The sequence below is a fragment of the Bidens hawaiensis genome, unplaced genomic scaffold, assembly GCF_021521415.1.
Source record: "Bidens hawaiensis isolate Kalapana, Puna unplaced genomic scaffold, B.hawaiensis_p1.1 tig00003654_1, whole genome shotgun sequence".
Lineage (NCBI taxonomy): Eukaryota > Viridiplantae > Streptophyta > Magnoliopsida > Asterales > Asteraceae > Bidens > Bidens hawaiensis.
Genome location: NW_027491210.1, coordinates 807997 through 880085, shown reverse-complemented (window position 1 = coordinate 880085; position 72089 = coordinate 807997). Strand labels below are relative to the sequence as shown.

Genomic DNA, 72089 nt, shown 5'->3' with positions numbered 1-72089 from the left:
TTGATGGAGTTCCACATATCTACATCATTGTAGCAAAAGCCTGCTTCAAACAAGACCTTCCATTTAGTGAAATTTTCCTGTCCGTACAATCTATGAATCTTGTTAGTAGACACTTCTTGTTCTTCGTAACCAGACATTTTGAGAAATCAAAAATAGTTTCTTTTAAAAAAATAATCAGATTTGAACACCGGATTTTAGGATCTGAGTTGTCTGATCCGATTAGAACAAGATTTATATATAAAGATTAAAGCTTAAACAAAATAAGGAAGAGAAAACACCAAATGATTGTAAATCTGGAAGAAAAATGAAGAACAGAGCTTCTGACGTCACGTTTCAATGGAACAGTGGTCTGCTTACGTCATCTTTGTTCAAATCTTCAATCAGCAACAATCTTTCCAATAATAGCAGCAACGAGCTCTGATACCACTTGTCAGGTCCCCGAGTTTTAGACAGATCTTACTCAAATCATGTCATAACTCACACAAATAAATGTGTCGACAATGGAGTTAATGACGGGTTGCTATATTTAGAAAGATTACTGTTTATTAAAGGCGGAACCAATAATAAACAGGGTCATTGCAATCAATATTCATATGTAACTAACACACACAAGATTAACTCAAAAGATTTCCATTCATACGAAGATCATCATACAAAAGGGATAATCTATTTAAGGTTTCTTGTAAGAAAACGGCAGTGCCTCAATAAATATTCTATCATATTCAGCCGCCTATTTTCTGTGTTGTCACCTTGTTGTCCTCAAGTGTGCTCTAATTATTCCTTTCATAGGCCTGACACCTTTGGACAACTGTCATTTCTTCTAGAAACCCTAAATGATAAAACATATTCAAATTACATATTCAGAAATAATCCTAAGTGTAAAACAAGTCTTCCGGGTAGGCTCTGCATCAATTTTGTCTTTCCGAGTATGCTCTGCCATCCTTCATAACTTGGTAACATAGAAGTGTGCCCGGGATCAGTTTCCGGGTAGACTTTACTTGAAGAGTATTTTACCAAGTAAAATACTCACCGGGTGGACTTCAATCTTCTTGACTTTGCCAGACTTTGCCCGACAAACCCTTACGAGCAACCTGGTTCTTCAATGGTCCCTTCAACCCTTTGCTAGTGAAAAGCTTATTAGCAAAGTGTGCTTGGTGGCACTGTTCCTTGCTTGTGTTGAACCTTGCCCGATGATTCATATGAAATTCCATCAAGACATCAAGCATACTTGGACCATGTTTATTAATGAATACCTTGCCCGGTCTTCCAATCACTTGGCTTCATGAGCTTGGTTAGCCTAAAGCTTACTCGGGAGTGAGCTTTGCTTGGCTACGAAGAAAAAACTTGCTTGATAAAGTGCTCCTTGACCGGACTTGCATAAACTAGTGAACCTTGCCTGGTAATACACTAATTTGCAAACCCTGCCCGGATATCCACTAAAGAAGACTTCAAGAAGATAACCCTGCCCGATAGACAGATTATCGTGCCCGGCTAAGTGAAAGCTTGCTCGGAAGTCTAAGGTGTGACCGGTTCCATACTTAGCGAATTCTGAGGAGGTTGAGAAGATTCAAATCTTCAATATGATCAGTCTTGGGTCAAATCTTGACTCAACACCAAAGCTCCATATCTCTTAGCTCCGAAGGAAATGAAGAAGTTGAATAAACAATTGGATGAGCTACTGGAAAAAGGATTTATTCGTCCTAGTCCATCGCCTTGGGGAGCTCCGATATTATTTGTCAAGAAGAAAAATGGATACATGAGAATGTGTATTGATTATAGAGCCTTGAACAAAGTAACTATTAAGAATCAATAACCGCTACCTAGAACTGACGACATATTCGATCAATTGCAAGGAGCGAGCTACGTTTCTAAAATAGACTTACGTTCAGGGTATCATCAATTGAAGGTTCAAGAAGAAGACATTCCGAAGACGGCATTTCGCACAAGGTATGGATATTATGAGTTAACCGTAATGCCGTTTGGACTCACTAATGCCCCAGCTGCTTTTATGGATATGATGAACATAATTTGCAAACCTTATTTAGATAAATTTGTAATCGTATTCATTGATGATATACTCATTTATTCTAAACCAGAAAAAGATCACAAAGTACATCTTAGGATCTTACTTGAAACACTTAGGAACGAGAAATTGTACGCTAAGTTTTCAAAGTGCGAATTCTTGCTTCATGAAGTACAATTTCTTGGTCACATGGTTAATGCCGAAGGAATTCAAGTAGACCCTGCAAAAATTGAAGCGATAGCTAAGTGGCAAATTCCAAAATCACCGACCGAAATACAAAGTTTCAAAGGTTTGGCAGGATACTATCGAAGATTCATTAAAAATATGAATGGGGAACTAAAAAACAAGAAGCATTTGACTTGCACAAACAATATCTTACTAACGCACCTATATTGGCCTTGCTAGAAGGTACGAAAGTTTTTATTGCATTTAGTGACGCATCCCATTCAAGTTTGGGTTGTGTTTTAATGCAAAGAAAGAAAGTTATAGCTTATGCTTCTCGTCAATAAAAGGTGCACGAAAAAAAAATTATACAACTCACGATCTAGAGTTAGGTGCCATAATTTTCGACTTAAAACTATGGAGGCACTATCTCTATGGAGTTAGATTTATCGTTTACACTGATCATAAGAGTTTAAAGCATATCTTTTGATAAGAAAGAACTTAACATGTCTCAAATAAGATGCATGTATGGAAAGCTTAAATGATTATGATTGTGAAATCATTTATCATAAAGGTAAAGACAATGTGGTGGATAACGCATTAAGTCGAAAAGAACATGAGAAACCCAAAAGAGTTTGAACTTTAAGATTAGAACTTCAAATAGATCTAATCGAGCAAATTAAGAATGCTCAAGAACAAGCTATCAAAGAAAGCAACATATCTAAAGAAAAGCATAATGGCACCATTGACTCTTTAGTCAAAGGTGATGACGGTATACTCAGACTAGGAAACAGGATTACCCTATCATTGGAGAGTTACGTGAAAAGATAATGAGTGAAGCCCATAAATCCAAATATATAATGTATCCCGGTAGTGACAAAATGTATCAAAATCTCAAGCCTATCTACTGGTTGAATAGAATGAAGAAAGACATTGCCCTGCATGTAGCCAAATGCCTAACATGTTTACAAGTTAAAGCCGAGAACCAAAAGCCTTCGGGTTAGCTTCAGCAACCCGAACTTTCCGTATGGAAGTGGGAAATTATAAACATGGATTTTATAATATAACTTCCTTAGACTACTCGTCAACGTAACGCAAAATGAGTTATCATTGATAGGTTAACCAAATCCACTCATTTCTTACCTATTAACGAGTCTTACTCTATGGATAGATTAGCACGAATATATGTAAACAACATCATATCATTACATTGTGTGCCATTATCTATCATATCCAATCTAGAAATTCGGTTTACATCTCATTTTTGGTAAAGTTTCCAAAAAGCGTTAGAAACTCAATTAAATCATAGCACAGCTTATCATCCTCAAACTGATGGGCAGAGTGAAAGAACATTTTAAATGCTTGAAGATATGCGCCGAGCTTGTGTTATCGACATAGGAGGAAGTTGGGATGATCATCTTCCCCAATGGAATTCTCGTATAACAATAGTTATAACACAAGTATTCAAACCACGTCGTTCGAAGCTTTGTATGGAAGAAAATGTAGAACGCTGGTACGTTGGTCTGAATTTTGGAAATAACAAAATGTCTGGACCTGAAATAGTCCAAGAAACTACGGATAAAGTGTTACAAATCCATGAGCGACTTAAGACGGCTAGAGATCGACAAAAGAGTTATGCTGATGTTCGTCGTAAGCCATTGGAATTTCAAGTGGGCGATAAGGTGTTATTGATAGTATCACCTTGGAAAGGTATTGTCCGATTCGGGAAGAGAGGAAAACTAAGTCCACGTTTTGTTGGACCCTTCGAAGTGGTTGAGCGAATAGGCACTGTAGCTTATCGCTTACGTTTGCATGAAGAAAAGAAAGGAATACACGATGTGTTCCATGTTTCCAACTTACGTAAGTGTCTAGCTGACGAAACATTAGCTATGCCTTTAAAAGATGTTGAAATCAATGAGAATCTAACATTTGTAGAACAAACTCTACAAGTTGAAGATTTTAAAGTTAAGAATCTTAAAAGGAGAAAACTAATGTTAGTCAAAAAAAGATGGAAATCCCAAAGAGGACCAGAATTTACATGGGAATTGGAATCAGAGATGAGAAAGAAATACCCGCACCTATTTTAATGAATCTCGAGGACGAGATTCATTCCAAGGTGGGGAGGATGTAACATCTTGAAAAAACACCATATTTACTTTTGGGTTAAAATGTCATCTTTGAAAATAGAATGACCCAAAAATAATTTAATAATAAATATGGTAAAGAAATAATATATACGGATTATATTAAGTTAGAAGAATTCATATTAAAGAAATGGAGGAAAGAATTCTATCCCACTTGGAAAGGAGGAAGAAAATGAAATTCCTTTTCATGGGTATAAATAAGGAAGACAAATTCCATCCCACATGGAAAGTGAGATAAATTTAGAAGCTCTTTATAAGAGATGCAGATTCCATAGTAATATTCTTTTATGCTAAGCATGCACCAAGTGGTCCTAGAGGAGAGTGCAGAGCACCCGACGAGCATGCTTACGGGCGCAGGATCGGGCGAGGACGAGGCCGATGGCAATGGCAACGGCGAAGGGCGCAATGTGACACTTTGATGGCGCAATTTGCAATTCGCACACTCGCATAGCCACGAGCCGCTTGACCAAGAAGTGGAAGCGAGACCAAGAAGTGAAAAGATATAAAGCACAAGAACTAAAGTGAAAATTCTTGATTTCAAGACCCGTCGCGATATGCGATGGATAAACGGAATAACCCATCACGATACACTGTGAGTACATCACATTTTCCCAGGAAGGGCGGTGTCGCGATACGCGATCGCCCAACCTTTTGGGTCATCGTGATCGTGATTATGCAAATAGACTAAAGGTCAAAATCTAGATCGTTGATCTAGTATTTATACTTGGTTATTCACGTACTAGAGGTCCGAGGTAAAGTCAAAACACCATTAGTGAAAGCGCTGATCAAAACAAAGGTGAATTCGCATATCAAGACCCGTCGCGATATGCGATGGATCAACGGAATAACCCATCACGATACACGATGAGTACATCACATTTTCCCAGGAAGGACGGTGTCGCGATACGCGATCGCCCAACCTTTTGGGTCATCGTGATCGTGATTATGCAAATAGACTAAAGGTCAAAATCTATATCGTTGATCTAGTATTTATACTTGGTTATTCTCGTACTAGAGGTCTGAGGTAACGTCAAAACACCATTAGTGAAAGCGCTGATCAAAACAAAGGTGAATTCGCTCATATATATAAAACTTTTTAATCGAGTCATTTAGCCAGAAAACAAAGTTTACATGGGATAATGTATCGCTAAAACTTTAGTATCTGCTGGAAATTGGGCTAGTTATACTTGTTTTTGGATCCTTACATATATGGGCAGAGTGTAGGCATACCCCACCACGCTTGGTACTAGGTCCCTGTCTCGTTGAGCCAGTCTATAGGGCTGTGAGGGCTGGACTAATGTGATATAATTGGTACTCCAGTCTAAAGGGCTGCTGATTGTTTCGAGTATGAACTAAAGGTTTTTATAAATGTTTTACCGTCAGCATGTTCACCAGCATGTTTTGCTGACGGATTCTATAAACTGTTTTACAGGTAACCAAGAGTAGACATTTGGAGTTGGAATATATTAATATTTTAATCATAACTTCCGCTTTACAACCTTAAACTCTAATATATTTATAAAACAGGTACCAACTATTGGTCACACGCCTAGGCCCTAAGTTGGGGCGTGATAGTCTTACTCGTCACGACGCTCTAACACCCACAAGCTCGGGTCTTTTCCTCCGGATCTTGGTCTGAGATAAAGGAAGATGTTTGTGTGTGTTTTTGAGAGTGTATGGAAGCTTAGAGATAAGAATGAGGAATTTAGGGTTTTTGGTGGTTTAAGGGATTTATATACCTTTATTCTCATGGACCTAAGGCCCCATCTGTAACATCCAAAAAATTATAATATTAAATAAAAAAGATTGCGTTAAGTTGTCATGTGTTAAATAATTAATTAGTATTAAATAAAGAAAGGATCATGGACTTGGCATAATTAAGGTGGGTTAAAGGGTAATGGGCCTTAGGGCCACGGGCTTTAAGGGATATAAATACCCTCTTAAACCATCCTAAAACCCTAACTCTCATTTCCATCTTTCAATAATATCTACACATTCTCAAACACACACATACACCTTACTATAAACGGTAGAGAGAAAGAAAGAGAGGAGAAGCAAGATCGAACACTAAATATTATTAGATCTTCCATATATAAGATATATCCAAGGTTTAAAGTTCATAACCAAGCCAAAAAAGAACAAACGAACTCGAAAAGGTATGTTCTTGATCTTAAAGCTTACGTTTTTGTTAATCTAAACAAGGCCAATAGTTTACACCAGACTTAGCTATTTCGGCTGAAATACAAATAGAACAAGTTTTAATACGTATAACTTATATACAGTTAGCCGAGCTCTATTAAAGAAGGGAATAACAATTAACGGAGAAAGAAACAGGATTCAGGTGAGTTTCTAGCCACAATCTTTGTTATGTTTCGGAGCTGTGTGCATTCTCGATGTGTTTGTTAATACATTTATCCTAAGTGATAAGTGTATTCCTTATGTGATTATGTGAAAAGTATGAATGATTGCACGTCAATATGTGAACGATCTTCGGATATTGCACGTACTGTCAAGTTGTAACGCTATGTATAATGTATGTATGATATATGTATGAATGTGAAATGATGTATGGTCGTATGGTAACGAAGAGGGAATCAAACCCTACTAATATTCGAGGTAAGAGGGACCGAGCCCAAATAATACTCGAGGTAAGAGGGACCGAGCCCTAATAATACTCTAGGTAAGAAGGGACCGAGCCCTAATAATACTCGAGGTAAGAAGGGACCTAGCCTAATAATACTCGAGCTAAGAAGGGACCGAGCCCTAATAATACTCGAGGTAAGAAGGAACCGGGCCCTAATAATACTCGAGGAAAGTAGGGCGTAATGCTCTTCATAACGTAAGATATGAAGTTAAGTAAGTATAAGATAAAAATATGAAAGTATGATTGAAAGTATGAAAGTATGAATGTATTGTATGTTGTATGATTAACTAGAACTCACTCAGCGTAGCTGACTTTTAATATGCATGCAGGTGAGTAGGATGAGGCAGATCGCTTGAGGGAAACACGTAGCAATTGAATAAGAGGCTGGCATCTGAAGACTCAAGACGTTTTATGTTTAATTACTTAGTTTTTGAAAGACAAGATGTTTGTTTAAGACAAGTAATGAATTTTTATGAAATGTTTATGAAAGTTTTTATATTCCGCGAATGTTTTTATTAACTCTGATGATTAGAACTACGTTGATGAGTAAATCCAACGTCCAAATGTGAGGCACCGATAACGGGGCCTTACAAGTTTGTATTAGAGCAAAGTGCTTAGACTCGAACAGAGAACGGGATTTATGTAAGAAAAGAAAGAAGATACCATTCCAAGAATGCCATGTGTCACTCAAGAAAGCTTAAGAAAGGTAAAGGAATGATTGAATAATGTATGACAATGTTATTGATAGAATTAATTGATTATCTGATTGATTAACTGTTTAAAGTAGAACCAGCACAAATAGACTCATAAAGGGAAGCGTATAGGACAAGGAAAGTAACGTGATCAGCTAATCACAGCTGGCCACTGTTATTACCTGTTAGCCTTACTATCCTTGTACTAAATAGTTCCTTGAGTGATGACGTTTGTGTTTTCCGTTTTAGAATACGATGGCTGGAACTGGAGGAACTGTGAGAGCTGGAGGTCGCACTGAACGTCGTGGCAGGCCTCGCCATGTCCAACAACCTTAGGTGGAAACAGCTTCCAACACCATAGATGAAGGAAGCGCAGCTGGAAGAAACCCGAGCAACAACGAAGGGGTTCAACTGGATCTCGCAATTTAAGCATCTATTGTTCAAGTTGTAGCTACTGTTGTGATGAACATGACTCCTGAAGGGTCTGCTCGAAGCCGGGAAAGAACTGCAAAAAGAGCGGGTGGTGATGGTAGGAGATATGAGGAAGGTGAGAGGAAGGCCTCAAGTGGGGTTAAGTTTGTAAAGGCCGATGACAGGAAAAGAGGCCGAGATGGGTGCAACTACAAGTCACTTAAGCGTTGTGATCCGTCAAAGCTGACTGGTTTGGGAGACGCAATCGCTACTCTACAATGGATAAGCACTATGGACAAGGTCATCCGCATCAGCGAGTGTCGTCCCAACCAAGCTGTCGGTTATGCCACCCAATCGATCGGTGATGAGGCGATGTATTGGTGGGAATTTATTGAGCAAAGGAAGAGTCCAGAGGAGATTAAGGCTATGAAATTGGAGGATCTAAAGGAATTGGTGATGAAAAGGTTCTGTGCGGACACAGAAGTTAAAAGAGCGGATATGAGGTTCCTGAATTTGAAAGCTGGAACGATGACACATCGTGAGTATACTACCGAGTTCAACCGAATGTCTAGGTTGGTACCCGATATGGTCAACACCGAAGCTGAGAGAATCAATTGTTATGTGAGGGTATTGCCACAAAATGTTCGCGTACTAGTCAGGGTGAATAAACCTGGTACTTTTGACTCGGCTGTCGAACTCGCAGAGATGGTTTATGAGGACTTGGCTACGGATGATGTTGTTGTGAGGGAAGAGAAGAAGGATAAAAAGTGGGTCGCTCATGTTAAACGACCCGGTACTCAGTTGTGGAAATCAAAGATAAGAAACAGAAGGTTTGGGAGAAAAGGTTACGCAAATCTTGTAGCAAAGCACACGGTGGTGAGTGCAGATGGGGTAAAGGTTCTGACGTTTGTTATAAGTGTGGAAAGATGCATGCGGGGGAATGAAGAGTTAGATCGAATGTTTGTTATAAATGTGGAAAGGCCAGTCATTATGCTCATGAGTGCAATGCTAAGCCTTCATGTTACAAGTGCGGTAAGACGGGTCACTTTGCTAAGGAATGCACTGAGGGCAAAGCTGGAGGAAGCGGAAAGAAAGATGCTGAACCAACAAGGCCAAAGACCAGAGCCTACATGCTGCCTCAAGAACAAGCCAAGCAGATTCCGGATGTTGTCACAGGTACATTTCTAGTAAACGGTATTCCGCTTCAGTATTAATTGATTCGGGTGCGAACAAAAGTTTCGTAGCCACGCCATTTAGTAAATTAGCTAAAATGAAATGTTGCCGAGAGTCTGAAACTTTTATAGTAGAAACTGGCAGTGACACTTCGGTTAAAATAATAAAAATTGTTAAGGACTGTAAGGTAGAGTTAGAGGGACATGAGTTCCCTGTTACTTTGTACGTTATGACCTTAGGAGAGTTCGATGTAATTTTAGGAATGGATTGGTTGTCTGAGTATGAGGCTCAGATAGTGTGTAAGAGTAGGATGATAAGGTTAAAGTCCTTGGACGGTAGTGTGGTGACGGTTTATGGTGATAAGGAAAGTTCTAGGCTTAATGTCATTTCGATGATAAAAGCCGAGGGATTGTTAAGGCGAGGGTGCGCTGCCCACCTAGCGTATGTTGTCAACGCTACGGCCGAGACGAAAGAATTGAAAGATGTTCCTATCGTGCGTGACTACCTAGAAGTATTCCCTGAGGGTCTTCCGGGGTTGCTACCGGAGGGAGAGATAGAATTTCAGATAGACCTTGTAATAGGAGCCCAACCCGTCGCAAAAGCACCTTACCGTCTAGCGTCGTCCGAGATGAAAGAATTAATGTCCCAGCTGTAGGAACACCTCGACAAGGGTTTCATTAGGCCAAGTGTCTCCCCGTGGGGCGCACCAGTGTTGTTCGTGAAGAAGAAGGATGGAAGCATGAGAATGTGCATAGACTATCGTGAGTTAAACAAGCTTACGGTAAAGAATATGTATCATTTGCCAAGGATCGATGATCTGTTTGACCAACTTCAAAGTTCAAGTTGGTTCTCACAAATAGATCTCAGATCATGCTATCATCAGTTAAAAGTAAAAGAGGCAGACATCCCTAAAACAGCGTTTTGGACGCGATATGGACACTATGAGTTCTTCGTAATGTCATTCGGCCTAACGAATTCTCCCACAGCAAATATGGACATGATGAATAGGGTGTGTCGGCCAATGTTGGATAAATCGGTAATCGTCTTTATTTATGACATATTGATTTATTCAAAGAACGAGACTGATCATGCTTAGCATTTGAGAGAAGTATTGGAGACTCTAAAGGAAGAAAAGTTGTATGCTAAGTTTTCGAAATGTGTATTCTGGTTACGATAAGAGAAATTTCTAGGTCACATGATTAATCGTAAAGGGATTACCGTGGACCCAGCTAAGATTGAAGCGATAAGGAACTGGAAGACTCCACAGAATCCGACTGATATACGAAGCTTCTTAGGGTTAGCTGGTTACTATAGGAGATTCATCGAAGGTTTCTCCAAGATAGCCGCACTGTTGACTGGTATGACCCGAAAGTCGGTAGTATTCAGTTGGGGAAAGTTCCAAAAAGAAGCTTTTGAGTAATTAAAGAAGAGACTCACACAAGCTCCAATCCTTGCTTTACCCGATGGTGACGGGGATTTGGTTGTTTGTACCGATGCTTCGTATCGTGGGTTAGGTTGTGTGTTGATGCAACGAGGTAAAGTAATAGCTTATGCGTCTAGACAGTTGAAAGTCCATGAAAGTACTTATCCGATGCATGATTTTGAGCTAGCAGCGGTAGTGCATGCCCTTAAGATATGGAGACATTATCTGTATAGTACTAAGTGTACCATTTACACAGATCATAAGAGTTTCAAATACTTCTTCGGGCAGAAGAAAATAAACATGAGATAGAGAAGATGGTTGGATTTGATTAAAGACTATGACTGCGACATCAAATATTAACCTGGTAAAGCTAACGTGGTCGCCGACGCACTAAGTCATAAGAATGAGGAAGTCATTGCAACCGTGAAGTCATACTAGCTGATTATGAATTCAAGTCTTTTTGAAGAAATCATCAAAGTGCAGTCCGAGGTGTTAGTAGATAAAGGGTTAGTACTAAGGACTCGAATACAACCATTGGACTTGCATACATTAACTCGATCACAATGAAAACCCTCATGCATAGAATAACTCGAATACACGGCTCACCTCAGATACACTGATGACTCATATGCATGCCCATACACGGTTACACTAAAGACTGGTCACATGGTGAATGTTGGAAAACATAACATACAACAAATGTAGATATATATATACGTTCGAATGCATGTGTATACTCATAAACATGCAACACATGGAATACACCGCAAGGTCGATTACATTATGTATGGAGTCACGTGTGTGTGTGTGTGTGTGTATCAAATGTGTTTGAATACATGAATGCTTAACATCAAAGAGAAGAAAAAGAATATTAAAGTAAAAAAAACCATGGATTTAGATAATGCTAGGACCGAGAACAAAATGTAAGTATTTGTAATCTAAACAAGGCCAACAGTTTACACCAGACTTAGCTATTTCGGCTGAAATACAAATAGAACAAGTTATAATACGTATAACTTATATACAGTTAGCCGAGCTCAACTAAAGAAGGGAATAACGATTAACGGAGAAAGAAATAGAATTCAGGTGAGTTTCTAGCCCCAATCTTTGTTATGTTTTCAGGGCTATGTGCATTCTCGATGTGTTTGTTGATACATTTATCCTAAGTGATAAGTGTATGCCTTATGTCATTACGTGAAAAGTATGAATAATTGCTCGTCAATACGTGAACGATCTTCGGATATTGCACGTACTGTTAAGTTGTAATGCTATGTATAATGTATGTATGATATATGTATGAATGTGAAATGATGTATGGTTGTATAGTAACGAAAAGGGAATCGAACCCTACTAATATTTAAGGTACGAGGGACCGAGCCCTAATAATGCTCGAGGTAAGAGGGACCGAGCCCTAATAATACTCGAGGTAAGAAGGGACCGAGCCCTAATAATACTCGAGGTAAGAAGGGACCGAGCCCTAATAATACTCGAGGTAAGAGGGAACCGGGCCCTAATAATACTCGAGGAAAGTAGGGCGTAATGCTCTTTATAACGTAAGATATGAAGTTAAGTAAGTATAAGATAAAAATATGAAAGTATGATTGAAAGTATGAAAGTATGAATGTATTGTATGTTGTATGATTAACTAGAACTCACTCAGCGTAGCTGACTTTTAATATGCACGCAGGTGAGTAGGATGAGGCAGCCCGCTTGAGGGATACACGTGGCAATTGAATAAGAGGCTGGTAGCTGAAGACTCAAGACGTTTCATGTTTAATTACTTAGTTTTTGAAAGACAAGATGTTTGTTTAAGACAAGTTATGGATTGTTATGTTTTGTGAAAGTTTTTATATTCCGCGAATGTTTTTATTAACTCTGATGATTAGAACTATGTTGATGAGTAAATCCGATGTCCAAATGTGTGGCACCGATAACGGGGCCTTACACCATCACCATCCCTTATTCCATCTTTTAAAGATCCAAGCCCACACTCTAATAGTTTATTTATCTAAACTGTAACGGCACGTTATTAAATAAATAAAATTTGTTTTATTTATTTTTCTCAAAAGTAGGATGTTACAATTTTAAAAAGGTTTTTTTAATCTTTAATATGTTTTTCTTTTCTTTTTTTATCATATTCTAAAACATTTTTGGTTTTTTAATGGAAAAAAAAAGCTTTTTTATGTAAAAAACATTTTTTTATCTAAAAAAAGGTTTTTAATAATTGTTTTAATACTTTGGAGTATGATTTAATAATCTTTAGGGATAGCTTACAATTTATTTGAAAAAAGCGCATTGTTTTTAATCAATAAAAGAGATTAAACAACTTCGACTTGATCAACAAGTTGGTTCCTTTCTAACGTGACAATAATTTTATACGCCCGAACCTAACAAATATTTTCAAAGGATTTTTTTTCTCGGGCAGGAGACGTATAATAAGATAAAAATATACAAATCATTTTATCGTTTTTATAAGTAAATTATCATTGTTTCTTTAAATATATTTTATAATGATAATAAATATATTTATTATGAAAAAGAATAATAAGCATAAAAAGAGAGAATAAAAAATAAGCTTAATAATAAATAATCAATATTACTATTATGATAATTTTACAAAAAATATTAGAGGGTACTATATGTCAAATAAAATTGTTAATGAAATTGAAAGTCTAGGAGAGAGGGTATGACAAGTACACGAGAGGGGTATGTTTAGTCTGACTCGTTTTTTCCCCGGAATTAGTATAATGAATACAGCATTAAAATTTATGCTCGAATGACCTTGAAAATTATTATAAACTAGTTATTAGACCCGTCACGATGCGACGGGATTGTTAATCTTAGTAGCGATGTTGTTAAAGAAGTAGTTACGCGTTGAGTTTATTATTCGTCCAATAGCTCCAATAGAACTTACTTCTAGCTGGATAAGCTTTCTAGTTTGTGTTTTGGCTTGTAGTCAATATGACATAAGCAAATCAAAGCTGCTAAAATTACTTGTGTGTCGCATTGGGTTTTGAGGATAATGTATGGACATAGACATATTGCATTATTAGTTATAATGTAATATGTAGTTACAAAGAGTTCAATGGGTACATATATTTAAGTTTAATTTTGTAAAAAAGTTTAGAAGTCTAGCCTATGGTTGCACCCTGCGCGCTGCGAAGCACCATCATCGCTCGTTGGAAGAACCATCATTCCTCATTGCTGACCATAAAAAAACATTGCATTAGTTACAACAAAATACAATGCGTTAATTTATTGCTATATAAAAACCAACCAGTAACAAAACTACATGTAAAATAATTCCACACCTGAGAACATAACACAATTGACTTAGACAAACATACTTAAACATGGTATGTCAACCATCCAAAGCCTTTGTTCACTGCAAAACAAAGATGGTAAACAACTTATGAAATGAAAATGACCTGCATTATCATATAGAAAAGTCTCAGATATAATATTGCACTCGAAGAATGTTTAGTATATAAGAAAAAAAAGAGTAAAAAGTACAACAAAAATTCAAGGAGTAACCTTATGCATTTCTAGATGGATCTCAAATCAACTATAATATGTGTATCAAAACATGATACGCAGATAAATAGTTTTAGCAAGCAGTCCCAAGCACCTAAATTTCGAATCGCGGCTCATTAATCTATTGTGCTTGTTCGTGCAGTCAAGCACCATTAACAGAATAGGTTCTACAACATTGTGCTTACATTTTGTATACCTCTTTAGTTCCATGTATTGGATAATGACAATCTCATTTTCTTAAGAAAATAAACCATGACTCCAAGGATAACATGCCAATTGTCATTAATATTTTCTTAATTTTATATTTTGTAGGATCCAAAGATGAATCGATAGATCATAGTCAAAATAAGTCGTTACTACCGGCCTTCTAAATGAACTACAATCTAATTTTGTCATGGAATCTACATTTCTAATCCTAATTTGTAATAAGCATGAGAACATCTAACAGGTTGCGAGCAGTGTTATCTTCAATCGAACAAAGCTGAAGTACACACACAAAAGCACCATAATGATCTCTGCATAAGCATATGCAAACGAAAACTACACTTCTAAACCTGCGCAATGTGCCGAGCTGGTGACAAATAAAAAATACAACGCACCAGGACATAATGTTTTAGCCTAGTAACATTTAATAGAGGCCATACTACAATGAATAAAACACAACACAAATACTCTAACTTTCATATGGACATAGAGGCAGAAAGACATGATGCGCAAATGTTTACTATTAAAAATCAAAGACAGGAGACAAACCTCATACAAAGTAGCAACAGACCAATAGAAATTAATCCAGGTCCTGCCACGCTGTTACCACACTACCGACCACCGGACCCCGCCTTCAGCGGTATCACGGCTGAAACATACGCCAAAAAAGAACACCATCATAGTTATAAACCGATCTAAGATTCAAGCGAATACTAGTGGGTCACATCTATATCATGGCTGCAACACCAGTTGTCGTGCCAAATAATGGACCGTTGTCATAGCCCTCAACAAAGCAACACAATTTCAACGAAATTGAGCTTTAACTAAAAAAAACCCTTGCACCAAGTATAAAGAAAAAATGAATCGAGATAGCTACGGAGGCACACATGAAACCATGCTCATCATCATAGCGTTTATCTATTAGGGTTTCAATTACCAATGATTTTAAGCTATAAACCATCTTGTAAATGTCTACATAGATTGAAACAAAGTGTAGAAACACAAATAAAGTGGCCAAAAATAGCCATACTTTGGCAGCAGACACACAAACGCCACAAATCAAATGGATCCAATCACAACCTTGAACACCATTCATGCCATGAACATACAAAAGTCGCCACTGTAATGAGAATAATCTCATCATTTAAACCCTTAATTAGAGAGCTTTGGCTCACGCAAAAACAGTCGTGTTCGTTTACGAAGCTTTTGGGGAAACCCGGTAGCCCTTTATTTATCTAACAGTACCAATCGTACCGTATACAGAGTTGGAAAGTTTGACTAGTTAAATGATTTGGGCTACATGTGTTTTAAGTAAACCTAATTCATGGATGAAAATCAACAATAAATGTAGAACTCAAGCTCCTTATCCCCCAAAATTTATCTACCAAAATAAAAAATAAAAACCAAGATGAAGATATCAAAAGCAAATGAAAAAACTCATGAAGTGACTTAAATATATTTATACTACACTAACAACCTTGCTCCATTTTTTTCACTAATGGCCTATGCCCAAGTAACTTTAATTGGCTGCCAAAACCTGCAAATATATGTTATTGAAAATTTGAAATCAATTAGTAATGACAAATAGAGTAGGTATGTATTAAAGTTGCTACTTTTATGCGTGTCAACTGTTATAGCGTATAAAACATTAAAATTCACATAGGTCCTGTATTTTACAAAATCCAATCACCATATAAGTTTCAGTAACATCAGCTATCAATTAAAAAATGTTATCTTGCGTAGTAACATAAATTTATATATTGAGAAGTTTGACCTGAGCAGTCAAAGGTAAAAAGCTGATAATCGGGTGTTAATCGGGTCAACCCGATCGGGTTTCGGGTTAATCAGGTCGGGTTAATCGGGTTTCAAGAAAAATAAAACTAACCCGCAACCCGACCCTATTAAGGTTCGGGTTTGTCGGGTTTGGCTTAACCGGGTTTCGGGTTAGTCGGGTCGGGTTAGTCGGGTTACTCGATATTTTGAGTAAAATTTAACGTCATAATAACTTCAAGACACATGTATAGTATATCTAAGTGGATTAATTTTCCATGGTTCACATTCCACAACCTGTATCAATAAGCCAACATCACAAGTATTACCATCATTCAATCAAAATCCTCAACAAACAAATAGACACAATAACATGAGCCACCTTAAATTTCAAAACGAATCAAAATCCCATCATTCTTAATATTCATTCAAAATTCATAAGTTAAAAGACAATGTCTAACATCCAAATTTCAAAATTCAACATCAAATATTCAAAAGTCAAGGTCTAAAATTCAAGATCAACAAAATCCAAAATTTAAATCTCGTTCTTCAAACTATAGTCTTGTAACTTCTTCCATCAAATCTACATAAACAAAAGATTTCATGTAAATCCCAATGCTAGATTAAAGAAACATTTAAAAAATACCTTTTTCAAGTTGAATTATTGTTTTGGGATCTTCCTCTTGTTCCGAATGACTTCCGGTACGAAGCCAATCTTGTGTGCAAATTAAGCATTCAATAGTTTTGTCACCCAAAGAAATTCTATAAGAATCCAACACCCTTCCACTTGTGCTAAACACTGGTTCTGATGCAACTGTTGAGATTGGAATAGCTAACAAATCTTTAGCCATACGAGATAGAATTGGAAATCTTGGGCTATTTACCTTCCACCAAGTTAATATATCAAAACTAACATTAGGATTAAAAGGTTCAACACTTTCACCCAAATACTTATCTAATTCACTAATTGAGGAGTTAGATGTTTGACTCGCTTTCATCTTATTTCTCAACCTATCTCCAAAATCGTGACTTGTTGTACTACTTGTAGGATTAGTTGATATTGAAGTTGTAGTAGATGGTATCGGTGGAGCATGAATTCGCACATAATCATCATATAACTCTTGCATTCCATTCTTTATGTGTGTTTTCTTTACCTCAACAAACGCTTTTCCTTCCATTCCATAGTGATCTTCCAATACAATATCCAAAAACATTTCATTGTTCCTTGGATCAAGTAAGAAAGCAAACTATAACATCGAATTCATATTATCAATATCTCCAAAGTACTTGTCAAATTTAGGCTTCATCACCTTAGCAATATCATAGAGATGTTGATCCTTGGGTAGTTCTTCAACAATATCACATTGAAGTTGTTTTATTAAAACCTCGCGAATTTTTGCTAGTTCAACAACAAGAGTGTGTGATGTCACATACTTTGTTCCAGAAATTCTCAATGTAACTTCATGAAAAGTTTCAGAAAAACACACAACTTTCTTGCTTTCACCAAATCTTCCGATGTCTGAATTTAATGACTCTTTTTCTAATCTCATTACCAAAAGTCGCCTCCTCTAAATCAAGCCTATCAAATGCATGTTCATAGACTTCTGCTACCTCTAACATAAGGTAGGTGGAGTTCCACCTAGTTGGAACATCAAGAACCAACTCTTTTGTACTTGCACATCTAGCACTTTCAGCACATGTTTTGAATTTCTCAATTCTAGCACCTGACTTCTTTACCCATTTAACCACACATCTTATATTCTCAATTGACTCATCAACTTTTTTCATACCATCTTGCACAACTAGATTTAAAATATGTGCCACACAACGTATGTGAATCCATTTCCCATTCAATAAAGAAATGTGGTTAGTTGCATATATTATTTTCAAAAAATCTATTGCACTATCACTTGCACTCGCATTATCAACTGAAACTGTTAAGATATTATCAATTTCCCACCCATTCAAACAAGACTCTACCCCTTTTCCTATGTCGACACCCCGATGACCATCAAGTTGACAAAAGTTCAACACTTTCTTTACCAAATTCCAATCATTGTCTATAAAATGAGCGGTAAGTGCGATGTAACTTTTTTTCTTTATGGATGTCTAAGTATCAGTTGTAACACAAATCCTACTAATGTTTCTTCGAATTAAATCATGAATTTTATTTTTCCCCTCTGCATACAATTTGAAACACTCTCGTGTGATTGTGGTTCGACCCGGAACACGGAATAACGGTTGATTAATTTTAGAATAGTGTCTAAATCCTTCACCCTCGACAAAACTAAATGGAAGTTCATCTACAATAATCATGTGCGCTAAATCACTCATACTTTTCTTTTGATCAAACTTCCATGCCACCATTTTGGTTGTATCACCATATTCAAAAGTAATATTAGTTTGACTAGCACTAGTTTTTGCCAAATAAGGTTTGCACTTAGTAAGATGATTTGAGAGATTTCTATTACCGTACTTTTTCGGGTCACATAAATATTTTGAACCGCAATGTAGACATCTAGCCTTTTGGTCTTCTTTTTTCATCCCCTTCTCTAACTCTTTCATTACAAAATCATTCCAAATTCTTGATCGCTTGCTTGAGTTTCGTGTTTGTTTCACTTGCTTTTGAGTGTCTTGACTTTCTTTTTATCGTTTCTTTGAATTCCTTGGCCATTTCACAAGCTCTTGATTGTCTTGACTTTCTTTTGAGCGTTTTTTTAATTCCTTGGTCGTTTCACACCCTCTTGAGAGTCTTGGCTTTCATTATTATTGCTTTTTGCATCATATTCCATTGAATCAGACATCTACAAACATACAAGAGCAACAATATTCAATCAGCTTACATGAACTAAGGAAAAAACATATAAATAATTAATTCTAATTTAACAGAGGAGGTTTTATGAAAAAAATATATATTTTTTTTATGAAAACAAAGAAATTTAAACCCATCATCTACACAAATATAAAACCTATGAAATAATAATAACAATAATAATAATTTTGTGTATTATGATCAGATATGGAGATATATTTAAAACTCAAATACTTGGATATCCTTGTGTTATGTTAGAAAGCCCCAAGGCTGCGTGGTTTGTACTGGTGGCTCAACCTCACCTGTGCAAACCAAAAGTTTCAGTACACGGACAGTTTCTAAGATGTATGTGTGTATGTTGGTTATTGTTGGCTATTGTTAGTTACAGATTTTCTTTAGTTTTAACAGACGAGGTTTTTGAACGATTAGATTTATTTCTAAAGAGTAAACGATTACCTGTGAATCCTGTGATGGTTGATAATCCTCTGAAGATGATGCCATAGTTGATAAACGATGGGTTTTAGAGCGATAATAGGTTTTTCTGAAATTGATCACATGCCGGCAAAACGTAAGTTTTGTTTGTGAATTAACTAACCCATATAACTTTGGGCTTGTAATTGTAATTTGATGAAATGCTAATAGGTTTGCATAGTTGTAAATTGGGCTTGGACTTTAGGCTTTAATTCTTAGTAACACTAGTAATCGGGTTATTCGGGTTAACCCGAAACCCGATTTTTTTTCAAAACTGAACCCGAACCCGACCCTATTTACAGTTCGGGTTATTCGGGTCAATTAATACTTTTTGACCCTATTTAACCCGACCCTAATTAGCTTATTCGGGTTCGGTTCGGGTCAATCGGGTTCGGGTATTTTGGACACCACTAGTTACCAACATATGGTAGCCCTTCCATTCATATCACGTATGTATGCTTCCTATCATGATCGAGTACAACAATACAACTCGGAGAATTGTACAATCTGAAACAAACAATCAAGCTTTATAATATATAAATTATAAACAAAATTTTACAAAACACAATAACTACTGTTATTGAATAAAAATTTGCCTTAGATTCAAAAGTAGTAGCATGTCACATCGTACGCAAGGCAGTGGATTCTGTAGTTCCGCCGCCTCCATAGATGACCGGAGCGGCCGGAAACGGCGAAAGAACACCCAGTTATCCCTCTGTAGAAAGAAAGAAAGAAAGAAATACATGAACTCAGTTGCCTCAGATTCAAAAGTAGTAGCATGTCACGTCGTACGCAAGGCAGTGGATTTCGTAGTTTCTCCGCCTCCATAGATGACCGGAGCGGCCGGAAACGGCGAAAGTACACCCAGTTATCCCTCTGTAAAAAGAAAGAAAGAAATACGTGAACTCAGTTGTAAAATCAACATAGTTGGAAAAGAATAGCAAAAGTATTCACCGAAATTGGGTGAATGGGGTGATGTGTGATAAAATATATATTATGGTGACGGTAAATGCGTACAATTTGTTACTATAAGTAACATATGCTAATTGTTCACTTTGTTAGGTGTGATAAATGTTCAATAGATAATCATCTTTATTGATGTATAATTACTTTTTGGTCATATCTCCAATTTGGATGTGTGACAAAATATATATTATGGTGATAGTAAATGCATACAATTTGTGACTAGAAGTAAAATATGCTAATTGTTCACTTTGTTAGGTGTGACTAAATGTTCAATAGACAATCATCGTTATTGGTGTATAATTACTTTTTTGTCACATCTCAAATATGGATGTGTGACAAATTATATATTATGGTAATGGTAAATGCATACAATATATGACTAGAAGTAACATATGTTAATTGTTCACTTTGTTAGGTGTGACTAAATGTTTATTACTAAGGAAATGTTAGTGAAGTGTAAGTACTTTTTAGTCAACATGTGACCATTGCATATTACATTCTTTTAAGGAAACGTTAGTGCTGTCTTAGTAGTTTATAGTCACAAAAAAATTCTTTACAAAAGATTGTTACTAAAGGTGTGTTAGGGTCATGTATTTATGTAACAATGTGACTAGAGGTTAAACAATAATGAATCTAAATATAATTCCTGACTTTATAGATCAGTATTATCCAGATTATAATTTTTTATTTTATTAGGTGTGTAAAAATATTACTAATTAATTAGGTGTGATTATAGTGACAGTTTTAGTTTTAATGTGTGATTAAAGACTGTATTATGGTTTTCAATGGGCCATTTTGCTTATAAGATGATTAATTGGGCCTTGTTTTCAAAACACGATAATTTGGTCTCATTTTGTTCTAATCACGATTATAAGCAGTTTGATTTATGAATAACTAGTGTATGAAACCATGATTTCGTCATCCTTTCTATTTGTGTTTTGCGTAATGAATGTAATTAATAAATGAAGGGTTATTAATTATACAATCTATGATATGAATCCAATTTTGATTTTTTAAAGTTTGATCAACCTATTTGATATGTATGCATGTACTATTGGATTTACTGAAAAGTTTATATTTACTATTCGATATGGTATAGCGGAGTTATAACATAAAGTAGTCACAACACATTCACTCTTAACATTCAGTATATTGATTATAACAATCAGAGTACAAACTTAATGTCACGACTGTTACAAAAATCAACATGAAAAGCTATATATATAGATGAACAGTGACAACGTATAAGGTCAGGCTCCGTATAGGCTTATACGGGCGTATAAGCTTATACGCTCTTAGACTTATATGTTTCACTTTACATACTTTCATCTATTGACGATTTAGCCCTTTACAAAATACAAATGCCACGTTAAGCTCACTAGACCTAGCATTAGACAAAATGTTCTAACAAACTCCCCCTTGGATAATGCTAGACCTAAATTACAAACACAATTCATAAACTTGATTTAGCCTAACTAATGATATAGTAGACCTCAATCATATTAACTTGAAAATTTGGATCTATCAAATTACCCATGGATGTCTTGGCAGCACCCCAGGCTTCCGAAGATCCGGTTTGTCGACCTTGGTTGAATCTATAATAATGATGGTGAATAAAATTTTTACGGAAACACCATCATAGATTCAAATCATCTATCCGAGATTTGAAAAGATGATATTATGAGAAATAATCCACCAGCTCACGGATATTAGACTTGAACCGAAATCTTGTGATCTTTCTTTCGTCCTTTCCTTGAAAATCCATGACCAAATCAGCACTTTATCATCTTCCATGTCATCTTCTTCTACATCAGTAATCTTCATCTGTAACAACAAAATCAACACAGTTAACGCACACAACAATGGATACACGCTGATGCTTCAAACTGTTTATATCTAAACAGAACTTACAAATTACTCTCAGTTCCAGATACTATCATATACTTGCATGTAATATAAAAACCAGCAGACTAACCTTGATAGTTAAGACTGTGACACCCGGTAATTTTCCATATACTTTAATCTTTATAATTGATCAAAATTACGTGTTATTTATATAATTTATATGAGGTATAAACCATAGTATACTTGAAATGTGGACGAGAACAGACGTTATGCCTATAGGATTGTATAAAGTGCCAATGAGAACGGCTATATGATGAAGATAGCCCAGTAATAGTTTAGAGGTGACAAATATATCAAGCTAAATATATATCTATGATCCAATATAAGGGGTAATGGTAAGACCATGCCCAGTAATGTCCTAATTCCCTAATTAGGACCAAAACGCCATAAACATTTAAATAATGGAATATAGTCGCCGAACCGGCCAAATCAATGATACATTATACAGTGAGACGATCAAGATATGAAACTATGAAGGAATTAAAGGTATACTAGTCAAAATAATATGAAGTTAATAATTTAAACAATCCATGAAGGATTACAATATGGAGCACTATTTAACCGAATATAACTCCGGGCTAAATTTAAATATACATCATACCGGGAACCGAAATAAATACCGGGTTCCATACCATCTATAATACTTTATAGGTGACCAAATAAATTAAGAGAAGCTCATAATACCCAAGTCCAATATAAATTCCATAACTTGTTTACTCGATGATCAACTCGTCCTAACGACTATCCACTTAAGACCCGAACCAAGATTGAACTTAGCACTACATTTGGACAACCAATATATTTATTAAATGACCATAATACCTTCCCTTTAGCAACCTAAAGCCGAACCCCAACCTCTTCCCATTCAGTTTTAACGTACAAGGAACAAACACCACATTAAATCTTATAAACCATTATCCATGCACCCATATGTATCATGATCATGTATCATCATCATCACCAACATCATCATAATCTTGGTTACTTGCAAGATCAACCAAAGTCCCTAAAAGCCTTCACAAAATCTGCCCACATTATAATATTACAAAGACCATACCTTTGACCATTTCACTTGACAAGATCTTGAGGAGTTAGCAAGATTTCAATCCCTAAACTTAAGGGATGATGTCCCCTACACTATTATTAATATACACCATCAGATCTTCAGCTGAAATTCACCACAAACATTCAAGAACACAATCCAAATCTCCCTTGTTCCTCTCTCGGCCGAAGAACAACAGCAGGCCACCAAACAGCCGCCTCTTTGCAACCCGTTTTCTCTATAATGCTGCTCTGAACATCTTGAACCCTATATATCGTTGGAAAGCTAGAAGAAATCCTTAAACCGTGGTTGAAAGCCTTGAACGGATCTCTGCCCGGAAGACTCGGTAAGAAGCTTTGAACCTTCAAAGGTCACTACTGGAAACTGCATTTTCCAGCAGTACCCCCCTCTCTTCTTTTGTTCATATCTCACAAACCACTTGGTATTTTTGGGTGATTCTTGTTTAGGAATCCAAGGAAACTCGCAAGGATCATGAACCACCTTTTGAACATCCATTTCCGGCTTCATTTCAGCATTAGGTAAGCCGAAAACTCGAGTTGTAACAGTTTATGGTGGCTGGAAAAACACAGATTCTGTCCAGCCACGGTCTCATCATTTTACTTGACCCTAATCCACCTATTTCATGTTATTTGAACATAATGTAGACTCTTAACATAGTGGTTAACGTCAAGGAACTTGGATCTCGTCTTAAATCGCTCAAAAACCGACATTCCCAAGGTACTAATGCCATAAAATGTTTAGTAGAAAAACATGGACTAAGCCTAAGATACGTATACATAATGAGGTGATTAGACATAAACATAAACTTGAAGTGTGTTGAAATGACATATAATTAAGGATAAATCATGTTAAGTAAAAGATATAAAGGATTTAAAGGGTGTTTAAGGAAGGTTAAGGTTAATAGAACACCTAGTTAAGGTAAAAATGATCTTGAGTAGTAAAACCCACTTTTAAATAAACAAGATGATATAAATGTAAAGACGGAATTTTGGTTATGTTAAACTTTAAAAAGGGTATAACTAACGTATTAAAAACCGTATCGAGTTTGTCATAAAAGTAAAAATAATAATAGTAATAATAATAATAATAATAATAAAAATAGGAACACTAGTAATAAAAAAATGAAAGTATAAATGAAAGTGAACCTTAAACATAAAGTGCAACCCTTGCACCAAAACATGGAAATAAATATAACGACAATTGTACGGGTAAAAATCCAAGATACACGTATATTCCTATATACGCAAATGAAAATACCCATGTATAATGTTATAAAAACAAAGGATGTGTATAAGAGTTATAAAAGTAAAAGATAACTATATGTTACGAAGACGAAAATACTAATAATACTTATCATATACATGAAGAAATGATATATACAATTAATACACATATATTCCTATATATGTGCCATACGTATAAATATAAAATACGGGTTTTTGTGATGGACATTGCGAGTAACTGGAAGGGTGGAGGTGCCGGTAGTCGGGACGTCCTGTCTAGGCTGGTAACTAAATATATCATAGATGGGCCCGTTACCTACCTGGGGACTAACGATGAGAGCTCCAAAACCTATTAGGCTAAAGCATGTCACGAACGTCATGATTACCGACGAATAATTTGTATCGAGCATTCCCTAATGCTCGGAGGATAAATATATAAAGAGGATATAACGGATATACATAACAAGTATAAGACGTTGTCTAACGTCCGTATCGCTAATGTATAAAAAGTATACATATATACCGTCACCTCATAAGTATGTATCGGGCTAAGTATTAATAGTTATATATTATGTACTGAAGTGCATACGTATACGATATAATACAGGAAACTCGCCAAGTATAACGGAACATTATTCCTCATTTAAGGTGAGTCTCACAGCCCCTATTTTCACTATTTTCTCTATGTTTTAAACTGTTTTCGGGGCGAGGGACACGTGTTTAAATATGTTTTATCATGGTGTATATCTTGATTTACAATGTGCGTGTACATGAGTTATTTGGCGCGCTCATGGTACATAAAGTCCCTGGTATATATTGTAACCATAAACTATAGGCAACTATAGCCGAGGAACTCTACGGGTAGTACTACTGGTCTGACCAACCCACTCGTAAGTGGTCGCGCCACTTTATAAGACGGGTGCTTAGTTTTCCGATTTATTTATTCCCTCGTGGACTCGTGGGATGTTATGTGGGGCTTTATGGTGTACATATATAGTCAAGGAATGGTTACGAACTCATGTATTCACGTTACACTGCAAGTCATGGATACTGCATTCATGACGTTATGAGAATTATATTATAAAGCATTTTATCGAGTCACAAAACTTGTGAACTCACTCAGTTTATACTGATTAAAATTATTATACGTGTCTTTCAGGTATTTAGCTACGTGGAGAGGTCACGGTGTCTCACTACGGTTTTATGTTTAACTATGAAAATTTCATGTATGAGGATTTTATATTTTGGAGTTTTCACGGTTATATCTCCCTTCGGCAGGACATAACTGTGAAATCTCAATATGTTATATGTAAACCTTTTTATGGATATTTTTGTAAAACTTATATTATGAATGAAATCCTCATGTATTTTATCATATAGTTGTTTTCTTAACCGCGCTCTCGAAAAACCTTTCATGAGTCGCACACCGGTTGTTTCCGCCTATGGACCGGGTGTGACAAAGACCGTGAGAGAAAATCTGAACTAACATATATGAATAAAATAATGTGCAGGTGCCATTTTAAGTACAAAAAGATATAAAGGCAATGTTATTAGGGACCTGTTATTAATACTAAAAAACCAGTTCGTCGGTCATCAATGAAATACGTGACAAAGTAACTCCACTAGTATAAGACTAGTTTAGGTGTGACTAAATGTTCATTACTAACCATTAGCAAACCAAAGAAATGAGTCAAACCGGTTCACCACAACAAAATAATTTGCAAACCCACTCACTGCCATATGTCACTATTTTATTGGACTTCTATTGAATTTGTTTTTACTTTTCTTTACACATTAATTAGTTTAAACTATAACATTGATTTTTTATAATAACTTTTAATAATTAAGTTTTTAAAAAAAATCTAAAAACACAGTCTTGTTCAGTTTATTTATATGAACACGCCGGTATAAATTTTAACTAAACAGATATCATGAAAAATTATATATTTTTTAATAAAAATAAATATTGACCGGCAACAAAAACCTAAAGTGAAGATGATGAAAGAACTTTTCAATATTCTATGCAATGAATAATTGGAAGTTTACCCGGTTAAATGACCAATAGAGAAGCTCACGTCGCTTTAAAAAATGATTTGGTTGAGCATATATATATATATTTTTAATTTTTTATATATTTTTTAAATTAAATATATTGTATATTTATTAAAAAAATTTATATTTCTAGTCACTTTCAATAAAAATACAGAAATTAAAAATTGTCTTTATTTAATAAACAAATAATTAAGGTTGGATCGCTAATGAGTGTGAAAAGTTGGGTTTGATTTGGTTGGGTCGGTTGAAGAGAGAAAAATTAGTTTTATAATAAAGATTGATTTGAGTTAGTTTGCGCATGGGGATGGTATAGGAAATGTTAGTGAAGTGTAAGTACTTTATAGTCACATCTCCAATTACTTTTGTGTGGCAAAATATATATTATGGTGATGGTAAATGCGTACAATTTGTGACTAGAAGTAACATATACTAATTGTTCACTTTGTTAGGTGTGACTAAATGTTCAATAGACAATCATCGTTATTGATGTATAATTACTTTTTGGTTGCATCTCTAATTTGGATGTGTGACAAAATATATATTATGGTGATGGTAAATGCATACAATATGTGACTAGAAGTAACATATATTAATTGTTCACTTTGTTAGGTGTGACTAAATTTTCATTCTTAAGGAAATATTAATGAAGTGTAAGTACTTTTAATTAGTTAACATGTGACCATTACATTCTTTACATTTTTTAAGGAAACGTTAGTGTTGTCTTAGTAATTTATAGTGACAGTTTTATTTTTAATGTGTGACTAAAGACTATATTATGTTTTTCAAAGGGTCATTTTGCTTAAAAGATGACTATTTTGGCCTTTTTATTTAAAACACGATATATAAGCAGTTGTATCCAAGCGCCTTTTGGTCATCCCTGTCCCTAATCCCTATTTAGTTTTCAAAGGAATTCAAAATTATGGCGATATCCATCATGCTGCTATACCATAACGAAGGTATTTCATATATGCTTTACACGTTTGATTTATGAATAACCAATGTATGCAACCACACACGATTTTGTCATCCTTTCTATTCGAGTTTTGCGTATAATGAATGTCGTTAATACATGAATTAGGGTTATTAATTATACAATCTATTATATGAATCCAATTTTGATTTTTTAAATTTTGATCAAACTATTTGATATGTATGCATGTACTTTTGGATTTAATGCAGAAGACTACACGAACGTTCAAGGGCTGGAATACGATTACACCTTTAAGAGGGTGGTTAAGGGTTCCCTGGTAAGTTATAACTATTCTCTTATTTACTATTATAATTTCAATAAAACATTATTGTATAAATTTATACTTAGAAATTTTGTTTCAATATTGCAGAAACTACCGGTTGCATTTGTGAACCGGTACAATATCCAGTCGAGGAACTTCAAATTGAAGTTCAGACTTGGTGATAATGGGGATGTTTTTTAAACAGTTGCTCGCCAGAATGATAGCTATTACCAGTCGCGTCATTACAAGGTAACTTGATAGATGTCGGGTTGAAGGTCAGTTTCAACTGGAGTGAAGACCAATCAATGTTCACGATCTATATTGTTTAGATATTTAATTTATGTTTATGTAAGATTATATATTTCTAAACATTAACTTTTTGTATCTACTATTTATTAATTATATGAATGAAATTTAGCCTTGATATGGTTTTAGTTTATGTTATAATTGTTGGCCTGATGTTGTTAAGGTAAAATAATCACCTAACTTTATTCTATGCCTGGTATAAGTCTAATATGGTAATCTTTCATTTTAGTAGTGGTGACTAAAAAGTAATACTATTAATGTATTTATGTTAGTGTTAGTATTTTATGGTTCAAATTCTATAAAATATTGTCTTTTATATGAAGAAAATAAGATATTATTGTCAATTAAATATTGACTTTTATACTTCCTAGGTAATTATGATATAAATCAAATCACGTAGGTTAATGTGTACATGGCTATGAATTACGGCTACCTTGTAAGCCGAAAATCATTCAATGATGATCTATTCCCTATAACTTCCAATCACCTTTATAAATAGCTTAATATACCATATCTTTCCAAATCCAAATTTAAGCATGTTTACATAATAATTAATAATGAGATTCAAAAAATAATGAAAAAATATTACATAATAATGAGACTCAACAAATAATGAGAAAATATTACATAATATATTACAACTATATTATACTAGTCTAATATTAAGTAACGATGCGAGTCAATGGTCGACGTCCGTGATAATCAAATAGGGTCCACATGTACCTGATATAATCAAATGTAAGCGTTAGCTACACTTTTACAAATGTACATGTTGACAACTTAACATTTCAGATTTAAGAAATGCATCAGTAAATTATCAAGAAAGAAATGTATACCTTAGTACGTATAACTAAATCCAGACCGTCATTGCGTTAATAGTCATCTTGGGATTCCTTCCCCAAATATTTTTTGTCTACAGGGGGCAATACATTTTCATTCTCATAACTAATCACCGTACTAAACTCCTCATCTTCGTACGCATGTGTATAAGTTGTTGGAGGATTCTTGATTACTATTGACATTTTTTTATCGAGCTGGTCTGTCACATAAAAAACTTGTCGTGCTTGTGAGCCCAATATAAAAGAATCATTCTTGTGTCATAATCTACTAAGTTCAACCAATGTGTACCCAAGGTCGTCTTTCTTTACCCCGTTTTTATTGTCAACCCAGTCACACTTGAACATCGGGACTTTTCTAAAATGGTAATCAAGTACCCATATGTCCTGTAAAACCCCATAATAGCTTGTCTCGGTGTAGGTTTTAACTTCTCTAGAAATGTGCAAGTCATTTGTTACTACACTAACCCCATTGTTTTGGTGCACTTTACCTTCTTGAGATTTTGTACGAAATGTAAATTCGTTGATGTCATAGACTTCGTAGCTCAATACGTTTCTATTTGGTCCATATGAAATCCACCTTAAGGTCTCTGATATACTTTCTCTCTATTCCGCTAACTCTCTCTCAACCTGATAAATATACACTACAAGGGTGAACTTCAATTCCACATGATCAAATATAATAAATATTTAACTAGTGAGGCCGTTATGAAATATGTAGTATACGTACGTACCTCATATCGTAACCACATACCAAACTTTAAGTTGTGCTCTTTCTCTAGCCATGTTGTTTCTTGTCAGAATGTTGTTCAAGAAATGCCATGTGTCGACTGTAATTAAATATTGACGAATTTTATACACCATGTAGTAGAAAATAAATAATATAACCCATGTACATAATACTTACTCGATATAAGGAACAATTTCGGATGTATTTTGCAGCACATAGAAATGTGCTTTCACGAACAGATCTGAAGAAATGTCGTCCAACGATTTGCCCGTTGATAGTGGGACTTCGTCTTTATTACTTGCTCTATTATTAGTTTCAATCGAGTTCCTCAAACTATTAGGAATACCAATAGTCTTCAAGTCTTTTTTGAATTCGCTCAAGAACTCAATCGCCTCCTCAGCAACATTCCGTTCAGCAATGCATCCTTCTGGCTTATTTTTGTTTCGCACGTGCTCCTTAATAACCTTCATACACCTTTTAAATGGATACATCCACCGAAATAATACGGGACCACATAACTTAACTTCCCTAGCAATGTGAACGGTTAAATGAACCATAACATCAAAAAACGATGGAGGGAAGTATTTCTCGAGAATGCACAATGTCACAAACAAATCTGCCTCCAATTTGTCAACCTCATCGACCTAGATCTCCTTGTTATAAATTGGTTTGAAAAAAAAAACAGAACCTGAAATAAAAAAGTATGCGGTCACGTAACCACATGCTTTGTTCCAACTTACCAAAAAATTAAGGAGTGATATGGTGATATGAATATAAAAATAAGAACAATACCTTATTATAACAAATCTCGTGAGTTGTGGCATTATAGATCGTATTGCAAGGGGAAAAACTGTTGCATAAGCATGTGATAGTCGTGTTATTTAAGTCCTATTAGCTTCCAGTCCTTTAACTAACCAAACTAGCAAAATTTGAACAATACCCTTGTGGGACCCTTAACTTGTACAACGTATCGCAAAACTTGTCTTTTTCCTCTGTTGTTAATGTGTAACTCGCAGGCGGAAGCCTAATGTTTGAGCCGTCTCTCTTAGGTGTTAACTCTAGCTTTAAGTGCATATCATCCAAATTGAGTCGAGCCTCCAGTCCATATTTCGTCTTTCCGGGAATGTTTAATAGTGTTACAATCAGACTCTTTGTCACATTCTTTTCAATATGTATAAAATCTATACAATAGTTGATAGAATTAAAACGCCAATATCTAAGTTTCCGATGCCAAACATTAAATTTCTTCCAGTAGGATTTACCGTTGCTGCCTTCTTCTATTGTATCTGATTTTTTTGTTCCCTTTTGATTTTTTATTTTCACACCTCTCCCGTTCGAAGCTTGTTGCATGGATGATGCATTGTTCTTGTGGCTCTTGCCCCAAATGTTTATACAATATTGCATCTCGTTATATATTTCTACCCCGTTCTTAGGTATTAGTTCACTTCGAAACTCTTATGTTCCATTGAATTCCTTCTTTTTCTTTCTGAACGGGTGGTCATAAGGTAGATACCGTATGTGGCCACCATAGCTTTGCTTATTTGATATTCTTAGTCTAACACGGTTTGTTTCTTTACAACAAACTACACAACCAAAGAAGCCACTATATGGACAACCAGAAAGTGTACCAAGGGCGGCATAATAGTTTATGGTCCATAAGAAAACAGCACGTAGCGTAAACCTTTCTCAGGCATATGCATCGTATGTTTCTACCCCCCGTATCGAATAACTATTGTAGATCTTCAATCAACGGTGCTAAAAGTACATCAATATCGTTACCCGTTGTCCCCAAAATCAATAACGATAGAATGATGAACTTCCTTTTCGTACATAACCATGGTGGAAGGTTGTAAATGACAGCTAAAACTGGCCAGACACTGTGATGTCGATTTCCTCTATTAGCATCCACCCCACCGCTGCCTAGCCACAAACTTCTTGGATCTTGTTTAATGAATTCATATCTATCATCTATAGCAGCCTGTGCGGGTGAATCCGCCGGGTGACGTAAAACACCGTCCTTTATTCTACTTTCCGCGTGCCATCTCAAATGTCGTGTAGTCGTTGGTGACTGAAAAAGTCGTTTAAGATGTGGAATTATGGGAAAGTACCATAATACTTTTGCTGGAATTTTATTGTATGTTACTTTTTTAATAACATCCACCTTACATCTTGATTTTCCACAAGTGGGACATACTTCATATTTTTCGTACAGTCCCATGTAAAGAATGCAGTCATTAATACCAGCGTGTATTTTTTTATAACCTGACCCCATTGCTTTGAATGTTCTCTTAACCTCATATGTACTAATAGGCATTTCATTACCTTCTGGTCGCATCTTCTTAAAGATAAGAATAAATTCTGTAAAGAATTTATCTGAAACCCCGTACTTTCTCTTCACGTTCAAAAGTTATACCAGCGCAAACAACTTCGTGAAGTCGGGACAGCCTTTGTAAAGTGTCTTCTCTGCATCTTCAATTAGTTTTACGAATTTCGCATAATCACGGTCATCCGTGAAGTTTTCTTCTGTAGCTTCAACCATATTTACTGTTTGGGCGGCATCAGTTGGTAATTCCGATGTAAAATCGGTTGTGTGCATTTCATAGTTGTCTTCCAAAACCGGATAACTAATTTGGGGCTCATCCTTTTCTCCATGCTTAGACCATATGGTATAGTTTTGATCTATGCCATGTTTGAATAAGTGATGTTTCACATCGTCCAGAATATAACATCCTATTTTCTAATCTCAGTTAATAAACGAAATATGAGTTGTTATGAGTCGGGCTAGTGTTGGGTAAACGGATATGGGTTATGGATTTGGGTGATGGAAGAAATAAGGAAAGACCATGGGCTTAAGCCCATGATCAATAATTAATAAACCATTAATTACCCATTTAATCCTTTATTTACACATATCCCTTACACCACCAAAACACACACTTAAGCTCTCTCTCTAGTTTCTCTCTCACTCTAGCCGAAATATAGAAGAAGAAACGGATCCCGACCAAAGGTATGATAGTATTTTGTTGTATGAGCTTAAATCCGTTAGTTATGGTCGCGAAACGACGAGCCGACGCCGTTAAACCGTTTAAGTCACGAGATCCGGGTGGAATCGGGTATAAACCCAACCTATGATAAGCTTAGGGGTCACCCTAGCTCAGATCTGGATCGAACGAGACAAAAAACGGTGAAAAACGAGTTAAAACTCGTTTTTCCGACGTGTTCGCGATTTTCCGGGCGGCTTTCCGGCAAAGGCGGCGCCGGAATAGTAGTACGAGGATAAGGAATGTCAGGGAATGTTCTGACATTCCCTGACCTAACCCTAGTTCACTATGGGGACTTAACGAATTGAAGGTGATTCGTTAGTTGATTCGCATAAGGCAGCACAGCGAACTAGCTCTAGTTCGCCTATGATTCGTCTCTGATTCGTTAAGGGAAAAGGGCAACGAATTACCCTTGATTCGTTATGATTAGTTCGTTAAAAGAAATAACGAATAGAAGGTCTGATTCGCTACTTGGACTGGTTCGCTATATGGACTGATTCGTTATGGAGTCCAGTTCGTTAAGGGTTCAATTCGTTATAGGAACCAGTTCGCTAGGATAATCCAATTCGCTGTAAACCAATAACGAATTAGAAGTTTAACAGAATGACAGAATGGTCCCTGGACTTAGAAAAGAATGATTTAATTACAAATAAGCCCTTGAACTTTTAAGTAGCAAATTATTCTATGAAGGGAATAACCGTAAACGGTGAACGCAACCGCATTGAGGTGAGTTTCTAGCCCCACTTCCTTGTTATGTTTTCGGGGCTGTGTGCTTACTTGATGTGATAGTTAATACACTTACCTCAAGTGGTAAGTGTATGCCTTGTATGATGATTGCTTGACGGTGCATGAACGATCTTCGGATATTGCATGTACCGTCAGGTGGTAGCTAAAGATGTGATTGCTATGTATGATGTAAGATAAAATGCATGTATGAATATATATGATGTATGCATAATGTACGTATGATATGTTAATTGTACGTGAACGCTCTTCGGAGATTGCGTATTGTCAGGAAGAGTATTTAAGAACAGGTGTAGTATGAAGCGATGGAAGAAAGGGTACCAGACTTTAAGAATATCAAGGGATGAAGGGTACCGGACCCTAATAATATCCGAGGATGAAGGGTACCAGACCCTAATGATATCCGAGGATGAAGGGTGACCGGACCCTAATAATATCCGAGGATGAAGGGTGACCGAACCCTAATAATATCCGAGGTATGTAGGGTGAAACGCCCTTTATAATGTATGGTTAGATATGAATGGTATGGACGAATGATGATCATGATATGTATATAATGCGTACCTTCGGGCACGTATATGTGTATGAAAAGTAAGTTATGTAATTAACTAGAACTCACTCATTGTAGCTGACTTTTAGTATGCACACAGGCAAATAGGTTGAGGCAGCTCGCGTGACTGAAGACACATGGCATGGAATCGAAGATACTGGCATCTCGGAGAAATGTTGTGATGTTTTAAAGATTATGTTTGTTTTAAATGACTATGAATGTTTTATAAGACAAGATTTGAAGATTATGTAAGATATTATGGTTGAAGTTTTATATTCCGCGTAAAGTCTTAATTAACTCTGATATTTAGAACTGCGTTTATGAGTAAATCCAACACCAAAGTATGGCTACCGGTAACGGGGCCTTACACAGACTGAGCGATATGTGGTTTAAACAATCCTGACATGGACACGGTATTTTTTTTATTAGCTTATTGCTCTATTTCTTTAATTGGCTAACTGCATAATGTATAAAACTTTGAACTCCATCCTTATAAACCTTTATGTTTCTATTCGTTGCCATCCAAAACATGTCCATCTTTGAAATCACCACTGTAAATAGATTCACATAATTTATTTAGGTATGAAGTTTTGTAGTTACTTTCTTTTCAACTAATCGAACAACATAATTATTCTACTCATAATTAAACCAAATAAGTAATTATTCTTTTCAATTAATCGAACAATATAATTATTCTACTAATCAAAAATAAGGAAATAATACATACCTTACTTTGTATTTCTCACCTAGGTTTAGATTTGGAACCTACGTTGTGATGTGTTTATACATTGGGTCGGACCTACGTCTGATGTGTTTAGATTTGGGTCGAAACGGGTCATGGTCAGAACGGGTTAGGGTCGAGTTTTTCTTATATATTTTTTTTTGACGAGGACAACGGAGGAAACATTTTAGTTTTTTTACTTTTTATTTTTTATTTATATTTTGAGTTATGATTTTTTTATTATTATTTTTAAATATTTTTTGAGAGTTTTTAATCTTAACAGAAAACTCATAAAAAAAATTAAAAAAATTAAATTAAAAAATATAACAAATCGTCCAAAAAAAACATAAGAAACCAAAACCCTACCCCTTTAGTGCGAAACTCGTGTTGGCTCGAAACCTTATCCGAGCCAATACCTAAACCGAACTCGTTCCAATCCAAAATTGACTCGTTCCAATACAAACCAAGCTCGTTTCAATCCGAAACCCGTGTCAACCCGAACATTCTTTTTCTTATGTCACTAACCCACATCCACACATCTCTTTAAATTTGTCAACTCATTTTAACTCGATTGGGGATAATAGAGTAATTGGGGATAATAAAGTCTAATTGGGGATAACAGAGTCCGATTGGGGATAATAAAGTCCAAGTGGATATAACAAATTCAAATTAGGGATAAAAAGGTCCAAATAGATATAACAAATTCGAAATGGGGATAACAGAGTCCAATTGGACTCTGTTATACCCATTTGGACTTTGTTATCCACAATTGGACACTGTTATCCCCAGTTGAACTATGTTATACCCCATTGGAATCTGCTATCCCTAATTGGACTTTTTTATACCCCATTGGAATCTGTTATCCCTAATTGGATTCTTTAACCCAATTGGATTATTATACCCAATTGGACTTTGTTATACCCAGTTGTACTCTATTATACCCATGACATTGGTCTTTGGCCACGAAAAACGTGGTTACATAAGAGGGGTAGGAACTGAGTAATGTCTTCTATATACCTTCACGGTTCACGACGAGTTAGAGGATCGATGAAAGAACAAATAAAGGAGCTTTAACTTATGGTCCAGTCTGAGAGAGACGAAAAGAAAAAAGAGAGACAAGAAAGACAGAAACAAGGTGAAGAACTTATGTTGATGAAAAATGTGTTTGATAAACAACAAGCTGACATGAGAGCATTACTATCTAGCCTTGCTATTCAGGGAATTCAGGTGGGGACAAAACCGAATCAACCGCAAGTAAGTGAATCTGTCTATAATATTTTAATAAATATAAATCCGTTAATCCATTGCTAATCCATTGTACCCATGAAAAGCAGTCTCCGACTCATTCAAGTGGGTCCTAGAAGAATCAAATTGCATATTCGGTGGGTCACAATGATGATACCATTACTGATCATATACTTCAACTGAAACGGTCCACAAAGGTTAACATAACTCTAGTAAATTAATTTTATTTTAATATTATTTTGATTAATTCAATTCTATTATAACATTGTACTTTAAATATGAGTATTTGATCAGGGCAATGAGACAGGTCCTAGAAATCAGTCTCCAAGTCAATCAGGTGGATGTCAACTGAAAAAAACTACAACTTTGTCCGGTAAGAATGACCGAGCCACATCTGCTACGGGCAAAATGAAACATTGTACACATGAGAAAGTAAATCATGTAAGTTATTCTTTGAATAATTCAGTAATTTACAATCTTCATTAATAAATTGTGGGAATTATAAAATGTTATTTAGGAATCCTCCAAAACTGTCAAAAAGAACGCGATAAGCTCACCTATTCCAGTAAATACTCCTTCACCAAAAGGAGAACAGGTATGTACTTTTACAATATGTCTTTGTATTTTTTTTCCTTTTGATATAGTGACAAAAATTATTATAGACTATCAAGTGTCGACTAGCAATTGTGTCCAAGAGAAACGTTGTCGCTTCTGGTAGGATTTACTTGTCCGAAGGTCTACAAACATGTCACAATGTTCCAGTCCAAGAGGACTACTACAAAGTGTCGATTGACCGATTGATACAAGATGCAACATTTTTACATCATGAAATCCATGATGCGTGAACAGTAGGGGATGCAGTTGGCAGTTTTGTTCCTCGGCCGAAGGATCTTTGCATTATTGATGTGAGTTTCTGTAAAAACTGTCAATAATTGTCTTTAAGTTATTAAATAATTTCAAACAACTTATGTGCTTTTTTCCTTTATAAATGGTGTTGACACAGGATGATCAACAAACTGAAAATCAAAAGGTCAACGACTTTACAAACGGGACAACTATTAAACATGTTGATGGTCAACAGCGGAATCAACCGAAAGATTCAAAGGTAAAAAAAACACCTAAAACAAAAGGACCATTAGAATATGTCCAGTTGAATAATATTGAATCGAAGTTCACCAGGAGTAGTAATAATGCAGCAACTAAGCCGGCTTAATTAATCCTTTTAGTTAGATTTAGATTAGGATGCATATTTGTAATTGCCCCTGTTTAAAAATTTATATATATGTAGAAGAATTTCATTTTATTTTAAAAATATTTTTGTATCATTTTCATATATATATTATCCATTATTACACTTATTTCGCAAATGTCACTAAATGTGAATTGCAATCAAATTCATGTGATTATAATTCATTTTTTGTCGCATTTTAAATTATCATGTCACTAAAAGGTTACATTTGAGTGATTATAAACTATATGTTGTCACATTTTAATTTTACTAAATAATTTGTGTCTAACGCATATATATGGTCACATTCATTAAAGATAGTGTCACTAAGAGGTATATATTGGTAATTTTGTGTTAACAATTGTGTGATAACTAACTATATAAAATAATTGCGTACATAAATATTTGTGTCTACATCCCATAAACATTCACAGTCTTTAGAAAAGACTGTGACTACAAGTATGTTATAGGGTCACGTACCTACGTAATATATGTCATTAAAGGAAAATGTAACAACAAATATTCAAAGATAGTGTCACTAAAGGAAACACAACAGTGACACTTAAAATAAGAGATGTCACTAGAAGGTATGTAATAGTCACAACTTAGATTAACAATTGTGTGATAACTAACTACATATAGTCACATTGTTCAAAATTATTTGTCACTAAAATACATAAAAACTCACATTAAATTAATAATAGTATGACAACAAGTGTGTTAGGGTCATTTAACTACGTAATATATGTCACTAAATGGAAATGAAACAAGAAATTTTCAAACTTAGTGTGATTAAAGGATACACAACAGTGACACTTAAAATAAGACTAGTTTATACACAACAGCACCCCTGGCAGCGGGGTTCTAGGGGCGGCAACCCCTAGCAGGGTCCAAGGGGCAGAGCCCCTGGCTGGGGTCGAGCTTCCAGGTCAACTTGGAAAATTTTATTTCATTAACTGTCTTAACACATTTTTCATTAGAATTCAAATTTATTATTTTATTTGCTAATTCATAAAGTTCGAGGGCTTCTTTGTAATAAATCTATTTTATTCTATGTCCGGTGAGTTTTCAGTCATTCTTTCAAAGTTTAATTCGTTATCCAGTTCCTTAACGAATGGGGCTCATTCTTTACTTCTTGACGAATGGACTTTATAACGAATTGAGCCTTTATAACGAATTGAACCTTATAACAAATTGGTCTGTATAACGAGTTGACCTTTATAACGAACTGGCCCTTTTAACGAACTAGTCTGTATAACGAATTGAACATTTATAACGAACTGACCCTTATTACGAACAGGGGGTTCATTCGTCAATTCTCCGTTAGCGAATTACTTAACAAATGGCTTAACGAATTAAAGCTTATTCATTACTTTTTCTTGACGAAGGGGCATAACGAATCACTGTTAATTTGTTATTCCTCCGTTAACGAATTAGGGGTTAGGTCAAAATGTCAAAAACATTCTATAACATCCTTAACCTCGTACGCTATTTTCCGGCGCCGTCATGGCAAGAAAACCGGGATCTCGCCGGAAAAGCGAGATCTCACTCGTTTTCCACCGTTTTTCGTCCCGTTTGATCCAGATCTGAGTTAGGGTGACCCCTAAGCTCATCTTTTGATCGATTTATACCCAATTCCATCCGGATCTCGTGACTTTAATGGTTTAGGATGCCGGTTCGTTATTTGACGACTAGATCTAGCGGGTTTGGATCCATACAATATCATATTATCATTACCTCGGGTCGGGAATCGATTCTTCTCCTTGGTTTCGGTTAGAGAAAGAGAGAGATGAGAGAGATCTTAAGAGTGTGTTTTTGATGGTGTATGGAAAGGGTGGAAAATGGATAGATTATGGGTAAATTAAGGTTTATATATCATGGGTCATGGGCTTAAGTCCATGGTCTTTCTCCCTTCCTTATTAACCCAAGTCCATCTCCCATACTAATTAACCCAACAAAAACCCGACTCATAATAACTCATATTTTATTTTATTACCCGAAACGAGAAAACGAGATGTTACAAGCGACACTTAAAATAAGACTAGTTTATATTAAACGATTCAGGTCACATTTTCATTTGTGTTATGTCACTAGAAGGTATGTAATAATCACAACTTAGATTAACAATTGTGTGATAACTAATTATATATAGTCACACTGTTCAAAATTATTTGTTACTAAAATACATAAAAACTCACATTAATTTAATAATAGTGTGACAACAAGTGTGTTAGGGTCATGTAACTATGTAATATATGTCACTAAATGGAAATGCTACAAGAAATTTTCAAACTTAGTGTGATTAAAGGATACACAACAGTGACACTTAAAATAAGACTAGTTTATATTAAACATTTTAGGTCACATTTTCATTTGTGTTATGTCACTAGAAGGTATGTAATAGTCATAGCTTTGATTAACAACTTGGTTTCTAATTGAGATCAAATATCAACCAATATTCACACTGAACATAGTGTAATGTTACCAATTTCAAGCAAAACGTCACATTGAAAAAAAATTCATGTGACCAATTGTTGATATATTGCCACTAGCCAAAAAAACATGTGTCACTGAAAATGGTTTATATTGACTTATTTGATAAAATTGAAACAAAAATCACTGGTCTATAGTGACATATCTACTCTACGGTGACTGATTTTTATATGCTACAGTGACGATTTTTTGTGTGTCACCAAACATCTACAATGGCGTGACCTTTGGTGACAAAATTAGTGAAAAAAAAATCGCCAGTAACTATCTACAGTGACAATTTTTGTGTGTCACCGAAGCCCGATTTTATACTAGTGATGAGTTTGTTGTGGTTAGGTTGCGTTAAAAGTGGAATCAAGCGAACTTGCTAAGCACAAGAAAACTTGTGTAAAGAATCAACACGTGTTTATCCATTTTGTTTTTAAAACATTTTATTTCCTAGTCCCAAAGCCTATGGACTTTTTGAGCATAGTTCAGTGGGTTGTGCATAGTAATATTTTAGCCCATAGGACCAAAAACTTGGTTTTTAGCAGGATTGATTTTGTTATTCAAAAGAGAGTTGCGGCACAATTTGTTGCTCGTTTACCTGCAAGTCTATCATAATCGTTTATAATGAAATGATCTCTACTAAAAAACCAAATTACTTGAATAACATGAATATGAAATATGAAATCATCATATCCATAAGTATTATGAAAAAAATGTTACCAGTGTCAAATTAGTTCTGCCATTTAAAACACGTGATATAAAAAAATATGAAAGACAGTAACAAACTAACAACCCACAATAAACTTTCCAATTTTCGTATAACTTCACAAAAGCAATAATTCTTGTAAACGGAGTCTCATAAAATAATAAAATTTATGTAGTAATGTATACTTTAGTATACAAAAATATACACAGTAGCATTTACATAAATAATTTTTTTGCTTCGATTTATTGCCTCTGTCTTTTTCGCCTTAATCTTCATCATCTGGAAATATACAATGTCATTCAAATATTGAGAAATACACAACGAAACCTTTTTTATCATGTCATAGTGTAACAAGCTAGTAGTTTCTGCCATGATGCTAAAACTTGACTAAATGCAACACCCTGAAAAAGTAATTGATTTTGATGGAGGGGTGAGGACTCGGGTTTCCCTTCTAAGTCCACATTTGTTATATTGGGAGTGAAGCTCATTTGAGGCGGTGCTCTGGCAACGTCCACCGTGGAGATAACTTGGTCGACAATGACTCTTGTCACTATGCAACCATAAGATTCCATAATCTTATAATCATTTTGTTTTACTACACAATAAATCGATATTCAATTTCAGATGATTTTGTTAATGTATAGTACACCTTAGGTGACTGAAACTTTTCAAATGAAATTTTTTAAAAGAACTCCTGACATTTTATAATATTGGTTATTTAGCTTATATTTGCTACTTGTATCCATCTAAATGATAAGAACTCAGAATTAAATAATCTAGTTAAGGTCATAGATGCACTCCTAAAAGCACCAAAAGTATCCGAAATCCCCATGCTTTTTTATTGTTAAAAATTTATTACAAATCATTTTTTATTTTGAGCCCCAATACTCTTCCCTTTACAAATTTGGTTCCCTATGTTTTTGATCTTTTACATTTCAGTCTAAATTTGCGACTTAATATGCTGCCTCACATGTGTGTGTTTCAAAGTTTCCACGTCTATCTTTTTTTCCTATTTAACGGCCATGTAGAAACGCATTGGTTAAATGTTTTAGTCTCTTTTATGTTTTATGTTTTAGTCAAATTAGTGATTATTATGTCACAGTCTCTTTTACGCACTGGTTAACGACTAGAAACGAATAAGTAAGTCGACTTAAGATCGGAAATGGGAAAAAACGAGACTAAACTAGTGATTATTCTCATAGAAAGGAAGCTAAAATCTAACTATAATATTAAAAGAATACCTATTTTTAACATGACATTTAACTAAACATTCCACATATGCTGTTAATTGTACAAATTTCCAATTTAACACTCCATTTCATTATCTATTTTGGTTTAATTAAAATTGTTCCATTTTTACAGTTTTGAACCAGAATGATAAAATGAAAAATATGTTGTTGGAGAAAATCGAACTCAACTCACTACCTTACGTTTAAAATGTTTGTGGTTACCAACTCAAATAGGATGTATTGATGCTAACATTCACTTTTCCTTAATAAATATAGATTCACATCCTTCCATTTTAATTTATTTTAAAATACAAATTACAAATTATTCTTACTACTTTATGTATTTTAGAAAATATAATGTGTTATTAATGCTTTAACTAACTGACAATATCATTTCAGTTTCTTTAATCCCATTGAATTGTCCATGTCTATCGCGTTTCTATATTCAGTTCGATTTAACCAAGTCGAAATTGTAAGTATGAATAACATTATGTTCTGTTTTTTGTGTTCGTTTATTTTTTGGAATTAAAGACCTTGTATACTGATTTAAAACTCATTCTAACATTCATCCTTCCTCTTTCAGTCTATATTTTCAATTTCTTCCTCCATGTTCACCCGTCAAATAACAAGGTACTCATTCTCATGTTATTAATTTGGAGCATCAGTTTGATTTTGGTATTTTGCGCTGTTTATTGATGAACACGTAATCTTTATGTTGTGTAAAAATTATTTTAATTCCACCGTCATGCGATATTAACAACTTCCATTTTCAACCTCCAGATATCAAGGTACTTACTATCATGTTAATATATATTTTTATAACTATTTAGTTTGGATGTTAAAACTAATGTTAACTTATTATTTTTCTAATTTCTTTGTTTTTGAATTTATCATCTTGTATATATGTTTCTATTTCAATGTTTGAGAAACAAAACTTTTTGGATATTGCATAGTTTTTGGGGTTTATAGTGACTCTTTATTAGCTAAAGATTACTTAATAGATGTTGAATGTTTTAATTAATATGTTGTTTTGTTTGATGGTTTTAAGTATTATAGATGTTTGAAGATATAATTTACTTAATTTATCTTTATATGTTGTTTTGTTTTAATAAAAACAACAATATTAGAGCTCTAGTTTTAATTTCAAACAATGCAATTATATTACACATGATATAATACTCATTATCTAATACATTTTAATTTATAGAATTATAATGTTTATTATGTAATAATTGAATAGAATAAACGACTATAAAAGACGTTATAAAGGTTAACTTATCTTTTTGATCAAGAGAAATAGCATCAATGCATGTGAAGACCTTCCTTAAACGGTTAGAAAAAGTTAGGCTTACGTCCCCTTCAACACTCACGGACTCGTGTATTGGTTTTGATGAATATAGAAAGCAAAGATTGAACTCTCCCTAAATAGAAATCTAAGATGTTCCATATCTTTCCACGTGTAGCTCTCCTAGTGGTTACGTTTGGTAGGTGTTTTCAATTTGTCGTTTTTCAAAACTAGATGCCAACCCAGAATTAGCCTTAATAAATTTTGCCATTAATATAGATGAAAATAATGTTCCAGTATATGACTAATCTCATTCTCAACTAACACTCTAATTAATAATACCAAATTAAACTAATGACTAGTTAACCAAAATAGCAATTATTTTGGAGTTTACATAAGTTAACATAATAAAAAACGGTTAATTTAATGATTATGTTATTTTCAAGAGATTTTATTTTCACCAATCAAATCAAATGGATTAGGTGACATCATACGTGGTATATTTGGTATGAATTGTAATTTGGATTGTTATACGTGTTTGATAAAGAACAGGCGTCATCGTTTATGGCGTAAACAATTCACCCTCTCACATTTTATTATGGATAAAAATATCCTTTTTCGGTTAAGTTGGTAGCCTTCTCATGATTTCATTAAGAGACTATTGATTTCATTAATAGACTATCTCTGAATCATTCAGAGATAGGGTGTATTTGGTTTCACTAAAAATACGTCTTTTAATGTTATGGAACTTCTTAATAGTTAAGTTTCATATACATATTAAATGATACAAAGACAACATTTTAATCAACCAGACATCCCCTACGATTTCTATGAGAGGATTTGTCCTTAGGGTCATGGACAAATCTTGGTGAGCACCACACTACTAATTATAACTCGTATTGCTAAATACCGTTTATAAGAAAATGTCTTTTGAGTAATTCTATGGACTAATATTTATAAAGGTTTTTCTATAATAACCAATATATATATATTACTAATATAACGTGACAATGCTGTGAACAAAAAATTGTTTATAGCAATATTATATTGCCACACGAAATATCAAACGTATAAATTAGAAACAGTAAAATAAAAACAACTCTACGATATTTGCCACGCGTATATTAATCCAACGTTTTATTGTAAAAGATGTGTGAGGGGTTTAAGTAGCTATGAGATAGTGATACATGAGTCCAAACATAATGGAATATAGATAGTACTAAGGTTCTAGTGGGACTACATATAAACATCGACACAAATCAAACAAGGGTTTTAATATGTCTAAAGGATTCGTTTGTTGCTGAAAGCTCTTCGTTTTGCAATGCTATATATTTAACCTATAAGACTCATGCATGTACGCAATAAACAAAATGATTAGTCACTGTTTAATAACTGCATAGACCATAAATCCTCCATACTCCACACATTCTCATTAGTTTCGGTTGGATATGGACCTGAAAAACTCTGAAAATTATCATAGGGTGGAGAGTACGTTTCCATTGGATTTATGACATTGCATGTTTGCGTTGAGCTCGTAGTGGCTTGATCGGCATGGCCTGATGATTTCCCATTAAAGTTTTCTGCATGTTTGATGTGCTTTTGAATCCTTGTCCTCCAATAATTTTTTATTTCATTATCTGTTCTTCCACGAAGATGTTTTGCTATTTTTGACCATCTACAAAGATATTTTGAAGTTTAGAGTTAAATGGTTGAAAAGAAATAGAATAAGCTCTAAAATTCGAAACTTATATTATGTATATAAAACTTTCACAATATTTTCTTAGGGTTAAATTGGTTTATTTACTAGCTTAAATATATACTCTCTCCGTCCCTTTATAAGTGTCCATGTTTGACATTTTTGGTCTTTCTTGTTTAACTTTGACCGACAATATTTTTGTTTGTGTTATATAATACATGATGTAGAATATATGAATGGATTGGATTTTAAATGTATTTTACATTGATATAATTTTCATCAAGTATTATATGACACGAGCAAAAATATTTACAGTTAATGTTGCAAAAGAAATACTTGAAAAGTCAAACTTTGACACTTATAATGGGACGGAGGGAGTATTATTGTTGAAAAAAATTGAGATATTATGGTCCACAAGAGATCATGGGTATATATGGGAGGAAGTTTTTAGGATGTTCAAGTTTTTAAGAAAAAACTCATATTTAATTAAAAGCCTTGTTTGGTTCAAAAAGATTGAAGTTTTTAGGTTAGAAGAAAAAGCTTTAAGTTTAAAGCTTCCACTAGTAGCGTTTAAAAAGAAATACAAGCTTTTAGTATTTTAATTTACTTAAAATAACCTTTCAAAATAAATACATTTATTATTATTGTTTTTAGTTATTTTTATTTTAGTAATTTTATACATTTTATTAAAAGCTCCAGGTACACTGCCAAAAATCTAAATATATCTAAAAATAGCAACCAGATTCAAGTCACCGGCCAACAGCTTACAGTTACAACTAGCAGCTAGTTTTGGCAAACATACCCCATGTAAAATTCATATAAGACGAAACATACATCATGCAAATTAAAAAGTAATCATGTGTACTATGTTTCAAATTCATGAAATGATTACTTTTTCCATAAGTAGTGTATATTTATAGGAGACTTGATCAACTCGCATTTCATTCATAAATGTAGAAACACCCCCATCAATCAAGTTGAAAAGAAGAAGCTTTCAAAGTTTTTAGTTTTAAAAATTAGCGGCTCGAGTTTGGAATCCAATATTTGACCTGTCGATGGTCCAGAGATTCATTCGACAAGAGCATCGATGCGTGCATGATTAAGGATGAAAAATTCTACATGTTCTTTTAGATAAGTAAAAGAAATTATGCATATGGTTTTTGAAAAGGAAAAAAAAAACTACAAATGTTTTCAAGAAAACATATATAAAAAGAAACTTGTGAAGAAATCCCTTATATTATCTTCTTTGCTCTAAGATTGGTAAATTATAAATCTTAAAATCAGAGAGTACATATTAAGTTGGGTGTTTTCTTTACGTAATATTCTTTAATCGAACATTTGGGACCATTAAGGAAGTCACCACACACTTGATTTTTCTTCAAAACTTTAAACATGCTCTGATGCTCTTAACTATAAGCCAACTAATTTTCCTACAAAAAATCATGTATTTTATTCATGATGTGATTAAAATAAAGTTATCATTATGAACTCTAAACATAACGGACCACCACATTGTCTTGATCAGCCAAAAACAATATGGAATCTCTCAATTTTGAGAAAGCACTTAATGTGGGAACCCGCTTTCGTGACTCGATAAAATGAAACTTAAACACGTGATGGATTGAAAAGGAATACTTTTAAAATCGGAAAGTCTCTTACTTGTCGATTTGATCTTTCTTGGTGATGCTGATACTTAAAGCGCGTATTATGCCCTTAATTAGACTATTATTTAACTAAAATCTTTCCTAAGTCCACTAATTAGTATACATAATTAAACGCAATATAGTTTCAAAGCATGATGAGTTATGTAATTAGTTATGCGCACAATTTATCAACTTTAATATTAGCCACTATATTGCATCATTTTGGTTGGCATTTCGGTCGCTTTTACCCATTTGTGTAGTAGTGAATATATTGAGATAAAAACAAAGATGTAATTAAAATAAGTGAATTATACAAACCTGTTTCCCCATTTAGCATGAAGCTCCATGATCAAGAGTTGTTCTTCCGGTGTGATATTGCCCCTTCTTACATCGGGTCGGAGATAGTTCAACCACCTAAGCCGGCAACTTTTTCCAGTTCTTTTTAGCCCTAGTTTATCACGTATTTAATCCATAATTAGGGATTTAGTAAAACATTAAAAAAATAAAAACAAAACCATGCATTAAAAGTTATAATTACCTGCAGATCTAGCAAGAGTGTTCCAAACACCTTCACCATGATTGGTGATGTAGTTTATAAGAATCAAGTCTTCTTCCATTGTCCATGGCCCTTTCCGAACCTGGACATCATGCGAAGAACTGCTCGGGCTTTTCTTCATTTAGACGCTAACTATTTTGGTTTCTGTTATGCTCAAAGTGTAAACGAGAGAGAGAGAGAGAGAGAGAGAGAGAGAGATAATATGGGCTAGAAAGGTAGAGGGAGAGTGAGATTTATGAAGAAAGATAATGAAGATGGTGTGGGTTTTATAGGGGAAGCCTAAGATAACACTTAACATGCTAATTAAGGTTTTTAGTTGAGTTAATCAACCTTTTGAATTTTTAGGCCTAACTTGCGTCATATTAACCTTAATTAATTAATTAACTAATGTTAAAGTGATATAGGATATTAAAGACAGTACATGGCATGCATGCATGCATGCTGGATCGATCGGACCCCTACACATGCAATTCTGAAATTCTATGTAAACTTATATTTATTTTTGGAAGACAGATCATGAACATACATATTTGATAAAGCAATTAAAGTACTTTTTTTTTTCGTTTACTAATGTAACTTGTAAAATAAGCGTAAAGTTTGATTCAAGGGATACATAAATTACATATAAAATAAAGCGTGCACCCAAACATATATTTTTGGAGGATTATTTTCAAACTACTATATATGATATGATAACTAGCAGAATTCATCTGGATTCTTAGATCATCGTTTGATCAATCTCTCCATTTTTTTAACAACCACACACCCGTCAGCTACTCCAAAGAAATCTACTCACATACCGAGTTTTATTTTCTGGGTTTCAATCCCAAATACAAGAGCTATTACCATCCAACTAAGGCTAGAAGGACATTTTATTTCCTAAGATTGTTGTTATCTTATTAACTAAATGAATATTCGTGATTATAACTAAATGACTCCACTAAGGTTTGTTTATGTTTTTTTTATGAATTTTGGCAGAATATATGATATCCTTCATAAATATATGTATGGATACAAGATCCTAAGAGAGACATAGAAGAGACGCGACATACTTGTTGTCCGCTTATAACCTGCCCCTCTATTGTAATTGAATCATTTTATCTGAAATCAAAAACTCGTAATCACAAAGTGTTTCTTAATGCTTATGCTCTTTAATAAAAACCGCATCTTCTCTACAAGTTCTAATAAGACGTTCTATGCTATTGAATGACTGAAGCTATAAATTTCCATATTTTAGCTATCGGGTTCATAAACTAATTTAAAGCTCCAAAAATTGGAAGAGTAGACTGATGAGTTTACTCAACTACTATGAACCTCCATTTGTTGATTCTCTCCCGCTTCCCCTTTTAGTTCGTTAGTGAGAGATTAGGTCAAAATCCTTGAGTTTGTTTAAAATCACCACGGGTCGATATATCTTGGAGTATAAGAGATTTACCTATTCTATGAACGAACATAACTGTTAATGCAAATGAATAGAATGACTCTTCTCATCAATCAATGGACTATAAATAATATTACAAAGGTACATAAAATAGAAAATAAGATCATCCTAACTATATAAAATATTTTCACAATATTTTTCGTCTAATAACCCCCCGCAGTTGGAGCAGTAGTAGGAGGGCGAACACATGGTCTGGATCGAAAACAAATAAATAGTTCCTTAGGTAATCCGTTGGTGAAGCTATCTGAACATTGAAATTATGCAGGAACAAGTAGAACCCGGACATTGTAACATTTCGGATCTATTGTATTCGTATTTGTTTTCCGTTTCGGTAATGTAATTCTGATCTTGGTTTATTAATAAAATTTTGCGTTTATAAGCATTTGGATGTGTATATTCGTTTCGTACCCTATATGTTACTCAAACTTGTCATTTATTGCTTAAAACCTTTAAAAAGATTAAAAACGGACATTCTAAGAAGATCAGGGACTAAAACTAACCAAAATGAAAGCTGCAGATCCGTCCCACACGACGCGACATGCGACCAAGTGGCCTTACTTAGTCGCGTAGCGCGACCAACTGACATGCAGATCATATTTTTGGGCAAGTTTGGTTTTAATGCAAAATCAGTTATTTTGGAACCAAATCCCGTGTTTTTAGCCCCAAGAAAACCCCTCTAGCCATGGTATATGTCAACATTTGTTTACCCCTTCTCCAAGAACGAATTTTGGCTTTTATTTCGTTCGATTTCTTCATCAGACGAGATCTCTTGCTTAAACGGGCTTTTCGTCCAAATTTAGCATTATATTACGTTTTCTGCATAAACGAGGCCACCAAGACCTTCACTTCACGTCTGTAAACCCCCTACACTCTATAATAACCGGCCCTCTTGTGTATTTGGTCGGATTTTCTCAAGTTCTAGCAAAATTATTTACCGGTTGACTTTTCCGAACATAAGCATTTATCATTGACCTCTTGATTTCTCATCATTCTTTTCATCTCCAGGGTAAGTTGTTTTCTTAAATATTGTAGTTTTTTTTATCTGTAGAAAAAAAGCCCTAAATCAATTTTGCATATTGAGGGAGTCTCCCTAGTTAAATTAATCCCAAACGTTAAGGGTATTTTAATCAAATCCATTGATTTGTCAATTTCTCTATCCTCTGGTCGGAACTAGCTTTCAGTCTAGAGACTTTTTTGCTCACCATAAAATTTTGAGTGTACTAGTCAAAATCGACTACGGACTCAAATTTCGGATTCTGAAGAATACCAGCTCGTTTAAGTCTTAAAAACCTCATAACTGGAGTTTTACAAATCTGTTTAACCTGATTCCAATTGCGTTGTTCTAAATTTTAATTCTAGTCTACTGTCTCGAAGTTTGAGGTTCATTCGGGTTAATTCAGTCAGCGCATTAAAGTTTGGTTTCTCATTATTGTTTACTTTTATCTTAAAACTTGCCTAAGAAATAAGGTGAGAAATAATTCCCCTCATTTATACTGATTTTTTACAAACATTTTGGGGACTTATGCTTACCAACTCATATTTTACATATTATATATTATACACAGCTAGAAAACTGTGAATAATGTGTGTTGTTCGATTGAATGATTAATTGTTATTTGACTAGTTGTTTTACTTTATCGCATTTCGAGAATTCCATCATAATCACATTATTGTATGATCGTATGACTGTCATAGTAGCCAAAACATGATTCGCTAGGCAATGCTCAACTGACACCACTTATTTCTCGTGGTTTGATTGATTTATGCCTGTAATATTAGTTTTGCTCTTTTATTCACATATTATTATAATAACAAAACTGGTGATTTTCTAACTCAAACTCGTGTTGACAAGCTATATTATTTTGTACTCATATGAAGGTTATCATTTGGTTTAAAGCTAGAAGATTCATTTAGAGATACATTAAGTTAATTTAATAAAAAAAACTATTGTGTTTGTGATGTGTTGTAAAACACAACTATTTTCCGCACCCTTTTATCATCTTTTAAGTGCTTAATTATATAATAATTAATGATTTAATTCGTTTTAACTTGGTCTTACAAAGTTTATTATTTGTGTAGGTTACGAGTTTTAAAGGAGAAAAAGTTCGGGTTTTTGAAGACATTGGAGACCTTTATGATCAAGTTTGAAGACTAAAACTCAAGGTCCGATCCAAGCCCACAAGATCCAAGCCTTACATGTTATTATATTAAGATAACTAAAAAAGAAAAAAAACCCTAGCTGGCTGGCTGCTCTCTTTTGGCGATCGGAAATCAAGAAGAAAAAGAGTTTGTTGTTTTTTTTTTTGACATTTTGGTCGGCATTCAACCAACACTCTTGTTAGTTTTAAGGAAACACACAAATTTAATTTGTGTGGCTCAAGTTGGCGTGGAGCAAGAAACACAAATAAAAAAATATAAAAAAAATATATACTAACACACCTTGGATTTGATTGCCGATCGCAGCAACTCAGAGGGAAAAATATTTTTTATTCAAAGTTCTTTTGAAGCTAAGGAAAGAAGAATGAAGCCAAGGGGAGCCGGGGCAACAACCGTAATAGGGAACATTATTTTTCTTCAAAGTGGTTTGCATTGTTTATTTTATAAGTTCATCTTTATATTTCTTGATATGATGATTATGACTTTTAAATCTGTTAAATTTTTCGTTGGTTATGATTATTGGCTAAATCTTTTGTACTACCTAGGTGCTGATGATTATTGACATTGTTTGACGGTTTACTTGGTTTTAATTGATCACATAACGTATTATTATTGAACGGCTTTATTTAATTTGATCTTTGTTGTGTTAAAATATTGTTTTTATATAATTATTGCGCGTAAGACTTTGATTGATTGTGTGTCATTCGATTAGGGTTCTACGTTTAGGTCTTAGACTTGGTGTTATTGATCTATTTATGGTTAGCGCGGCCATATGAATCTTAAGTGGGATTAATTATTAAAATTCAATAGGTTCACCTTCCTTATGACCGAGAGGTAATAGGAAGTCGGTTTGTCTTGCGTCTTTATTCGGTTAGGTTAAAATTGCGCGAGAGCGAGTTTTGGTCTTTCCCGGTTTAGTTTTGCGTGCAAATATGTGTCTTAGATCGAGTTAGATTTTGTTACCCCTTTATTCCTAGAACTGCTAGTACCAATTTTAAGCGGGTTTTGTGTCGTTTAGTCCGAAAGGAGATGTGTCATCAGGGTACCTTAGTAATCTTTATCCCGGTGCATTTATTCAATTTTCTTAGATTTGTGAGGGTTATTTGATGAGACCGAGAGGTAATCTAGCGAACTTTAATGAGCCTTAGTTGATTATTTTAAGATCCCAGTGTCGTGTGATTAGTTAATTCCATTAGCCGTCGAACTGTCAGTAGGATTCTTGCCTAGGTAGTCGTTTCTCCGCATTTGTTAAAACCTCGTTAGTTTCGTTAAGTTAAGTTAAGTTAAGTTAAGTTAAGTTAAGTTAAGTTAAGTTAAGTTAGTTGAAATTAATTAAAATAAAAAAAAATAAAAAATCACTTATAAATCTTTCAGGGTAGGACTTGGATTAGGGATTATAATCTGAGCCGTTCTCACGTGTCTTCGAGTTCGATATCCGGACTTTCCTCTTCTTTGCTATGCGCGACCGGTACACTTGCCGATTGTGTGAACTAGGATAGACTGTTTAGTTTTTAAAGCTTAGTTGTGATTCGTGTTTATTATTTATATATATATTTTCGCACATCATGTTTTTGCCGCCGTTGTTGGGGACACGGTCTGAGGCGATTAGAGAACGACCCGAGTTTGGGGACTTAACTGTTTTTTTTACTTGCTTACTTGTGTTTATTTGTTTTTAGTTTAATATTAGCCTAGTTAATTTTAGTTTTTTTCTTTTTAGTCGTATGCGTCATACCCGCTCACAAGGACCGCCGAAGCTTGAAACGTTTGACGATACCGAGAAAGTCGAGCCTGAGAGAGAGCGTTCTGTTTCACCGACGAGTTCTGATTCTTCTTCTTCTGTTTCTTTCGCTTCTTCTAGGGATAGGAACATGGGTGACCAACCGCCTAGGAGAGTAGTAACTGACTATGGTAGGCCGACTCCGAATCGTCATTCTAGCATCACTTTACCGAAAGGTGCCGCCGCTAGCAACTGGTCTGTTCCTGCCCACGTCATGCAACTCATCAAAACCGCACTCCAATTCCAAGGGCTAGAGAGCGAAGATCATTCAAACTACATCGACATGTTCGTTCAGATATGCGAAACTTTCAATATCGGCAACATGAACGATGAAGCCATCTATCTCCGTCTTTTTCCCTTCTCACTTTCCGGCAAAGCCTACAAATGGCTGAAGTCACTGCCTCCTGGATCCATCACCACTTGGGTGGGCCTTCAAGAGAAATTCATGACCAAATTCTTTCCGCCATCTAAATCCGCTCGACTCCGTGAGGAGATTTGTTCCTTCCTCATGAGGTCCGACGAGTCTTTCGGGGAAGTTTGGGAAAGATTCAAGGACATCCTTCTTAGTTGTCCTCATCATAGTTTAGATAAATGGAAGCTCATCGTGAAATTCTATAATGGAGCCACACAGCACGTGAGGGAGATGTTGAACCAAACTGCTAACGGAACCTCCTCAAGAATAAAGATCCTGATGAGTGTGTCATCCTTTTTTATTATCTAGCAGCAAGCTACGAGGGGCACAGGGGCAGAAATTCTTCCACGTCATCGAGAGGAGTACTTCAAGTAGATTCGAGCACTAGCATGCAGGCGCAGATTGATGTTTTAAACAAACACATTAGAGATCTTACCGTTAAGAGCGTCGCGAAGTGTGAGGTTTGCCGAGGGGGTCACGACACCATTACCTGTCCTGTTAAGCCGGATAACAATCAGGAGGAGGTTGACTTCGTCAACAATCCATTGAGATATCAAAACCCCGCCTTCGGCGGGAACACTGGCTGGAGAAATCAGAATAACTATCGAGGGGGACAAGCCAGTGGCTACCAAGCCCAATACCAAAACCAGCGTCGAGAGAATCTATTCGGGCAGGGGAGTTTAATTCAAGAGAGTTTGGAACAAGTGGGGAGAGAGGAGAAGAAAGCCTCACTGGAGGAAATGATGGCAGGGCTGCTGAAGCATGATGAGAGGAGCCGAGTGACAAATGAAGCCAAATTTGCAGAACACGATGCTATGCTAAAGAACTAGGCCACATCTCTAGATAATCTTGAGCGTCACGTCGGAGAGATTGCTAGCCAGTTATTCGAGAGAGCACCAGGTTCACTACCAAGTCATACTGAGAAAAATCCGAGAGGGTTCGCCAAACAGTGACTACTAGAAGCGGTGCAAAAAGAGAAAAAGAGTCTAATCCTTCGAGAGTTGTAATACCTGCGGTCGAAGAAGAGGAGCAGGTGGATGAGGAAATCCAGATGGAGCCTCCTCCGGCCGAGGCACACCAGCAAACTATCCCAGCGAGTACGAAGCCGGCCGATATACATTCTTCATCATCAAACCCACATTTGAGAGTCTACAAATCCAAATTGCCTTATCCTGGGAGACTCTGATCGGATAGAGATGAGGAGCAAAACTCCAAGTTCCTCGAACTTCTCAAGAAGCTTCACCTGAACAATCCTTCCTTTGAGGCGCTTACTTAGATGCCTAAATATGCCAAATTCCTTAAGTACATTCTTTCCAATAAGGATAAGCTAGCTGAGGTCTCATCTATTCCGTTGAGTGCTGGGTGCTCTGCAGTTTTGCAGAGCAAGTTGCCTGAAAATATGGCCGATCCTGGGAGTTTTACATTTCCTTGAATCTTAGGTGACGATACGGTTCGACATGCTCGGCCGACCTTGGGGCCAACATCAATCTCATGCCGTATTCTGTGTTCAGTAAATTGTGTCTTGGAGAACCGAGGCCAACCCGAATGATTATCCAACTTGCTGATCGTTTCGTGAAATACCGTCGAGGGGTGGTCGAGAACATGCTTGTTTGTATCGACAAGTTCATTTTCCCGGTGTACTTTGTCATTCTAGATATGAATGAGGATGATAGTGTCCCTCTCATTTTAGGCCGACCATTCCTTTCCACTGCCCATGCGTTGATCGACGTCCGTGAGGGCAAACGTTTTCTGAGAGTTGGGGATGATAACGTCACCTTTGACGTAAGACAATCACTCAAGCACCCCAATTCGGCGGACGACTCCCTGTATTTCGTTGCCACCATCGTATCACATGTGCAGGAGATTTTCACTGACATATGTGGAGGACCTACCTTGGACCCACAGATTCTTTATAGGGAGATTTCAGAGGTCGAGATGGTTGCCATGACAGCTCCACCAATGATGGATAACACCATGTCACCACCCCTAGATTCAGAGTCATCTGTTGAGATCGTGCGAGACCTTAAGGATCTACCCGATCATTTGGAGTATGCATTTTTGGACGAAGAGAGGAAGCTACCCGTCATCATCGCGTCTGCCTTGATGGAGGTCGAGAAGTTGAAGTTGTTGAAGGTGTTGAAAGCGCAAAAGGAGGCGATAGCATGGAAGATTATCGACATCAAAGGGATTAATTCCTCGTTCTGCACTCATAAGATCCTTATGGAGGATAATTTCCAATCCGTCGTTCAGCCTCTACGGAGGCTTAATCCGAAAATACTAAAGGTCGTTAAGAAAGAAATCATCAAACTCCTTGATGCGGGAATCATATTTCCCATCTCTGATAGCGCCTGGGTGAGTCCAATCCAAGTGGTTCCGAAGAAGGGTGGCATGACTGTCGTCACCAATGAATGGAAAGAGCTTATTCCCATTAGGACCATGACTGGTTGGAGAGTCTGCATCGATTACCGCAGACTGAACGATGCCACTAGGAAAGATCACTTTCCTCTACCTTTCATTGATCAGATGCTTGAGCGTTTGGCGGGTCGGCAGTACTACTGTTTTTTGGATGGTTTCTCCGGGTATTTCCATATCCTGATCTATCCCGATGATCAGGAGAAAACCACATTCACCTGCCCCTACTACACGTTTGCCTATAAATGCATGCCCTTTGGACTTTGTAATGCTCCAGCTACTTTACAGCGATGTATGGTGGCGATCTTTCATGACATGATCGAGAATTTCATGGAGGTCTTCATGGACTATTTTCTGTCTTCGAGAATTCTTTCGATTATTGTCTCTCCAACCTTGATAGGATGATGGCTCATTGCGTAGGCACCAACCTTGTCCTCAACTGGGAGAAGTGTCACTTCATGGTACGTGAGGGTATCGTTCTAGGACAAAGGATCTCGAGTGCGGGGATCGAGTTTGATCAAGCTAAAATTGAAACCATTTCTAATCTTCCCCTGCCTACTTCTGTGAGATTCATCCGTAGCTTCTTAGGTCATGCAGGTTTATATCGCCGGTTCATTAAAGATTTCTCGAAAATTGCGAGAGCGATGACCAAGCTACTAGAGAAAGATGCTCCATTTGTCTTCTCTGAATAGTGTATCAAGGAATTTGATCTTCTAAAAGACAAACTCGTTAGCGCACTGATCATGGTTGCTCCCGACTGGTCTATGCCATTCGAATTGATGTGCGACGCGAGCGACTATGCCGTTGGAGCTGTGCTTGGACAGTGGAAGGAGAACCACTTCCACCCGATCTACTATGCTAGCCGGACCCTAAACAGTGCTCAGGAGAATTACTCTACCATTGAGAAAGAGTTATTAGCTGTGGTGTTTGCATTTGATAAGTTTTGGTCCTATCTCGTTCTGTCCAAAACAGTTGTCTACACGGATCATGCTGCCATTCGTTATATTTTCAACAAGCAGGACGCTTAGCCTCATCTTATCTGATGGATCCTGCTGCTTCAAGAGTTTGATATAGAAATCCTTGATAAAAAGGGGGCCGAGAATGTAGCGGCTGATCACTTGTCACGTTTTGAGAAAGCCGAGATTGGATATGCTGGGGTCATCATCAATGACCGTTTCCAGATAGAGAATCTTATGTTTGTCAGAGCCCAGGATGATGGCTACCCGTGGTTTGCAGATACAGCGAACTTCCTCGCCGATGTTTCCCTCCCTAGTAGGATGTCTCACCAGCAAAAGAAGAAATTCTTTACTGACGTAAAGTTCTACATCTGGGATGACCAGTTTCTTTTTCGTATAGGTGCTGATCAGCTTGTGAGGAGATGTGTGGATGTTGAAGAAGGGTGGCGGATTTTGAGCCACTGTCTTGAGGGATCGACATGAGGTCACCATGGTGAGGTTCTTACTGCTAAGAAGGTCTTCGATTTAGGATTTTATTGGTCTTCAATTTTTAAAGATGCTCATGCGTTCGTAAAAAGCTATGACCGATGTCAGCATGTCGATAACATCTCATCCCAAAATGAGATGCCCCAAAATGCTATTCAGGTTTGTGAGGTTTTTGACATTTGGGGTATTGATTTTATGGGCCCGTTCCTATCGTCTAGAGGGAACAAGTACATTTTTGTGGCAGTTGATTACATCTCCAAGTGGGTCGAGGCCAGAGCCTTGCCCACTAACGACGCCCGAGATGTAGTAAGATTTCTGAAAAATCTTTTCTCTCTTTTTGGTGTACCGAAAGCCTTGATCAGCGATCGAGGTACTCACTTTTGCAACGTGCAGATGGAGAAGGCGTTGGAACACTATGGGGTCACCCATCAGCTTGCGACTGCCTAGCACCCATAGACTAGTGGACAGCATCAAATTCATTCTTGAGAAGACGGTTGGGCTAAATCGAAAGGATTGGTCGAAAAATTAGATGATGCTTTGTGGGCTTTCCGTACAGCATACAAAACTCCGACCGGTTCCACACCATTTCGGATGATTTATGAGAAAGCCTTTCATTTGCCTGTTGAGTTGGAGCACCGTGCTTCTTGGGCCCTTCAAACAGCTAACCTTGATCTTTCGACTGCTGAAGTTCACCATTTCCATCAGATACAAGAGTTAGAGGAACTTCGCGATCATGCCTATGCACACTCGTACAATTATAAGCTGAAGACAAAAGAGCTACATGATAGGAAGTTGTGAGGTGATAAACAGTTCATGTGTGGGGATCGGGTTTTGCTATATAATTCCCGATTACAGTTATTTCCGGCAAAGCTGAATTCCCGATGGTCAGGCCCATTCACCATTACTGAGGTATTTTCGTATGGCACAATTGAGATTGAAGAAGAAAGAGGGAAGTTTAAGGTGAACGGTCAGAGGTTGAAGCACTACATAGGTGAGCCAGTAGCTGATCAGACAATCGAGGTGTTCTACCTTGACTCACTGACCGAGGCGTAGACATGTTGGAGGCATCACTCGGGAGATGGCCCAAGTTGTAGAGTGTGTATAATGATATTCTTTATTATGTGTTTTATTTATTTAATTTTTGTTATTAAAAAAATTTACAAAAAATTAAATTATAATAATCAAAAAATTAAAAATAAAAAAAAATTAAGAAAATACAAAAACACAAAAATATGTTTATTTCTTATGTTTTTGTTTTCTGTTTTGTACGCCGCTACATGCGAGCGAGTTTGAGTTATTGCAGGTATTATTATGCACATGGTAGCTCTGATGGAGTTTTGGAACTGATTCTACCGAGGTTGCGGCCGCAATGAATGATATACAGTCGTTCGATTTATACATAGCTGGTGATGATTCTGCATATAAACCAGGGAGTAACCCGTTCTCTGTTTTACTTTTGAATACTTTAAGTTTTTATTTTTTATTTTTATTTTATTTTTTTTCCTTGTTCTCATCGAGGAAGATTTTGTTCTAAGTGTGGGGATGAGAATATATTTTACTTAGTTGTAGGAAAAAAGTTTTTTCAAAAAAATTGTTTTGTTCTTTCGCTGAAAATTATGTTGGCTACTTAAGTTCGAGGGACATATACTTGTATATGTTTGGTCTTGTTATCTACATGTAGACATACGGGATAGCCATTTACCGAAAAACTGAAAGTGACTGGGGCGATTGAATTTAAAAAAAAAATAAAGGAAAGTGTCCCTTGAAAATTGTTTTTGTTCTACATTAAACAGGAAATGATATTATTACAGTTGTGTTAACGAACTCTCGGAACTTTTGAAATATAGAAAATAATAATCAAAGAAGAGATGGTTTGCATATCTGATTTGGGATGTGTCGGTAGGCCTAACTAGCTTTGATAGTCCTCTTTAGCAGATTATATATATATATATATATATATATATATATATATATATATAATAATTTGAAAAACGGTGAAACCGAATTTCGATGCTTAGGGAGAATTACCATAATCTAAAAACTTTGAGATGGTAAGACTTAGATGCACTCAAACCAGCACACCAGCACTTGTCCATCTTTTTACGAGCTTAGAAATAGTTATATACTTTAGGGTGATATAAAAAAAAGAAAAAAAAAAGAAAAAAAGAAAAAAAAGAGAAGTATGTTTTGAAAGTGTATTATGAAAAGTTGTTCCAAAATGAAAATAATTTTGAGAAAGTTATGTATTGTAAAATGTCAAAGAAGCATTCTTTAAAGTTAGTAAAAGAGACCAAAGATGCACATACTAGACATGACTTAGAGTTAACGTGTTACCATGGGGATAGTGACTCTGGGGATACACTATTGGGGATCGAAGGTTCTTAGTCAATAAATATCAAATTAGGAATTTATGGGACAAAGTCAAATAAAATTTAGGAATAGCTCGTACGACCTCCACAGGACCATTCATCCACCAAATTTCACCGAGTGCATCTAATTAGTACCATCAACGAGTCCTTGGCTTATGGTGATTTGTCGAACCAGTTTGCTTCGACTCTAGTTCTTCTAGATCTCTTTGTCTGAGATGGGGATGGTGTAGCCTTGATTTTTGCACTTATAACGCTTAATGCAATTAGGAGCTTGATTGGTTAATGGCTGGGTTTAAGTGGACAACAATATCGGCAATCGCGGTCAATATGTCGAGCAGTTTCTTATGGTTTCGTAATGTTAAATAATTTGGGAGTTTGTTGTTTTCACTTGGTTTTGATTATGTGTAGATTTCTATTTCAGGGACGAAAAAGTCTAAGTGTGGGGATGTTTGATGTGTTGTAAAACACACCTATTTTTCGCAGCCTTTTATCATCTTCTAAGTGCTTAATTATATATTAATTAATGACTTTAACTCGTTTTAACTTAGTCTTACAAAGTTTATTATTTGTGTAGGTTACGAGTTTTAAAGGAGAAAAAGTTTGGGTTTTTTAAGACATTGGAGGCCTTTATGATCAAGTTTGAAGACTAAAACTCAAGGCCCGACCCAAGCCCACAAGATCCAAGCCTTACATGTTATTATACTAAAATAACTAAAAAGAAAAAAAAAAACCCTAGCTGGCTGGCTGCTCTCTTTTGGCGATCGGAAATCAAGAAGAAAAAGAGTTTGTTGTTTTTTTGACATTTTGGTCGGCACTCAACCAACAATCTTGTTGGTCCTAAGGAAACACACAAATTTAATTTGTGTGGCTCAAGTTGGCGTGGAGCAAGCAACACAAATAAAAACAACATAAAAAAAGATGTCCTAACATGCCTTGGATTTGATTGCCGATCGCAGCAACTCAAAGGGAAAAATATTTTTTATTCAAAGTTCTTTTGAATCTAAGGAAATAAGAAGGAAACCAAGGGGAGTCGGGACAGCAACCGCAATAGGGAACATTATTTTTCTTCATAGTGGTTTGCATTATTTATTTTGTAAGTTCATCTTTATATTTCTTGATATGATGATTATGACTTTTAAATCTGTTAAATTTTTGTTGGTTATGATTATTGGCTAAATCTTTTGTACTACCTAGGTGTTAATGATTTTTGACATTGTTTGACGATTTACTTGGTTTTAATTGATCACATGACGTATTATTATTGAAAGGCTTTATTTAATTTGATCTTTGGTGTGTTAAAATATTGTTTTAATATAATTATTGCTTGTGATTCCGCGTATGACTTCGACTGATTGTGTGTCATTCAGTTAGGGTTCTACGTTTAGGTCTTAGACTTGGTGTTTTTGATCTATTTGTGGTTAGCGTGGCCATAGGAATCTTTAGTGTGATTAATTATTAGAATTCAATAGGTTCACCTTCCTTGTGACCGAGAGGTAATAGGGAGTCGGTTTGTCTCGCGTCTTTATTCGGTTAGGTTAGAATTGCGCGAGAGCGAGTTTTGGTCTTTCCCGGTTTAGTTTTGCGTGCAAATATGTGTCTTAGATCGAGTTAGATTTTGTTACCCCTTTATCCCTAGAGTTGTTAGTACCAATTTTAAGCGGGTTTTGTGTCGTTGAGTCTGAGAGGAGATGTGTCATTAGGGTACCTTAGTAATCTTTATCCTAGTGCATTTATTCAATCTTCTTAGATTTGTGAGGGTTAGTTGGTGAGACCGAGAGGTAATCTAGCGAACTTTAATGAGCTTTAGTTGATTACTTTAAGATCCCAGTGTCGTGTGATTAGTTAATTCCATTAGCCGTTGAACTGTCAGTAGGATTCTTTCCTAGGTAGTCGTTTCTCCATATTTGTTAAAACCTCGTTAGTTTCGTTAAGTTAAGTTAAGTTAGTTGAAATTAATTAAAATAAAATAAAAAAATAAAAAATCAATTAGAAATCTTTCAGGGTAGGACTTGGATTAGGGTTTATAATCTGAGCCGTTCTCACGTGTCTTCGAGTTCGATATCCGGACTTTCCTCATCTTTGCTATACGCGACCGGTATACTTGCCGATTGTGTGAACTAGGATAGACTGTTTGGTTTTTAAAGCTTAGTTGCGATTCGTGTTTATAATTTATATATATTTTTTCGCACATCAGTTTGGTTTTTATCATTTTAAGATATTTGGTGTCTTGTGAGCTGTGAACCAATGGTTCGCACCCCGACATTTCTTCGTAGGTAGGGGTGTGACAGATTTGTATCATAGCCGAAGGCTATAAGATATCATTATAAATGTCATAGTAAAATACTTAGGACCCTATACGTGCTTACTTGATTGCTTTATGTGCTTATTTTATGTGTTTACAGCTTATAAAGTATTTATTTATTTTTATTATTTAATCATGTACACTCACACACAAAGTCCGAGGCTACGCCTCAATCTCAAATTAGTTTCTTTAAATTGGTAGATTGTTTTTAATTTTGGGGAAATTACTTAAGAATTCCCTTATTTTGTTTTTACCCCTTCACCTTAAAGCAAGTGAGTATGACAAGTTCTCTTAGTAACTGGTAAGGGGATAGAACTGTGAGTCAGGCCTTGGCAAAACGATTTCGAGAATAAAAGTAAAGATGATATTCCTTTCCTGTAGGATAACCTGACCACAATAATCGATCTTATATGCCAAAGCGGAACAAATGTCATACGACCAGAACTTTAAGCGGTTAACGTAACCGGTTACATGGTTACATTCCTTATATAAAAACCGAATTCACGGTGATACGTGGCTAAAATTGGAAGATTCCAAATATTTATATTGTTGTTGTTGTTGTTATTATTATTATTATTATTAAAAATGTTTAGTTGGGTGAAAAGCCCATGTCAATCTAGGGACACTCCAACTATCCATTTCTCAACCTGTTTTGATTTTTATGTTTTGTTGGAACATTCTCTTCTGCGGTGGTTCACGAGATGCTACAACTACTCGTATTTGATTTCGTTCATATTTTATTTTGTTGGATCAGTTAAAATGCCATGGAATTCTCATGGGCCGATTAACTTAATAGTTTTGATAATTCTTTAATTAGTTGGGCCATTTAAAATGCCATGAGACACTCATGGGATATCAAAATCACAAATTGATGCTGTGTTATTTTAAATGGGCCATTTAAAATGGCATGGAACGCTCATGGGAGGCACAATTTACAAATTTTATGTTTCGTTATTTAGCCGACCATTTAAACTGCCATGTAAATCTCATGGGAGGCCAAATCATAAAGTATGTTCATTATTTAGTTGGGTTCCTTTAAAGGCTTGGCCCAATAAATTTAAACTGTTATCTTAGTATATGAAATCATCTCAATTCTCTTTAAACAAAACTCGTTTACTCATCTAGTTATCTCACATTGATCACATTATTTATGTCAACTCACGAAATTTTACACAACTTACTCACTATCTTACGAATATTTATGTTTGGTCCTTGTAGAATGTCTTCTCTAAAAAACCATCATCGTCATTAACGCCGTTCGTCTGGTTCTCATGACCCCGTCTGGCTGTTAGGATCACTAAATAATTTACTGCTACAATTCCTACTATCGTGACTCAGATTCAAAGCCTTGACTTGAATGGTTTTCTTCATTTGCTGCTCCACGCAACTTTCACTTCAAGCATTTCACTAGTGCTATACCACCCAAGTACATTGGAGAGGAAAATGCCACTAATTTCTCCAATGGTTAGAGAAAATGGAGAACGTATTCATCCATTGCGAATCTCCGGACGACAAACGGACTAAGTTCGCCTCGAGCATCTTTGACTAACGGGATCTCAATTTGTGGAATACTTTAAAACCATCCGAGGAACCGGTTTTTCTATGGTCATGCCTTGGGATGATATCAAAGAACCAATGGAGAAAGAATTTTGCCCGGAACATCAACTTCAAAGGCTTGATACAGAGTTTTGGGAACTCAAGAAAATTGGTGGTGATAACTCTACATATTCGAATCATTTCACGGAACTCAGCCTGCTAGTACCCCACCTCGTAACACCCGAGTATCGTGCCATTCGAAAATATATCTGTGGGTTACCAACAATCTTCCGTGAGGCTGTGGTTAGTTGTGACCCTCTCTCCATCAGTGAAGCTATTGCTCTAGTTGCTGCTTTCTCAGATGACCATGTTAAGGATGGAAGCCTCTCTTGAAAGGACTCTAAACCTACCCTTGGCAATTCCAAAACCGAATACTCAACCGATGCTAAGTCCGAACCCAACCCACTTCGCATAACAAATACACCAACATTTCCCACCACAACAAGAAAGATAAATCCAACCACCAAAACTATGCTATCAATTAAGCACAACCTGATCCAACCGTCTCAAATAAGAAACCTTACATTGTTTCTTACCAGATATGCTTCACTTGTAACTATCATCATTCGGGTCAATCCCCATGTCGTTTTCGCATCCAATGTAATCGTTACAATTATCTTGCTAATACTCGTCGTACACCACCTAGTGCACAAGCTGTCCCACAACGGTAAGTGCCGCCTGCTCCTAAATCCCATGCTATGCCATCTGCTCCACCCGGAGCACCTGCTATACGTTCTTGCTACAATTGTGTACACCCTAATCATCTTCGCAATGTGTTTCCTCAAATCATTCACGCTCACCAAGCTCAAGCTATACCAACGCCCTACTACACTACTCATGCTCATCAAGTCCAAACCTACCAACATTACATCCTTCAAGATCCTTTAGTCAATCAAGATCATTCCTACTTAACCCAAACCTATCAAATCCCGTACTGATCGATGTTGAAAGGTCAATTAAAAACATTTATAAAATACCTTTACTAGCAAGGGCAGGTATGGTGTTGAATCTACAGGAAATCAGTGGAAAGTGCTCATCAAATTCATGATTAGAAGGTGTTATGATGGTGGAGAATGGCCCCAAAATCTCCCAAGGATGTTAAGGTATGAAGCATAATCGATTTATGGTTTAATTAGGCTTAAATATGGAAGAAAAACAAGAAAACACGATTTTCCATCAGACCCGGCCGTAGCTTACGGCCTGGCCACCGTAGCTTATGGCCTGGGCGTAAGCTACGGCCTCTGGTCATTGCCTTACGGTTGCTACAGCACCAAAACACCGTTTTCTTCATAAAATCTTCATTTCACTCCGTTTTCCTCCCCGTTTGCGGCCACGTCTTCGTATTTCAATTCTCTATCATATCATATATCATTACTTTCATTTCCACTCCATCATGAATGATAAAAATTCGCTCCTTTAAGCTCTTCTAAGCTCCGATCACCTGTAAACATAATGCCAATCAAAGTATTTGTGTTCGATACATATAAACAAGTAAACACACAATATAAAACACTTAAAGCACGTTATTTCATCCTTACATCACGTACCTACAAGCTCAAGTTTAGCAAACTTACTCCAACCAAACCCCACTCTTGCAACCCATTCAAGCTATTCCAAATCAATCTACCTCGACTGCTAAAGTTCTTATAGATCCAATTCCTCCAGGTTATCCAAGTTAAGTTAATCAAGTTAACCGTAAGTAAGCTTCTCAAAGACTCTGACGACTCTTGTTTCTTGCGTTATTCCTATATTAATTTATTTTGTCTTTTCAAGTTATGTATTGTAACAATTTCGCACCTAATTGTGGTGTTGAATAATTTCAATTTGGGTTATTTATCCTTCGCGTGTTTTTATCTTATGAATAAAGTTTATTTTATTTATCAAAGTTAATGGTTTAAGATACCGTACTCCTATCTTATTTTTTCATTCTCATTCATCACGATCCATTTTTATCTCCACCTCAAGGAATCCATTCCTTTTTAATTTTTAAGATTTATATATTTATATATTTATATGAAAAAATGTTATAGAAATTTCACTATTCTATTAAGCAACTCGAAAGTTCATTTATTTTTAGAAATGATTTATACATTGATGATCTTCTGGGTTATATCTAAAATTTATTATACTCTTGCTTTTTCACAAATTATGTCATTCAAATGTTTTGTAACCCACATGATGGGACGAATTATGTGGACCATCCAACGATCCAAGTCCTCACATGGAAATTATAAGACGTACAACTGTGTGTCATAATCTACAACCGAAAGTAGTTTGAGTAATAGTACAAATGTTAAGATGATAAGGACATAATGGATACGGCGTTGGTACATCCTATATATAAGTGCCCTTATTGGATTTTCATTTGAAGGGTTGCTCCGACTACTCAAATATAACAACCCATAAAAAATAAACAAAACAAAAAGTGAAGAAAATAAAATAATTCCATCCCACATTGGTGAAAGAAAGAAAATGAAATGCCTACACCTTGATATAAATATTAAAGTGAGTTCTTGTCCCACATGGAAAGTAAGATAAATTTGGAAGCTTTTTATAAGAAGATGAGTTTCTATAGTAATATTCTTTTATGCCATGCATGCACCCAGTGGTCCTAGCGGAGGGTGTGAAGCAACCGACGTGCATGTGCACGGGCACGAGCTAGGGCTTGGGCGAAGTGAGATGGGCTCATTATGGCGCTTCGATGGCGCACTTTGCACGCTTGCATCTCCGCGAGCCGCTTGAGAGCCGCCTTAATGTTTTTAAAAACTTGTTCCTTCGTGCTACGCGAATAGATGAATTCAGGTCCCTTCACGCTACGCGAAGTCTTATAATTATTCAGACTCTCTTTTGTCCTTTGCGCTATGCGATGTGGATGAAATAGTGACACGTAGCCTGCCATGTAGCGTGCCACATGGCTTAGCTAGGGCTGACTCGACAACCCTATGTCCCTTTGCGTTACGCGAAACACTATATAGTGTTGGTTCGCGCTACGCGAGCTTACCAAATTTCAAGTATAAATAGGAGGGAAAATCAGCCTTCTTTTGCTTGCCCCACAACTGATTTTTCTCTTACTTTTTCTTATATTTAGAAGTTGGTATAATACTCCTGATTAGTAGTAACTATACCCTCTCTGATTGAAAAAAAACTTTTATACACGAATCCAAAAGCTCTGCCTGTACAAGGTAAGACATTATACCATCTTGTAAAGTTTCTAATCTCGTGATTATCGTTATAATTATTGGGTTTACACTAATTTAAATATGCTGCATTGTTTTTAATCTTAGTGTTTAATATCAGGATGCGCTCGTTTTTGTAAACATAAAAGGTGAGAAATTCGTGTCTTTGTACAACTCAAATTTACGTGAGACAACTGGTTTTCCAATTCTATCATGATGATTTTTAAACCTAATGACATATAATATAAATGCTTTCAAATATATTTTCAATGGATTTTAAAGTACATTATAGTGATTAAGTCTCTATTGACTTACAAGATGATTAGTGCTGGTATTGAGGGGATTTATATACAATGCTTGCCTATTGGGCTATTATACGTTACTTATTGGACAAGTGTTAGCCAATAAGTATTATGACCACAGTCATAGATACGGTTGAGTGACAAGTATCTTTCGGTACTTTGTAAGCAGGTAGATGTAAAAACATCTTAATGCTGTAACTATAAAATGTGTCATTTATATGTGAATGCTCTCACCAGTATTTTCCGATGATCAAATTTTTTAAACATATTTTAGGTGACTTGTTAAAGACAAAGGTATGATGCCTACTGTCTTCCAGCTTACATAACTGGCTTGTCACTAGAATAAAGAAACATGCTTTTGTAAATTAGGGTTTATCCCTATAAAACTTATGTTTGTATAAAATGGGTTTTATTCCCAGTTTATGAAATAAGAATCATGGTGTTTTTATAAATCTGATCATTTTCCCTAACTACATGATGAAATATTCCGCTGCTAATTTATTTTAATAAACACCGATACCACCACTCAACGTTCACGGCTTCACTCCCGGGGTATAGGGATCATGGGATGTGACAACTGAAGTGGTATTAGAGCCACTGGTATAAGAAATATTGGTATTTTAGTCATACCTAAAGTTTGAGAGTTAGGAAATAAATGTATTAACTTATGTGTTAACCATATGGATAAGATTCTAACCACACATGAAAATAAATAAATAGATAGATATGAATTTTCTTTTGGAGTTTTTTGCTTTATTGTTTTTAATTAACAACATGAGCGAGCTCATTGAAGCTTTCGAAAACATATCCGTTAACACTACAGATATGGAAGTGGGAAATCCTAGTGAACCAAATATAGAATACCCAGAACCTATGGTATTCCAAGCACAACCTCTAGAGAAACCCAAAGCAAAGAGGAGAAGAAAACTTAAATATTGGCAAAGAGGAATGAGAAAGAAAAAGAAGGAAAGAACAATAGTCACAAAACCACTCCCATAACTACAACCGGAAACACAACCCTCTTAACAACAAACCCATTCCCAAATACCAATGCGGGGAAAACTAGGCAGATGCCTAGATGAATGTGAAATTTTTGTACCCATAATAAATGATATAGGTACAGGTACCTCAATCAACCCAACCATACCATCTCAAACCCAAGAAAATATACCCACCCCCTAACGACATCATTAACCAAGCCCGTATAGAAGAATAGTGGAACAACGATTGCCAATTCCAAACTTTTATGACCAATCCTTATGCACCATTCCAATTCGAAACATCCAACTACCCCAATATGACGCTAGATAATATGGCGGAGCTACGCCACTATGGGAAAGAGTTGTTGTACACCGGTAACATGCAAAGGAATATTAGGGAAAATATCACTTGGAAATGTTATGATTGGTAACCTTACATATAACGACTATATATATATATAAATAGGATTAGGTTCATTTCAGAAGTATTCTTAATTCGAGAAGTGCGAGAAGTAATTACAACAATGATATTTTTATTTTCCCTTTAAAATATATATAAAGGTATATTGGTAATCTATCATTATCTTATATCTAGTATCTTTTAATTGCAAGATTGTTTCAAAAATTATTTTATTTGAATAATATTATCTGTTTATCACCAACATCAACCGTTCAAGACTAAAATACATCGGCCTTCACAATCCCAGATTTTTATCCACACAATCGCTAGTTTAATATCCATTGCAGATTTTTTGTGTATCAAAAATATCAAATTCGATTAAAATATTCACCGATCGACTATGCGGCCTAATTTTATTATGTCGTAAATCGATTTAGATTTCGATGTTGATGAATTTATTATGTGGAGTTTCTCACAACAAGATGATACATCGAATCAGTATTAACAAATCAGGTTTCATTCAATTCTTTCATGTCAACTTCACTTTTAAACATTCTTCATGGACTAATAGGATAATATTCATATGTATATATGCTCCATTTTTAGTTTCTACGTTTAGGTTTGAGTATAACAAATTGGATATTTGTGCAATACCTAATGTGCATTTTTATACACGATTATCAATTACTAGATATTTATGTGTATTCTATAACGTTTAGGGTTTATTTTTGTTGAATTTAAATTTACTTTAAGTATCTTAATATGTCATAAATTTTTTCTTAATCAAAGATCCAATTTGCTTAACAAATACAGCTATAATTGGATTAATATCACTCTAAAACTCTTGATTTTATTTCACACCTGATAACAACAACACTACACACACACACCATAAGTGTATGCCCGACATTTTGGAACTTATGTTTTAGACCGACGCATCGAATTAATTTGTGGGTGAAAAGTATATTATTCGGTCTCAACCAAGGGTGGATGGCTTGAAGACCAAGTCATGCTAGACTAGTATAAATAGATGTTTTTATTCATTTGTCTAGTATGAGTGAGTGTATTGTGTATTGAGCGAGATCTAGGGTTTTATCCCTTTGAGAGAGTCTCCGCCTCCAGGATGAGCTCTCCTGGTGGCGGCTGATATTTCTTAATCGAATGTATGTATGAATGTATGTATGAGTGTTTCATCTTAATGAGAATCATTCGGCTAATATTTCATACAACCATTTCTATCTTTTGTGTTTTGATTATGATTGTTCATCATATTATTGATTGTTAATCAAATCAGGCTCTCTCCCAATACACCCCATCCGTCCAAACATCTTTCAAGAGTGAATATGAGTGAGATTCGATCCTAACCCTAGATCCGAGCTCCACCGTTAATATCGACTATTCATGCTTCCACACCGGGGCTCGGTTCTGTCAATAGGTATCAGAGCTGGGTTACCGAATAGTTCAGACTAACTGCTGTACTGGTTCATTTCGCTCTTGAATCCACCATGGACGTTAACGATGAAGTTCGTTGAAATTATTTTTGGGGGTTTTGAAATTATTTGATGATTCGGAGAAAATTTTATGGATTGATGTTTGGTTTGATGACTCATTTGGAGATCCAACATCAATTTCATGTTTATTGGGTCAGAATGGTCCAGATCTGATGTAACAGTGTTATTTGGCTCGTTTTGGGGGAAAATCTGTTCATTTGATGATTTCCAGATCTTAAAAGGTCATGGATAAGATTGAAGATATATTTCTTTTATTTATTTCTAGATGACCTGGATATTGCTCATCGATTCTTTTCAGATTTCGGAACTACTTTTTCGATCTAAAAGAATTAGGGTTTTGTTTGCTCGATATTGATTTTGATATGTGTGCTGCACAAACAGGATATGGTATGCTGGAAAACGTTGTCGTTGGTACAAACTGATAAGGAGAATGTACAAGTGAAGAATGAACAGGTACTAAAGGCAATATTATCATTGTTTGTTGTAGCAAATGCAAAGTGATATTCAAGCAGGTTCTACAAGGGCAAATCAGTGATTGATGATGTAGAAATGAACTTTTGATGTACCGGGCATACAATGAACATATAAGATTGATCTCGAGTAATGATAATGGTTAAGTGTTGCTTCGGGCAGAGATTGTGTTTTGCCCAAGCACAATTTTTGGTTCGAGTACACTTTATCTCGGGCACATCTTATCTCGGGCACATCAAGTTCCAGTGTCGAGTAAACCCTTGCATATCTTTGTCTTCTCAAGAAAACTATCTTTTTAAGGCTCTAGAGCACACTTAGTGCTAGTGAAGGCTCTAGAGCACACCTAGTGCTAGGAAAGGCTCCAGAGCACACTTAGTGCTAGTGAAGGCTCCAGAGCACACTTAGTGCTAGTAAAGGCTCCAGAGCACACTTAGTGCTAGTGAAGGCTCCAAAGCACACTTAGTGCTAATAAAGGCTCCAGAGCACACTTAGTGCTAGTGAAGTGCTTCCGAGCACACTTTGTGCTAGTGAAGTGCTTTGCTTCCGGGCACACCTCCGAGCACACTTCGTGCTAGTAAAAAAAAAAGAAAAATCACAAGTATTTTGCTTTCCGGGCACACTTTGTGCTAGGAAAGTGCTCCCAAGCACACTTTGTGCTAGGAAAGTGCTCCCAAGCACACTTTATGCTAGTGAAGTGGTCCAAGCACATTGTGTGCTAGGAAATAGAAAGTTTGTGTTTGTGAATCACTTCAAGGTTTTGAAGAAAATTTTGATATTTTTTTAGTGCCGTTGACTGTTTAACCAAGCTGTTCTCTATGGAAGATATATACTCAGGGGTATTTTGGTAATTTTTCTCTAATCATCAACAAGCTTATGGAATTCAAACCTCATCCATTTTCACGACTTCATCAAAAGCTTTACAAGAACAAGTGTTGACCAAGCTTAAGGATTTAATCACTTCTAGTGTCAACCAACATATGAATATATTTATTTTCAGATTTTTACAATCTTGATAAGGATGGTCAAGATTGCTTCACCCACAATTGATTTGAAGACACATTTATTAAAGACAATTGCAACGAAATTGGTGGAGTAAAAATCTTTGAATTTCATTGCAAATGGCAGGCTTCAAATCAAGTAAAAGACTCAAGTTAAGGAAAAGTTGATAAAGATCAATAATCCAAGGTTTTTCAAAGATGTTTCATCGTTTTAAATTTTCAGATTTCCTAATACGGATGAGAAGATAAAGTCATCACGAGTAATAATGAAATAGAAAGGATGATTAGTATAGTTTAACCTCCTATGAAATAGTCACTTGAACAGTTAATAACGAGTTATGGTTGACTTAAATGCTATCTTGATTCAGGGAATAGTTTGAAGATGATTTACAAGGGAAGAGACAAATTTGAAGAATTGAAGATTATTAGATGATCACATTGAGTTAATTTCTTTTTGTGATAACCTTGTTACTTGAAGTTGATCTTTGAAGTTCAAAGCCTCGTTCATATGCCCATACAACTATATCCAGAAATGGTTTAAGAGTGATAATTAGAAATGAACAACGGGAGAAGCTTAACGTGAGGGGGAGAATTTCAACGAAAGACAACGAGTTATGAGGTGATCATGGAAGAAATTCGATGGCATCGGTCTAATGGGGAGATTGTTAGAACTTATATTTTAGACCGACGCATCAAATTAATTTGTGGGTGAAAAATATATTGTTCGGTCTCAACCAAGGGTGGATGGCTTGAAGACCAAGTCATGCTAGACTAGTATAAATATATGTTTTTATTCATTTGTCTAGTATGAGTGAGTGTATTGTGTATTGAGTGAGAGCTAGGGTTTTATCCCTTTGAGAGAGTCTCCGCCTCCAGGATGAGCTCTCCTGGCGGCAGCTGATATTTCTTAATCGAATGTATGTATGAATGTATGTATGAGTGTTTCATCTTAATGAGAATCATTCGGCTAATATTTCATACTACCATTTTTATCTTTTGTGTTTTGTTTACAATTTTTCATCCTATTATTGATTTTTAATCAAATCAGGCTCTCTCCCAATAAACCCCATCCGTCCAAACATCTTTCAAGAGTGAATATGAGTGATATTCGATCCTAACCCTAGATCCGAGCTCCACCGTTAATATCGACTATTCACGCTTCCGCACCGGGACACAGTTCTGTCACGACACCTACCTAATATGACTTATGTATGTGTTTATACACACATATGCAGCTACTTTTGTATCTAGTGTAGCTTCTTACGTATTCAATGTTGCTACTCTTGTTTATCTAGTGACTATGTTACTCTATATTTAACCGACAAAAAATACAACTTGAAACACACCCAAAACCTTCCTACACTATTCTCTGCCCCCCACCCACCCACCCACCACCCCAAAAAATAAAAAAAAAACATTAAGAAAACCACTGAACCATACAACCT

The 72089-nt window shown here is 35.6% G+C and overlaps 1 protein-coding gene and 1 long non-coding RNA gene across 2 annotated transcripts; one reads left to right on the top strand and one right to left on the bottom strand.

Moving 5' to 3' along the window:
- Positions 1 to 44258: 44258 nt before the first annotated feature.
- On the bottom strand, positions 44259 to 47072 carry LOC143624119 (MYB-like transcription factor EOBI). Its single transcript, XM_077094853.1, has 3 exons — positions 46881 to 47072; positions 46661 to 46790; positions 44259 to 44678 (listed from the first exon to the last, which is right to left on the bottom strand). The coding sequence occupies exons 1-3, from the start codon at positions 47017 to 47019 to the stop codon at positions 44378 to 44380; spliced, it is 570 nt and encodes a 189-aa protein (XP_076950968.1). The 5' UTR covers positions 47020 to 47072; the 3' UTR covers positions 44259 to 44377.
- Positions 47073 to 68746: 21674 nt separating this feature from the next.
- LOC143624117 (uncharacterized) lies at positions 68747 to 69902 on the top strand. Its single transcript, XR_013152037.1, has 3 exons — positions 68747 to 68910; positions 69397 to 69628; positions 69723 to 69902. It is a non-coding gene; the product is annotated as an uncharacterized LOC143624117 (long non-coding RNA).
- The last annotated feature ends 2187 nt before the right edge of the window (positions 69903 to 72089 follow it).

Excerpts from the sequence above, each read along its gene's own strand:
- LOC143624119 (XM_077094853.1), bottom strand. The coding sequence starts at position 47,019 with ATGAAGAAAAGCCCGAGCAGTTCTTCGCATGATGTCCAGGTTCGGAAA. Across the intron at positions 46,791-46,880 it reads CACTCTTGCTAGATCTGCAG|GGCTAAAAAGAACTGGAAAA; the intron begins GTAATTATAACT and ends GTGATAAACTAG. Across the intron at positions 44,679-46,660 it reads CATGCTAAATGGGGAAACAG|ATGGTCAAAAATAGCAAAAC; the intron begins GTTTGTATAATT and ends ATATCTTTGTAG.